The sequence below is a fragment of the Toxotes jaculatrix genome, chromosome 12, assembly GCF_017976425.1.
Source record: "Toxotes jaculatrix isolate fToxJac2 chromosome 12, fToxJac2.pri, whole genome shotgun sequence".
NCBI classification, from domain to species: domain Eukaryota; kingdom Metazoa; phylum Chordata; class Actinopteri; family Toxotidae; genus Toxotes; species Toxotes jaculatrix.
In genome coordinates, this window is record NC_054405.1 from 12,507,443 (window position 1) to 12,564,547 (window position 57,105).

The 57,105-nt window shown below is 41.8% G+C and overlaps 1 protein-coding gene across 1 annotated transcript; it reads right to left on the reverse strand.

Moving 5' to 3' along the window:
• Positions 1 to 13,527: 13,527 nt before the first annotated feature.
• Positions 13,528 to 47,631, reverse strand: LOC121190403 (ephrin type-B receptor 4a-like). The gene is made up of 17 exons (XM_041051105.1): positions 46,639 to 47,631; positions 29,667 to 29,737; positions 27,270 to 27,551; positions 25,904 to 26,294; positions 23,691 to 23,843; positions 21,606 to 21,941; positions 21,397 to 21,521; positions 20,754 to 20,919; positions 20,359 to 20,455; positions 18,481 to 18,545; positions 18,199 to 18,312; positions 17,559 to 17,806; positions 17,258 to 17,473; positions 16,735 to 16,884; positions 16,165 to 16,358; positions 15,557 to 15,715; positions 13,528 to 15,300 (listed from the first exon to the last, which is right to left on the reverse strand). The coding sequence occupies exons 1-17, from the start codon at positions 46,715 to 46,717 to the stop codon at positions 15,192 to 15,194; spliced, it is 2,955 nt and encodes a 984-aa protein (XP_040907039.1). The 5' UTR covers positions 46,718 to 47,631; the 3' UTR covers positions 13,528 to 15,191.
• Between the last annotated feature and the right edge of the window lie 9,474 nt (positions 47,632 to 57,105).

Sequence of the window (57,105 nt, forward strand, 5' to 3'; positions counted from 1 at the left end):
AGTTTCCAGCTGTATACGCAGAAAGAAAATCTGAGTGCCACCCACTGTGGCATTTGAAAAGGGAAGGTTTAATGATCTCCTGTCCTGTTAAAGTACAGCGAGTACCTACACAGACATTTGGATGTTACACCCACATCAGTTAATGTTCCAAAAATCACCTTATTCCAACGATCCAAACCTTTATACAATCAGTTTCACTAAATATTTATCTAGACGTAGGCTTAACCTTCACCTTCACTCCAAAAGATGTCCATCAGCACACTTTAAATAACGATGGCGCTGACTTAGTCTGCCCAACAGTTCATATTGCACTAAAACTGGTGGCTCAGGATATCACTAACGCTCGGGAGCGCCACTTCGCCCTCACAGAGCACCAGCTGCTCCATCTTCAAGTTCTGCATTGACATGCAACAGAACTGAGCATCTATTCACTTCTCTGTGAAGAAGACCGCATTAAATTTGAGATCTCAGGAAGTGTGGGGATAGATGACCTTCCTACTTTTGGAGGTGCTTTGTCCAACAGATTGTATAATGAGAATGTCCTTGAAAGGGTAGATGTTTTACACAAGTCTGCCATCAGACTCAGCACCAAAGCTCATTACAAAGCATGTCTCTCCTACCGGTGATCCTCTATAAACTGCAAAGTCTACAGCCTGGATCAAAATACTCAAGCTCATTTACATAATGCTGGCCTGATCCCATCTGCAGCTCGCGTGGCTACGTTTTCATTTAAAAACTCCAGTAACAAGTGGCTGAATTAACAGTGTGAATGTTGCTCAGTAGAAAATCTAGATGGAGTAAAGAAATACAGAGGCACATTGTCGTTTTTCTGGTGGCTGCTGAGATGCTAACAGCTGGTTTTGACTTGCTTGTACCAAAGCAGAAACAAAGAATACTGGGAATTGTTTGTGGTGTGCCTCTTCATGAAATGTGCATGCACTTTCAGAAAACTGAAGGCATTGATCCTCAGTCAAACTGTAACAGTGAAGTATTCCCTCAGACATCTTGTTTTTCTTATGGTTTTGGTTCATCTTGAAATGATTCAGCTTCACACTGAGTTCGCTGAAAAGAGGACAGTCAGAGGACGGCTATTAAATGCTTTTAGTAGAATTGCTTTCTCGTAGCTGCCTCTAAATTCAGACCCCCATCTGACAAACTGTAATATGTTTAAATATGTCTAACCTTCAAGCTTTATTTTATCAAAAGCCAAGATTATGCATTCAGCCCTCGTAATCTGTTTGCCAAAATTTAAGTATCTGTCTCACTTTTCTCAAATTTGCTCTGCACTCAGGAGATCAGCCGGCTGTGGAAAATTGTTGTTCCCAGCAAAATTAGAGAGAACGCTGAGGTAGAAGTTAGCTGTTGTGTTGATTACAAGTAATCAGTTTCGGTCCTGAGGAAGTTTAAAGCTGGTGCATCATTATACAAATTAACAACAGCTAACACATCACGCACAGAGGCTGTAGAGACGGCTGCTATTAAAGACATTAATTAAATGCAAGAAGAAATTCACAAGAGGAAGCAGTGCTGGTGGAATCAGCTGAATCATACTCTGGTTTGACATAAGCCTATTTCAGTTATCAAATGTGTGCTATTTATACATATACTATAATAAATTCTAGATTTGAGGGCAAATTAGACTTGGTTTTTATGAAATTTCAAGTGTCATTTGCTCGTTCAAATGATACCCTCTGAGCTGCAGATTTCGTTTCTTTTCTGGTTTTGAATCATTGTGCCACAGGGCCTTCTATCTTCACACCAAGGTGACGCTGCCACCTAGAGGCAACTTACAGGAGTCTTAGTGACCGCGTTAGTGTCTTTGGTACACAGTGTATCAGATTAAATGCCAGTCTGGGTCATGAAAACCCTCTTTCCTACAAATTGGGTTCATACACCTCCAACACCTATTTTCAGCAGCTGGTAAATAATGGGTGACACTCACAAACGAGTCACTGATATTGTTAAATGCACACAAAAATCTCAGTGATGAAATATGCATCAACATGCTGCACATCTTCTGCTGTTTTGTAATATACAGTGCATTCAGAAAGTGTTCAGGCCCCTTCACATGCTGTTATGTTGCAGCCTTATGCTAAAATCAAAATTTATATTAATTCAAATTCATCTACACACAATACCCCATGATGACAAAACAAAAGTACAAATTTAGATTTTTATTTTTTGCAAATTTATTAAAAGGAAAAACTGAAATATCACTTTAACGTGACTGTTCAGACCTTTACTCGGTACTTGGTTGAAGCACCTTTGGCAGCAATTACAGCCTCGAGCCTCGACCCCAATCAAACATTACTCTGGAGAGAGATGTTTGATTGGGGTCAAGTCAGGGCTCTGGCTCTGGGCCACACCAAGACTATCACAGAGTCGTCACTAAGCCACTCCTCTGTTGTCTTGGCAGTGTGCTTAGGGTCAGTGTCCTGTTGCAAAGTGAACATTTGGCCCAGTCTGAGGTCCTGAGCGCTCTGGACCGGGTTTTCTGAGTATATTTCTGTACTTTGCACCTTTCTCTCAATGTCCCTCAGTCCTGACCAGTCTTGCTGTCCCTGCAGCAGAAAAACACCCCCCGCAGCATGAAGCTGCCACCAACCACCATGCTTTGCCATTGGGATGATGTTGGTGCCTGGTTTCCTCCAGACATGACTTAGAATTGAGGCCAAGCAGTTCAATCATGGTTTAATCAGACCAGAGAATCTTTTTTCTCACAAGAGGATCCCTGGAGACCAGCCAGCATGACCAGTGGGTTCTCAGTAACTTCTCTCACTAAGGTCCTTTTCCCCCTATTACTTAGTTTGGCCAGGCAGCCAGCTCTACAAAGAGACCTGACTGTTCCAAGCCCCTCTTGTGTCAAACCTTGACACAAGCCTGTCTCTGAGATCTGCAAGTAGTTTCCTTCAACCTCATGCCTTGGTTTTTCCACTGATATGCATTGTCAACTTATATAGACAGGTGCGTGTCTTTCCAAATTGGGTCCAAACAACTGAATTTACCACAGGTGGACTCCAATCAAGGTCTAGAAACATCTCAAAGATGATCAAGAGAAGCAGGAGGCACAGCAGATAAATTTCAAATGGAATATCAAGGTGTCTGAACACTTGTCAATGTGATGTTTCAGTTTTTCCTTTTTAATAAATTTGCGAAACTTTCTCAAATTCTCTTTCGCTGTTATCATTATGGGGGATTGAGAGTAGACTGATGAGGGGAAAAATGAATTTAAACAAGTTTTGCACAAGGCTGCAAATTAAAATGTGAAAAAAGTCTGAATACTTTTCGAATGCACTGTATATTCTGTTTTTAGTTTCATACCAGTTTTTTTCCTGTGAAAATGGATTCGTGGCCACCTCTTCATCCCAAAATAGCTGAACCAGGCACTTTAAACTGAGAGATCCAAGCACTGTAACAACCAACTGCCTGTCCCCTGCTGTCAAATCATGCATCATTAACCTTTAACTTCTGCCCCACTGATGATAACCCCGTCAGGCTGCATTTTGGAGGCTGAAAACAGACAATGTTTGATGTGCAAGTCCCATTTAAGTCACTGTATCCTGCATTAACATTAGTGGTCCCGAACGACCAGATGTGTCTGCAGTCCAGCCACATTTATTCAGCGTTGCTGTGCTTTGAAATCTCATCAGACGCCCGATATTGCTTTCTAGGTCACTGGTGAAAAAAAAAAGAACTGCAAATATATTTCTTTTTTTACACCCATGAATGATGTTTCCACTCACTCCCTTCAATTGCAGACCTCTTCAAACACTCAACTACATTCATGCATTAGTAATATATTAGAAAAATATCAATCATGTTATTTAAATGGATCATCCACAGATGGCTGAGTGCTCAGGATGGTCTGACATTCTCTGACTCTCTGCAACTATTTAGTTTGTCTCCACCAGCAGCTGCCGATCGAACTGCCTATAAAATCTGCAGATTTCAGTATTAAGCTGTTTTCATTTGTCAAAAGCTGCCTTTTTAAAAATTTGATCTCTAATGTACAGTTTCAAGAGTAAGGTTTAATTTAAAGATGTTTTGCATTTCTTGCCATTTTCCAATCTAAACAAGCTTTTATCTTTAAAAAAAATCAAGTTACACAGTGATTTCACATCATAACTTTGCTGCTCCTTCTGTTCAAACATTAGAGACCTCTCACTCTCTTGTCTCCCACTTTCCGCCTCCTTTCCTCTCACCTGTACACCATCGCAGAGCGTTCAGCCTCGCACTCGGCCAAGGAAAGGCCACATTCTCTCAGGTAGAGCTCCAGTCGGCGTCGTTCCACCAGCCTGTGCGCCGCCTCCAGGATCTGTGAAGCCAGGGCCTCTGACTCAGTCCTCTGGTCTGAGGTCTTGCTGCTTCGGGCTCCAGATTTGGCCACAATGCTCCCTGAGGAGGACGATGCCTTGGGCTTCTTACTGATGCCATAGAGGTCTTCCACCGAGTATTTCCCTCCCTTTCCTCCTCCGCTACCACCACGGCTGGCGAACATTGTTGTCTGGAAATCAAGTGCTGTTCCTGATGAAAATCGTTCTTCTCTTTTGCTCAGTTTTTCACCTGCTACATCTGCTTTTAGGTAAAAGCAGCTTCTGAGTTAGAAACAAAACAACAAGGCAGTGCTATTTTGATAGAGATTCATGAAGATTTGAAACATCCGGCTCGAAGATGTCAGACATCAAACCGCTGGAAACAGGAACTTAAAGCACCTGTAAAATATCAAAAGGTCTTGATTGCTCCTTTGTGGAGTCTAAATCCAAAATAAAACAAAGCCAGTCCTAACATGTCAGCAGCAACACCCAGTCACAAACAATGACTCCTGCTGATGTGAGGTGCTTCTTTGAGTAAAAATGGATTGGAAAAGCAATCAGCATCTTTCTCTCTTTATCTCTCAAAGGAGGGGACAGTAAGGGATTTGTGTTGAAGCCCAACCAGCTTACATTTGTTCAGATTAAGAGAGCACCCGGATGAAGTATCTGTTCTTCTGTGGCTGCTGTAAAATCTGAATCAGTGCAGGTTGTGAGAGTTCAGGTCTCTGACCTTTTCTTCAGACACCCCGTAGTAATGTTTTTTTGTTTGTTTTTTCAACCTACATGGACAATAGTTGATCTGCAGGGACAGTGTCATCATAACCAACAATCCTGCTGCCTTCCAGCTCCCGTTGGCTCGAACAAAGAGAGAGTGGCATCCTCCCAAAGCCTGGCACCGGCTTCAGGCCAGTTCTGAGTGTTGTTGTCGTAGTCTGGGTTAATGTGCAAGCCAAACCTCCCGTGCCTTTTTTTTTTTTTTTTCACACAAAGCATGAAGAAGCACATAACGTGTGAACCTCTTTCCACTGGAGGGGTAACTGAAAGGACAGGACATCGTCTGAGTGTTAAAATAAAAAGAAACTGAAGAAACTGACATAAACGCAGACAGACAGAAATAATATGCAGGAGATTGCAGTTTAGAAAAATTATGATGCTGATTCAGAGGATTACTTATCTTCTCAACAGTATATGCAAAGAAATCCATCTTCTAATCTCCTACGTGCATAGCTGTTAGGTCCCAGATTAAAGACCAACACTGGAAACAAAAATGAATTTTTTATCTTACATAGAAATAATGAATTCACTGCCTCCACTGAAACTACTGCAGTGGATCGGTTTAACCCCCACCCCATATAGATATATTTTCCATTTCAAAAGAAAACAATCAGATAAATCATTATATTTTGAAGGTGTTGAAAACATTTGCTCACATACAATAGGTTAAAGGTCGGATAAACTGGATTAAAAACCTATCAGTGAATTAATGGATAAATGAGTGTACACAAAGGTCAAGCTCATTGACTGCCTGTGAATCCATTCATGCGTCTGTTTAGCTGTTTCTGTTCGTGCATCTTCCAGCTGCCATGGTGGTCAGGAACTGTTACTAAACTGCGGTTCTCTCCTCCCTTTGCTGCAGTGGCTTTCAGAAGCAGAGATCATCTGGGATTAAGCTGCTGCTATAATCGCTCTTTCGATTGGCCACAGCCACACGGGCAGCTGGTGGAGGTCAGTGCTGATCTTCAGTGTAAATTACAACATCAAGTGCTTCCAGGGCCGGAGAGGCAAACCGCCAGTTCTAAGTAGTGGGATTATTATGATATGTGATGAGGATGAAGTAGTGGATGGAAAATGTAATGTTTGCATTTCTGTGAGTGATCCTGGTCTCCACATTGCGTAACTGTCAGATATCTGGGTTAGAACAGTGGAGTTTGTTTTTAGCAATCTGTTGCATAACTGTGCAAAGATAGACTTAGTCAGTCTGACAATATAGTAAGGTATAGAAGGAATATATGTACAGCATAAAAACATAATGGAGTCAGAGATGAGAGGGTGGCAAGCTCATTTGCTAGTGACAGAAGTGGGTTTACTGCAGATGGAGGCCTTTTTCCTCAAGTGTGGCAGAGAAATCTAAAATTTTTAACCAGAAATCAGGCCACCGCTGTTCAGGATCCCTGCCAGGTTGAGTATTACTCACCCAAGAGCATCTTTATTCACTGTTGCACTGAAGGCTGTCAGATGTATCTTGATGTAACTATGGGAGTGGTGGAACAGGAACAGTCTGTAAAAGTCAAGTGGAAAATCACAAAACCACCTTAAGGGACTGTGTGAAAATTACTCAGCGAGTTCTCCCATTTAAAGGACAAAACACGTTGTTTGTCAGTGACCTCGGGATCCATACATAGAAGTTTTCTTTTATAAAGCCTCTGTTAGAAGGTTGACATCATTTGTCTGTGACTCCCAAAACTATAAATAAATCACTGTTCAAAAATAATGTGACAACGCATTAGTCAAAATTTGGTTAAGTTTAGGGAAACAAAACTATGTGATCATGTGTATAGAAAAATCACGGTTTGGGTTTAAATAAGTACTTTGCTAACATTTGTGGACATCTGTTGTCATGTTAATAATAATAACCATGTGGCTGAGGTTAGGGACAATCGTGGTTATGTTTGTTAATCAAACAGTAATTGTCACATAGTCAAAAAGTGGGCACATTTTACTTTGCTGTAGTTCTGTTTTCTCTCAAGGTGCAAAATAAAGTGAAGGTGGGAGCTGCTATAAGACTGTGGCAAATGACACACTGTGGAAAAAAACCCCAAAAACCTAAGCTCTCCCATCATGCTCAAGTGATTTTTGTACAGTCCCTAAAACCACAAGTTGTACCTTTATTTAATGTACCTCTGCCTTCCCTCTCACTGATTGAAGTATTATAACAAAATATTTAATTTCATAACCAACTTTCATCATAGTATAATAGTATAGTTCTCTTTTTTGTTTGTTTTGGTTTTATACTTCCCCAAAATATTTTCTTGTATTAACGTTTTTTTAAAAACATTTTTTCTTTACCACTTTTTACTTCATTTCAAAAGGCAAAGCGTCTTGAGAACAAAATGGCTCAACATGTTTTTAAAAAATGTTCACCATGTAAAAGAAAATATACTGCTGATAGTGTGTGTGTGTGTGTGTGTGTGTGTGTGTGTGTGTGTGTGTGTGTGTGTGTGTGTGTGTGTGTGTGAATTTTTGTGGTAGCTCTTAAAATACCTCCTCTCTTGACTCCTCTCAGACCTCCTTCTGTGGCCGGCCAAGCAAAACATGACTCTGCTTTTCTCTCAGGCTGCCACATCACCCCGTGACCTCTAGGGGGCGACAAAGCAGCGCAGATGAATCACACCGCCCCTCGCGTCTTATACTGAGATTCACCGTTATTGTATAAGAATCGTGAAAAGCTACGTTTTGAGACGGCTCCTCCCTGTGATGTGCCAAAGGAGACAGACACTGTCATCAATAGTTAAGATGCTGCTGAACGCTCCACCCTGAAAACTCAAGAATAAAACCTCCAGCTTTATTAATAGATTATGGATTGATCCTGTGTTTGACAGAACTTGTAAATACAACAGATGAGCTCTCCAGACCCCACATCTCAGGCGCTGATCATTTTCACACATGCTGCTCCCTCTGCTCGTTGCGTCTCTGCCCGATTCTGTCAATCCAGACATGTGGAGGCAATGGCGCAGGCTGCGCACCGTGTTGTAGTTTTTTTTTTTTTTTTTTAGGAGAGAACAGCCTGTGCACAGACGGACAAAAATTATATATATATATATATATATGGATTTGGGAAATAAAATTGCTGTAGTCAAGGCAGGTTTTCCCGAAAAGTGAAGTCGGATTGATGTGCCTGCTCAAAACAGGCTGAAAGCCTTGCATGCACTGCTCAACTCTTCTCCACACACCTATACGTCCAATAAGCTGAAGGGTCACATTTATGTCATTTTTCAACCTTCCACTAACTTTATTTTCTCCAAACACGGGGAGAGCTTGAAGAAGCTGTGAAAAACAAACCGAGAATAAGCAGAGACTGCGCTTTCTGCACACTAGAGGGAGCTCACAACTCAGTAAATCATGTCAATCCTTTTTTTTTTTTTTTTGAGGGGTACCGGGGTGGGGGAGTAAATTCTTCTATTCTGAGTATGTTGTGTATTTGGAGATGGGCGGTGGGCCTTGCTGTTGCACATGAGCTGCGTTGATTACAGTTACTTCATTTCTATACTCAGATTACATTCAATACTGCACAAACACACACATATAAACACACACTTTATACTTTGTAAACCTCCTTGTATTGCGTCCAGATGCTGTTAAAATCATAACCATATGCTGCTTCCTCAGATTTCTAAGTGGAGTCTTCTCACATGGTGAACAAAGGTGCAGGGACCTAGAAAAGAAACCCACAGACTGACACACACACACACACACACACAAATGGTCCTGGCCGCCCTGCAGATTGTCACAATGTGAGCCCAAAAAACACAGTTTGCTCATGGGGTCAGTGCGAAACGTGACTGGTCATGTTTTTACAGTATAATCAACAGTTCTGATGGACTGTCATTTATCCTAAGCAGCCTGAAAAGGTGGGTGTAGGTTTGGAGGGAGGGGCCACTGGGGAACACAGGGGTTGGGGGGGGGGGGGGGGGGGGGGGGGCGCGCTTTAATCTGAAGGCCTGCTGTGAGAGGAGCTGCATTCATTCAACCCAAAAAGTGACTGAGAAATTCTCAAACTGTACATTTCAGAGCAAAATCTGCTCACGGTGCAGTAACTCACATATTACATATGATTGTTTATTTGACTATTCAGTGCTTACTGCTCATTTGCTTGGTAAACATCTATGAAAATAGCTCGTTTATGCTATTGGCTGCCAAACTATAATTTAAATTCAGAAAAAGAACCGGCGACTTCCAGAAAATGTAAACATCCATGACCACAACACAAACATAAAGACCAAACTTCACTGTGATCATGAAAACAGAACAAACAGACAAAGCTGAGGGCTTTACTGCAGAACAGAAAACAACCCTTGGATGTTAAAAAAAAAAAAAAAGTTGTTTGGTAGTTTCTCCAAATCTCGAAAGTTCTACAAACTTCGTCTGATTGAACTGAACCTCATAATTGCCCGGTGGTCGGAATAAAAAGGCTCAGTTTCTCAAGTTTGTGAGGAGAGGACTTTTGGTAGATGCACATTTTCCAGCTGACGGTAAAGATTTATCCTTGTGGGGTTCAGGGGTGGCGAGGAGTTGGGTTGAGTTAGGACACGAAGGTGAGGCCTGTGCGAGCGGTTAAGCGCAGGACTGAGGAGTAAACACATCAATCTGAGTTCAATAGCCCGAGTCCTAAACGGCGATCAGTCACAATGATCAGAAACACCTTTAACAGGAGTTGATTTGTTTACCATTCCTCATCATGTTTTTTTTTTTTTAATCAGCGTTCCTCTACTTCAGACCCACACTCTCGCACACAATCCTTTTCGTAACACACACGCAGCCTTTCAACTTCTTCTTTAGAGTTTAAGAGCAATTTGATAGTTTTCTCCTAATTCTAACTCCACCCCACCACCCCCAAGCATCGCGGTCCTTGACGCATGTGGATTGAGTTTCAGAATATGATTCACATGGAGAGGATAAGAAGCGAGAAGGTCACACTCCTTTCATTTCCTTGCAGAAGGTGACGGGCATATCTTGGAGAAGTGGAAAACAAAAGGGTGCCACCGGGGAGACGGATGGCTGCTGTGTGCGAACTGAAAGCTGAGACGGAGCGGGAACCTGCAAAACACCTTTGGAGGGGCCAGGCACTCGTCCTGAAGGTACTAATGTTCGTATTCGCATTCTTCATCCCACTCACACCTTCACTGAAAATATGATATGTTCTTTGAAGTCCAGCTGTATATATGTGAGTTATGGCTGTTTTGGAGTCATAATGTGTATCAGTAAATTATTGGGCTTTATGAATAATCAATTTTTATGAGCAAACACAAGCTGAATATGGATCTATAACTGTAAATATATATTGTGATTCAGAAAGTTCAAATAAATTGAGATTGCACAAAAATAAATTGATTGCAAAGGTGACAGCCTGGAAGTAGATAATATCACAATATTTGAATAGGCTGCTACAATAAGTAATAACAATAATAACACTGAGGGAACAGCAGGGGCCTGTCGTCTAAAGGTTTACATTGATTAACTGGATTAGGTTCATGATGAGAAGTACCAGACTAATTCCACATCAAACTGTAGTGCAGCATGGGAGTATAATTACATTTTCACAACCTGTATTTGACCAGGTGGGTCAGCTAAGAACAAATTCTTATTTACACTGATGGCCGGGCACAAGCTCCAGCAAAGTCAACAGATATGCTGTAGAACAGCGGGTAGCAACAACTTTCCAGTGATCAGATTTAATACGAAACAGAGTGGAAACGCTCTGCCGAGCAATGTGCCTCCTATCTTTCACCACAATCACGCTGCGTACACAGGTGAAAAATAATCTTCGCAGGGCTGCTCGGTGGATTTGCTCAGAAATATTGGGCCATTTCGATCAAATTGTCTGCAAGTCATCTCAGGGAGGAAATCTGGCACCTGAAGCTGAGGGAGAGCTGCACAGGAATGACAATTTCAAATCTAACTTTCCATCTTCAAGCTACTGCTGCTGAGGAGAATCAAAGCAATTCTGCAGATTCGGAAAACGAGAATTAAATCAGTGGGCGGCTTTAGAAAAATGGTCTAATTTTACATGTTAAAGGGGTATCCAACTAATGTTAGACGTAAAGTTCAGTTGAATTGTGACAGGGAACACTATTAAATGTGGAGGTATGCTCAGAATGAACTAACGTGTCTGTCGTTGGACCACGTTTGACAGCAGTGGTGCTCCAAGCTGTTCTGAACGGTCACGCAGGGGCACAGTTACAGACAGTCTTCTCTGAAATTCACATTCATAGTGTTTCACATGGTTGTAAACATAAAAACAATTGTGTAAAGGATTAATAAGACGCAGCTGCCTCGAGTTTCGATAGAAACGTGTGAGGAGGAGGGTTCAGGTGCTGTTCAACCATCCATAGGGTGATCTCAATTTTGACTTGAGATTTAAAATTGCAAAATGGAGATGCAGACTTTAAAATGAAATGAAAGATGGCACTGGGTTGTATTATGGGAATTGTAGGATCCAGAATTTCTTGTCCTAGAGTTTGAGCCATTACCAGAAACTCAAATTCAGGACATGTTGGCCTCAGCTGTTTTGAATTTAAACTTCATGGAGCTGCAATACTATTGCTGGAAAACATTGTTAACAATACACATCTGACGCAGGACTACACTGTGACTTTCTGCTCTATTTACTGCTCCAGACAGGGTGAAACCATTTCAGACTGTGTCCCTCCCTGCCACCCCCACCCCCCTGCTTTCAAACACACATATACCTGTCCCACTGGTTAACCCCCATCCACCTCTACCATTCACCCATCCACACACACACACACACTCTCTCATGCTCTCCACACTTGAATGCACACAGGAATGCGAGGGGAATGACACAATCCACCAAATGCTAAAACCTGGCGGGCCTGGTCCGCTCTCTGCTCTACGCCAGCCCTAATGAATGGCCATTCAGATACACAGACAAAGCTGAGGCTAGATTTGTACTATACGGCGGGGTCAGAGGTCACACAAAGCAGAAACCAGAGATGAATGCCCGACTCTCTCTTTCAAACTCTGAACCTCCCTGACGCAGAGATTCACAGAAGCCAAAACACAGTGTGGGATTAAAGAAAAAAAAAAAACATGCTTACAAGGAAGCTCCACTTGCACAGGTCTGTACTTTGTGGGCCACCTGAGAGCAACAGAACAAGAGGAATGAGTCAGTAACACTGAGATAATCAAAGTACATTAATCAGTGAATCTAAACACTTCTTGAAGCCCTGGCAGCTTAGCCTGGTTATGGTAGCTTTGGAGATAGCAGGAGAGAGAAGTGTATATGTGTGTGTGTGTGTGTGTGAGAGAGAGAGAGAGTTTAAGCTTGTGCCGAGCTATAAGCTGCTCTCAGCCCGAGGCACAGGAGAAGAAAAGAACATCTCTTCATGATTAACAGGGCTGAGGACCAGGAAGGGAAACATAGGAGAGGACAAGCTTCGAGCCCTCGGGGGTAAAGGCTCTCTGGAGAAACAGACAGCAAGAGGAAAGGCTGCGAGATGGCAAAGCTGCGAAACGTAAGGGGGGAGTGAGACTCAATTCTCGCCCTCGCAGTCTCCTGTTTCTCTCTCATTATTAAAAATGAGGCGACGGGATAGATGAGAGGCATGTTTGCGACAAAAGCCACCAAGAAGAGAGAGGGGGGGAAAAAAACAACACCCCATCAGATGTATCACTTCCACATGTCTGTGATGATCTTAAGGCAGTTCAGGAAAGGGCTCATGTAACCACAGATAAAAACAAGATGACCAAGAACCATTTATTTTGTTTGAATCTGTGAGTGCTGGGAGAAAACTCAATTAGAGAAGAAAGTTTTGAGCAAATCCAGAAACATCAGTGCGACTCTGAAACGGTGGACGGAGCTGCTTCGTTGCTGAGCCTCCCTTTGCTTTGAATTCAGGACAGAAGTCACCAGGGGCAGGGACAGAACAGCCTCTTATCAGACCGGAGACAGGTGAATTGCATGGGTTGCACTTTCAGGTCAGACAGGGACTTCCTGTCACGTCTGTATGATGGCATCTGACATGACATAGCATGGCATATAATTGTGCAGATCTCTGTTTTTGGTCCACTTGAAGTAAGAATTGATTTGAGAAGACTGAATGTCTACAGAGGACATCTGACTTGTTAATAAGATGAAATATGAGCCCTTGATGGTAAACACTGCTGTGCATCTTTATTATGAATACTGAATACAGATTAGCCTACATACTTGTATCTATTCATTATTTCAAAGTTGATTTTAGTGAGATCTTCAATATGAAGACCACTTTTCCCATAATCCTTAAAGGAATCTCTCAGGCTCTTGGGTGACAATACCAGTGTTTTTGTCTAAGGCCTAAATTAAATTTATGTTAAAAAAAAAAAAGAAAATGGTTGATTTTGTTATCACAGACATTTTGTACTTATTCAAGCGGTGGAACAATTACTGGAAGTCAGTGTGCATGTGAACAGACTAGACACTATGACACAAAGAGGAAACTATTTAGAAAAAAGCATTTTATATCCAACATAGTTGTTTTAGTGGCTGTGAAAGCTCCATTTTCCTGATCCACTGCAGGTCTGTGAGCTACCTGCTGAAAATTATACATGACCCAAAATGTCAAAAAGGCTGGTATTATCCTTCAAGAGATGCAGAGTCTTTGAGAAATACTTTGACATTTTGAACTCCAGTCCATTATTCTTCTTCAACAAGCACATGTAATAATGTGAGGGGGTGGCCGCTCCGCTAATCAAACAGGAGCTCAACAATGTTGTTAGCATTCCACTTGGAAACCAATGGATACCGCCGGGGCCGCAAGCTAGCCCGTTGGCTGTGTGTTGTTTGCGATGCTAAATGTTAAGGAACCGTTTTTTTTTTTGTTTTTTTTTGTGCAGCTTGCTGGGCAAATGAACATTTTGCCGACTACACAACAAGCATCTGGTGAAGGAGAAAATACAGTGAAATTCCAAATGTCAAAGTAACCCTTTAAAGTAACATTTAAATGAGACAAAGTTGAATCACCCATGAGAGATTTCTGCTTTATAAAATTGGCATTTAAGTCCACAAAGATGAGTGATTGGCACTGGAAGATGGAGAAAAAAGAATTAAAAATTGTATCAGTTATATCGACAAAAACAGGTTTGAGGCCAGATTGCGTCCTTGGTAAATTTCTACAAAGAAAACCAATTCTACAGTGTTCTCTGGTCTCTGAGTCCACTTGGTCCTTGTTCAGTCTGACTATAATAAAACTGAGCTGCCGGCAGAAAACACGGGCAGTGGAAATAACTAACCACACTCCAAGAGAAACGCATTGGAGTTACTGAAGATTACAATTCACTCTGAAATGACAAAAGTGCTGATATGTCTCTGCGTCTCTCCTCTCCTCACACATTGCTGAGCTGGTGAGGGGAGAGCCAGACCGAGGAACATGAGAGAAGCATGATTAGGACGAGTACAGCACTCTCCAAAGTCTGCATTACACATCACACCTGAGTAAAGAGGAGGTAATGTTGAAATCAAATGGATAAAAAAAAAAAGAAGTAAAATCCAACAGTTAAAATGTTCAGTCTTAATGTGAAAGGTGCCTATTTAGTGATGTAATCCAGATGGATTTAATGCAAGACACCCAGAGTGAAAGGAGTTCTCATTCGTAATTATACAACAATATGAAAACTGATTCCTTGAACTGGCACCAGCATTTCTTTTAGTCTCCTTTGGTGAAGCGACATTTTATGGGGTCAGCAACCCGTCACATGCCAGTTTTCAAAATGACGTGATAATACAGGAACTTTGTAAACTCTGATCCGCCTCTCCTCTTGGTTTAGTACATTTATCGGGTCCTAACCCTAACCTGGTAGATATAAAAACACTGAGCACAACCTGTAAAAATGAGGCAGAGTGAGACAGTCTGCACACCCTCTGGTCACTGTGGGTGACAGGGACTCGCCAGTCTCCGGACGACTTTCTCATCCTCATGGGAAATTCATCTTAAGCCGCTGAATTTTTATGTTTTTTTTTTTTTTCCTGGGCATGAATAAATTCTGCCAGTCTCTCTTGGGAGTCCGTGTTCAAAGTGGGTCACAGGAGAGGATCCAGAGTGCTCTCAGTACATGGCTGCACCTGTGTGCTGGTGTTCACATCCAGGTTTGGAGACAGGTGAGCTAGAAGGTCACAGTTGCAGTGCTCTTGTTCCGAAAGGTCATCGTCTGGATGCTGGAAAGAATTTTCCTCTGGTGCCCGGCCAAAGTCACTCCCATGTGCAGAAGATCCCTGAACAAAGACAAAAAAAAAAATCACTAGTTAGACAAGAAGATCAGAAAAAAAACATGAAAGACATAACTTGACATAAAAGTATTATTTCAGTCATCAAATTTTTGCTCTCTGGGCTACCACAGTCGTTTTCAACTGTCACTACTAAAAGCCGAGGGTAGCTCTTTGACCTTGTGGCCGGGAGGTGTAAAAAGTGAAAATGTTCCACCAGAGATAAGTATCGGTTTAGACAGGAAAACTGGCGATAGGAACTGACTGTGTGGTGATCTGGGCCAGCTGGTCCACTGAGTTGAAGCCGGCCTGCAGGAAGCTGTCTTCGTAGCGCTCCATCTTGATGGCCCTCAGCCATTCCCCCACTGAAGCACACGACGAGAGGGACAAAGGTGCACGCTGGTCCAGCAGGGGGTAGGACGGCCTGGGGGAAAAAGTGGAGAAACAAAGGAAGGACTTACACACACTGTCACCAAAACAACAGCGAGGAGCTTATATATATCCTGCAGCAACATTCCAGCTGACACACAGAGGTATAATCTGACACTGAGTGACTGACAGGGACAAACAATGGAATTTGTCAGGGGTGGAGTGTCCTCTGCTGTATGCGACCAGCCGACAGTCAGAATGTGGAGGAAGGGAAATGGGCACAGCAAGTGGCTGACAGGTCACAGCAGGACATTAAGGTGGTACATAAGGCTGGGCAGTAGGAGGGTAATGTCTGTCCTGTGACTGTCAGAACTCTAAATGGACACCAGGAAAGAGACATTATGAAAGGACAGACCTGGTTCCTTTTTTCCTGCTCAATCCTAAGCTGTATATTTACTGTCACTGTGGGTTTGTTGCCTGTCCCAAACACATGTGCACACTCACCCTGCTCCTTCTTGTGCAACTATTTTCAGTGACGCAGGATTGCGGATCAGCTTGTCCAGGGCGCTGACCAGGTCCGTGAAGCGAGGGCGCGCCGAGCGGTCTTTCTGCCAGCAGTCCAGCATTAACTGGTGCAGGTGGGTGGGGCAGTCAGGGGGCGGGGGTAGCCGGTAGTCCTGCTCTATGGCATTGATTACCTGATGGGAGGAAAAAAGATCAAACCAATTCATTAACTGAATGGTATTTAAATCAATACTGAGCTGCTTAGAGGGCTAAAGGATTAGCAAAGGTACAAAAAGGAAGAAAAAATAAACAATACAGAAGAAGAAAAAAGCAGAAAATCCTACGATTGATTCGGCTACAATTCAAACACTAAGACTTAAAACACATTGATTATCTGAAAAGTTCAAACTTTTTTAAAAAATTTTTTAGTATGCAAATGTTTAAAATCTATTGCACAAACGTTTGATGCGGAATAGCTCAGCTTGTGGCTGAGCCTAAAAAATAAAAAACAAGGCACCTTAAAAATCACTGTCAATGAACTGGCCACCATGGCTTTTTGCTTATACTTACATCCTGGTTGCTCATGTCCCAGTACGGTCTCTCTCCAAAAGACATGACCTCCCACATAACAATGCCATAGCTCCACACATCCGAGGCCGAGGTAAACTTTCTGAAGGCTATCGCCTCCGGTGCTGTCCAGCGGATTGGGATCTTACCTCCCTGCACAGAAAAGATAACAGTCAGAGCTGCAAGACTTCACATAAACATGGTCACACAGGGCTATAGCCAGGAACATGAAGGGGGTCAAATAAGTTTATGCTGCAAAATGTGGAATCAAGATCCAATCTAATTGAAAAACAAAAAAATAAAAGCATGCCGCAACTGTACTGCAGAAATTACACCATGTCATAATCAATGGCATTTGGCAAATCAGTGTTCTGATCTCCCCTTCATGTGCCGTAGCCTTAAATTGAAAGAATTTGGATTTCACTCATATACATATTTATGAATGTCATCCTGTGGGGAGATGTACTGCAGATGAATTTAATGAAAGATTTTCTTAGGCAGTAACTGAACAGGATTGTCGTCTCACCAGAGAGCTGGTGTATGTCGGGTCAGAAGAGTTCTCTTGCAGGAAGCGTGACAAGCCGAAGTCGGACACCTTGCACACCAGGTTGCTGTTGATCAGAATGTTGCGGGCAGCCAGGTCTCGGTGGACGTAGCTCATCTCTGCCAGGTACTTCATGCCAGAGGCGATGCCGCGCAGCATACCCACCAGCTGGATGGGAGTGAACTGGCTGTCGTTCAGCTGCGGAGGAGAGAGACGGTTCAGTTAGAGAGCGAGTGAGGTGATGGCGCAGTGTTTTAGTGTGTGTTCTCTATCTCGCACTGACCCGCAGGAAAGAGTCCAGAGCTCCGTTCTCCATAAACTCTGTGAGGATCATGACCGGACAGCTGGCCGTGATGATCCCCTCCAGGTGGATGATGTTAGGGTGCTGGAATTGGCCCATGATGGAGGCCTCAGACAGGAAGTCTCGTCTTTGCTTGTCAGTGTAGCCTCCCTTTAGCGTCTTTATCGCCACGTAGTTTTCTTTTTTCCCTGGGACCCTCAGCCGCCCCCGACACACTTCCCCAAACTCTCCTGCCGCACGCAGACACATAAACACACATTAGAGCCGTTTTCTTTAGCAGGTGTTCACCACATTAGGAAGACAACTATTATCTTCAGCAAACCTAAAGCTTGCTTGCAGCTTGTGATGCCCTTTGGTTTGAATTCGGGCTACTAATAGTGCTAACATATTTATCAGTTAATTGCTTTATTTACACACCGGTACTGAATTTTGTCTGATAAAGAATACAATAGCTTTAAATGTCACAGAATCAATTTAACTTAGTAAATTAGATGTATTTTTTAATAATGTTATTTTGAAAGAAGACAAAGTACATTCAGTCTGTGAGTCCACAGAAAGAGCTGACCAGTATGAAGTTTACACATTTATGAATAATAGGAAAAGCGTATGGCTAGGGGCTTACCAGCACCGATAACCTCCTCAATCTTGACAAAGGAAACATCGATTTCCTTAGCAAACTCTCGCACCGCCTCATTAGGGTCCTCATAGGTGAAGGGGTCGATATAAACCTTGACCCCTGTGAGAGAAAGACAAACAGAGCCGTGGGAAAGGAAGGAGAAGAAGAAATGTTAGAGAACTATGAGCAGCAACAATCTCGCTCACATTAAATATGATTCTCGTGATGTGAATGAGTTGGAAATCACTGCTGAGACTTAGTGTGTATTTAGTGTCCTTGATCCGTTACCTTGGCCAACAAGGTACTGGCTGTTTTTGTCGCTCAATTCTGGATCCTTTATTCGGCTGTGCCTGCTGCAGGTAGAAAGACATCGGGGGTAAATGAAATTAGATGAGGATGGCAGTGCAGATGTGTGAAAAATGGATGTCTGACTTAATGTATTTTGGCAAGCATTCCTAATGCTTTTCCAATGTGAGGCAAATCAATGATGTGCAATGTAACTGTTTATATGCAAAACCAAGAAAAAAGAAGTCTTGCTGATTAAAATACAAAGTCCAATAAGAAAAGAAGAGCTAAAAAACATTCTGTGATTATTTTTATTTGATGTTAAAAGTCCAGACTGCAAGCAAGCATTGCAAAATATGATAATCTATTGATCCCCTGAGTACTCAGGGCCCCGCGCACAGAGAGGTCAGAGTTCAGTTCAGCTACAGACCAATACCCTCTAGTTGACACAGACCCTGTTCAGACCGGGCATTAACATGTGTCTCGGGTGATCCTATCACAAGTGGACAGCTCTAAGCATGTCAGTTTGCACCTGTCATTACAATGCGTCTCCGCATGTATCGGATCTGGCTTCCCTGCTTTATATGCCAGAAAAACATCAATTCTGTTTGTAAGGACCAAATGCGCTGTTGTTTCTGACTGTAGGCAGCGATGCACTTTCCATACCTAGTCCACTGGAAAGTAAAAGATGACGAAATCAAAACAACACATTCTGCGTCTATTCCTTGGCGTGTTCCAGGCTAGCCAAAGAAGTGGGCGGTCCTTCAGTGTGGCCCAGGACACATTTGTGTTCACACTCCTGAAAGAATGTGGCCATATATGGCCCAGACCACCTCCGAATGTGGTCTCAGTGATCTCAGTTGCTTGGGGAGTGAATGCGTCTTGACAGCATTCACTCCTGTCCCCTTGTGATGCATGTTAATGTCAGTTTTGCACGGGGCCAGAGATCCGGTGTTTTGAAAGACACACTGTTCCAAAAACAATACTAATTTTTTTTTGACAATAAAACTACGCCTTGTTGTGAAAAAGCTTCTGTTGGCCTTAAACAATCCTCAGCGATCTCAAAAGCACAATGCAGGATGGCTTGTGGTAATGATGAATATGTGAGCCAAACCCTATGGTTACGCTCTTTGACACGAGCGGCTCCATTATAATTCTGCTGGCAAAAACTCATCCCCTGCAAGACTGTAACAACCCTGTAGCTACTGGATCCCTGCCTTCCTCCATTTCTCTCCCTCTCCCACCTCATAAGCCTAAAATAGCAATAATGCACCACCCTCGGTTAGTGGCAGATCTGGGCCTCAGCCACTGGTTAGTGTGTGTGTGTAGCTATATGTGTGTGTGTAACATTATGAGTGTGTGTATGTGTGTGTGTCACAAGGTCACAGCTATTGTTCTCCTGTCCTGTGGAAACAGGGTTGGGACGCCTGCATCCTGTCTCTCCCTGCCCTCTACCTCTATCGTCATCTCTCTCAATCTCTCTCTCTCTCTTTCTCTCACACTCTCACACACACACACACACACACACACTCTCTCTCCCTCTGATGGCATCCAACACTATTTACTCAAACAATGAAGCCTAAGGAAAATGTTCTAATGAGCAGGATAACTTTTAGCTGTGCAAGCAAAAGACATCATGAGCACTGCTTTGTGTCTGAACTACCTCACAGAGGAAAAAAAAAAACAACGGTGTGGGTAACAGAGTGCAAATCCACCGTTGATGAGATATGATTTGTATAAACAAGAGAACAAAGTGGTGCAAAACTGTAAAATTGGGGTCAGGGTTGTTATTGGTTTTCGATTTCCCCATTTTGTTTTCCCATTTCCTGTTATTCTGTCAGCCTCTTTTTCTCAGCTTCTTTCCCCTTCACTTGTTCTCACCGTATGCAGTAAGCGGCCACAAAGATGAAAGTGACAAGCAGCAGCATCCCAACAGCGATAAGGATGCCAGGTACCAAGAACTGGGAGGAGTCGTGTCCTGAGACAAACAAAAGAGACAGGAAAAAAAAAAGAAAGGAAACAGACCAAAAGAAGTTAGGGTAATATAATGACAGAAAACATGAATCATTTACACTCACAGTAAAGAAAAGTATGAGTGGGAAAGAAAAAGTCTCAATACAAGGACACAGGCAATGAATTCATAACAAGAAACTGTGCAAGGTCTGACTGTGCAAAAAAGAATTTCAAAAGCAAAATGGAAAAAAAAACATGTAAAAGGAAAAAAGAGTAAAGCGTGTGAAAGTCCTTCTTCAAGAGTAAACAGAGCTTTTTCTTACCATCAGGCAGGGTGCGGAAGATGGCTGCAGGACTGAAGCTGCCATAACCAGCCGTGGTGCGCGCCCGAACCTGCACTTCATACTGAGTGGCCCTGCGGAGGTCTGTCAGCACAGCCTGGTTTCTGTTGCTCTCTGTGTAGTGGCACTGATCTTCACTACGTCGCTCCTAAATTAAAATGTGATTGTCAGAGATCACAGTCAAAAACATAATGTCAAAGTCAGAAACAAAAGGTTCTAAGAAGCCACTAAAGGGTTATCTGTAGGAATTCAAATATCTGAATCCTTAAAATATTGATTTAATTTACGTAAAAGCATCTCGTGTCTCAGCTGCAACATGTAGAAACAAAGTATTAGAAATTCAGAACTTAGATTACCATGTTTTCAGGTGATATACTGCAATATTTCATTTACACTGTCAAATGTCTGAAGCGTGTTTGTTTTACTAGCTGGTCTACATGTTACATTTTGGTTGCAGTTCACTGTGTGAGGAAATCCACATTAATTACTGCCACCCCCTGTTTACTACATCTGCATTGTGGCAGAGCATTTTTTTAATTCTGAGCCATAGTATGCGTGAAAGGAAAATAATGAAATCTGAATAGCAGCTGAACACAGTTGAGAGACGTTGTCAGGAAGCTCTCACCTTCTCACAGTAGCGTAGCTGATACTGCAGGATGGGGTAGTGCTGCTGAGCTGGGACTGACCAGTGCAGAGTCAGACTGCTCTCTGTGGAGTCACTCTTCTGAATCACAGACACCAGTGATGGCACTGAACAGATGGCAGAAGAGTTATAAATACCACATGAAATTCTGACTATTTATACCTTTCTACCTCTCCCTCTCCACTTCTTACCGTCATGGCTTGTGGTGATGTTGACACTTTCACTGGCAGGGTCCTTGCCGCTGAGCTGAGACACCCCATTGAGCGCCTGGATAGTAACGGTGTACATGGTGTGCGGCAGCAGTCCCCACACCTCCACCTTGCGACCCAGCAGGCCGAACTGCGCTGGCCGGTAGCTGACGCTGTCTCCGCAGGTGAGGCACGGTCCCTTGGGTGATCTGCACACAAAGCACCTGACAGCGTAGCTCAGGTCTGTTCTGCCACCGCTGTCCAGAGGCTCGTTCCACTCCAGGATGAGCGTGGTGCCATTTATATGGCTGCTGATGCTACGCGGGGCAGATGGAGGTTCTACAGTGACCAAAAAAAAAAAAAAAAGTTAATTTGCCATTCCCTGCGTTATAAATACTGGAAATGAACAGAATAATTGCCCTTCAAGCTCCTGTAATTGCTAAATCGTTCTGCTTAAATGGCCGCAGCTTCATATTTAACATACAGACATGAGATCGATTTTCTTATCCAATTCTCAAAGAACGCGAATAAGCATATTTCTCAAAATGTCAAACTACTCCTCCTAATGTTGTCTTTTCCCGGTCATAACAGCAGCATTAATGTCAGACCCAGGTGTTACAATTTCAGTTATTATAGCAACATTATGTATGATCATTTTTCAATTTTTCCTTGTGACTAAACGCCCCCAGAAAGCACCGGCAGTCTCCCCCCTAAAAACTGTTGCATTATTCGGTCAAAAATGTCATCATATTTAATTTTCCTGTTGTCGCCTGCCCCTGATGCAATCACAGTGTATAAGATTTCTCCATCAAATCAAATCATAATCTCCTCCGTGTCACTTCACTGCTGTTTTACCTTTCTGTGACCCACACAGACCATTTGTTCACGTTTTCCCATATACTCTGAAGACATTTTATTCAGTGCGCACATGCAGTCACGAAGCAGAACAGTGCTCCTGCAGTGGCTTTGCGTCACAACAGGAGCATATGTGTTGCAGGATTTCACTGCTGCAATTACGTTTGTCTGAAACTGGATGATAATGATCACTGTCTGAAAATTGTAAGAAGATAGCTATTGCCTCAAGCCAAGCATAACTTAACAGCAATACCACTCAGCCGCTGTGAATGAGTTTCTGTTCCTGCCAAGGAGACAGAGCTTTGTCAGTGAGCCTGCAGCTAACTTAAGTGCTAATAAGTGTTCTCATTGGAAACCCAAGTGGGGCAACATCACAGACAATCTGGGTGCATATGAATTCTGAATTCAACATTTGGGAATGAGGATTTTTCTTTTTTTTTTTTTTTTAGAGGTGATGCATTTTATGGCTTAACAATCAGAATCCACTTTCTTAAAATCACCGTGGCTGTCACAGCAATGTAAAACACTTCTTTTCAGGGGGAAAAGGGCTGCGTGATTTACAGACAGCACGGCTGGTTTGCAATTCTGCATACAAATTGAAAATGCAAGTGATGTGCAGAAGTGCGCAGGCAAACCAGTACAAAAACAGAATATATAATAGAAATGGCCTAATTAAGTGATTAATAATTAAGATAAAGCCTTTGTAATTAAAGTTATCAGGAATAATAAAATTGGTGGATGTAAATTCTAGTTGGCATTGATATCACACCTGCAGAGAACAGAAAATGTCAGCAGCCCGATGATGAGTTTCACATTGTTTTACTTCCTCTTTAGGGCCATTCCAGGAGAATGCATCTAATTAAAAAGTCCCTCCCGTTCACACGTCTAACATGCGGCTGAATTGAAATTCCTGAATCCGCATGGAGGTGACACTTCAGACCATCAATGCCTACTTCACTTTGGAGAGAAAGCCCTACCCCCAACAAACCTGTCACAAAGGACATGCATCTGAATGCCCACGACTGTGAGAAAGGACACAAAGCAGATTAGAGCAGCCTGGCTAAATGACACCAGAGGAAAAGAGAAACAGCAGCAGAGATTTTAAAAAACAAAGTGAAGAAGAAGAGCAAAGGGAGGTAAAGAGTGAGAACAAACAAGTGGATGCTTGTGTCGCTTAGCACTTCCATATTTGCATGTGGATTCGTGCCTAAGCACTGTTGCGTGCATACTTACTAGTGCACGGGGTGTCGGGATTGTCAGATTCTGCGCGTAGGTATCCAGAGCGACATGCACACACTGACGCCCCCCTGATGGTGGCGTGGCTGAATCCTGGACAGGCTGTGCACTGTCCGTCCTTGCCCGACTTGAACTGACCCACAGGACAGGCTAAGAGGGGAGAACAAATGAAGGCAAATTATCCAGAACACTGCACAAAAATCTTCACACCCGCTGTGTTCCAGACAGACCTGGGTCAAACTGAATTTGCTAAAACATTTTCTTTTTTATTCAGGGTACTTAGGTGCCAAATAGTTGCAGACAGACAAACAGAACCACAGGATGAGGGCTGAATCACAGTGACAAATAGTCTACTCAGTCAATAGACAGCATTGGCATGCTGCTTATCGGTAAATTCACCTGATCATATCTGAATAACAAGACTAAACACGTGGGAGAGTCTTTACAAAGAAGTGTCTTTGTCTATTGATCCAAATACTGTTCCAGGTCTCCTCACTAAATCCAAAAACAGTAAAACAGTGAACTGAGAGAACTAGTGTTGAAAGGCCCCGTTGATTCATCTATAAGTCCACTGACAGAAAATCACTGGACGTCAGTTTTGCCAATCCCTTAATGCAAAAATGCCATTCTCCGATTCCATGTGAGGATTTGCTGTTTTTCTCTTTGATAATAGTCACTAGTTGCCCTTGTCTGAACTCATTCAGGAACACGATACACGCCAGATTCAACAGCTTGACACATGTCCTACACAGGAATGTGTTATGAGCGGTCACCTTGTAACCCCACGTACATTCCCCCAGCACTTGTAGTGTTTACTATTCAGTGTATATGCTGATGTTAGTCAATATTTTGTTCTGTTATTCTGAGTTCTGGACTTTTTTTTTCTGACCAAAATCAATCACTCAGGGCTCTGGAATAAATAATAACATCAAAACACTTGTCACTTTGCCTTTGGCCCCTTGTTTTAAATACAAAGATTCATATTAATTATTTCCCTTCAAATCTGTTTAGGTTTCATCTTGTAATCTTCTGTGTGATATAACATTGGTAAAGCTATGGGGAAATAAGGACACATGTGGAAATATACCCCTCCCATGTTGCAGTATTTATAGCCTGCTAAGAACTTTACTTCAAAGATGTGGTTTCAATATACTAATCAAGCTCATCTAGAACACTAAATCAACTTGACAGCATTCATAAGTTTTACGTTAGAGGGTTGTGCTTGACCCAGAAAATATATGTATTGTCTACAAGAGATAATGGCATTGCAGCAAAATTAATTTAATTTTAAACCTAGATGTCGATTTCATTTTCTGAAATGACCGGTCTGTGAAGCAAATTAACTGTTCAATCTTGCTATAAAGGCAATTTCCCTTTATGGTCTGGTGAGTGTTTTTTTTTTTTTTTTCTCCTCACAACTCTGTTCAGTGACAGAATGCTGGAAATGCCAATCCCACTTCACCAGAAGCAAATGTCGGAAATTATTTTTTGTTAAGAAAAATCATTATACCTCCCACAGAGATCAAACTGAATCCTACCTTCAAACACAGACAGACACAACGGCATATTTTCTTGAGAAAACGTAGCATTTTTCTCTGCGTTTAGCGCACAATGTTTTTCCATGATGGTGGGATGTGGTGTGTGTATGTGTGTGCGTGTGCTTGTGTGTGTGTGAGAGAGAGAGAGAGAGAGAGAGAGTGCGCGTGGGGGGTGTTCATGCACGAGGCTCGTTAATTGGACTCATTAGACAGAGCCGCTGCACAGCTCCTGAGAGAATCATCCTGCCTCTTCCTTCTTTTTTTTTGTCTGCTTTGCTTTGATGTTCTCAAAGCGATATGATCTTTACCCCAAGCAAACCCCCCTCACCCCCCAGCCCCTCGCTACCTTCACCTCCCGTGCTCCTTCTATCTTGGCTGAACCATGAGTTGTCACAGCAGTAAGCCTCTGACCCTGCTCTTCCTTTCTGAGATAAGTGCTGCCCCACCTGACCTCTCTCTGTCCCCTCCGTGTCAAAGCCGTTCTCCTCCCTCATTAACTTCTTTGGTCTCTCATTTCCTCTCCAACGCTTCGACCCTCACTCAGTGAAACCCACCCTCATCTTACCATTGTTTTCTTGTTTAGTCTGCCTGCTGTGCTGCCTATGTGGGTGTAGTCTATATAAATGCATTCTTGTACTGTATATATGTGGCCTAACTTTATCTCCCTCTTACCTGTACATCGTGTGTGTCCCTCAGCGGGCTCAAATCCTGGTAGGCAGGCGCAGGAGGTTGTTGGCTGGCCCACCCACTGGCCATCTTCCCCGCAGAAGAGCTTAGGGGGCCGAGGTCGGGGCCCCTGCTGGGCAGCATGTTCCACACACATACCCTGTGCCTCTTGCACAAGAGTGCGGGGAACAGTCTCAGGGAAAGAGGAAAGAGCACTGACCAGAGGGGGACACTTTTTGAAGAATACCCTGACGGAAAGCAGGGCCATGCAGGCGCCCTGAGCCTGAAAAGCCAAATAGAAGCCTCTCTTAGAGAGAGGGCCGAGTCTTAAGGTTTTCACATTAAATTTCCGCTCCCCGTCCTTCCTCAATAGAAAGTCTGCAGCCACTGTGTCCACCTAGGACAGGAAGAAAAGACAAAAGACTTATGTAAAGGCCAGATTCCAGCACACAGGATTCAGTGTGTGTTTAAAAAGGACACGTCTGGTGGTTTTGCATGTTTTAGTCATTTTAGCCCATTAACTAAACATCACATATGCTTTACATTAGTGAACATTTTCCAGAGCATATCACAGTGATTCTAGATTGATTTACTACCTTCCTGGCATCCACTGTTTCCCATTTGTTACAGCAGGCTTTGAGCCTCAACTAGCAGGGACTTGAAACTTGCTCGAGAGGAAGGCAATTCATCACAGTGAACATTTCACCCCTTTTGTTTCTCTGTCAAAGTTACATTATTAAGTGGTAATGAAGTCGAGGAGCAAGGAGTATTTTGAAACCTCTCTTTGGGGGTGCGTTCAAGGATGCTCTGCCATCAGAGGTTTAACAAGGAGATCCATGAAAAGCTACACGACACAATGTTTGTGAGACAGACTGAATGCAACGTCGAAGAGAGTTTTTCCAAAACAGTGCTTGCTCCCATGAGACACTAACATTACCTGAATATAAAATAAAAGTGACAAAATGTTGACTGTAAAAAACTACATGCCTAAAACAACTTTTTTTTGTCTCATTCTGATACTGCAGTGAAATGGATGGAAGCCAGCTGCCTACTGGAAGGTACAAAGTCATCCTTGAATGGTAAGGTAAGCCAGACTTTCCGATTATTTTCTTCCCATCTTGTGGGGTGTTGAAGGGGTGTTCCTTCCATAAAGTTGAAGGACTCAGAAGAGATTAACAAACAAACTGATCTTCATATGTAAATTTGATGTACCTCTTTAATGCACACATTCATTGTGTTAAAAGTCAATTAAAATATTGTTTTAAAAATTCCTGAAAGAACAACAAAGACACAAAAGCCATTAAATAATAAGGGTATCCTATTCCAATGAGGCTGTGACTTATTTGTTTTGAACTTTAGAGTGTGGACGTACCTTGGTGTACGGGTTCTCCATCCAGGGTGGGTACGTGGCAGTGGCCTCGTTGGAGTCAGCCTGGTAGTAGTAGAGGTTAAAGGTCTCTTTACAGCTGCGGTGGTGGGTGCTCCTGGAAGAGCACTCCATCATGGTGAACCGCAGCTCCACGTAAACCTGAGATGCTCCTTGTCTCTGGATGAAGCCGCTGCGCAGCCAGTGGCTGGACGAGCTGTCAGTCTGACAGATCTGATAGATCCTCACGCTGTTGTTCTCCTCGTCTAAACCGCTCACCTCCTCCCACTGGGAGCAAAGAGGAGAATAAAAGTGTGGTCAGGTTGCACGTTAAAATGACATATGACCCCAAAATCTTGAAAACATTTTTGCAAGCCCAGAGTATATTTAATTGTCTTGTAAAGACTTTCACTGTAGTCTTCAAATTACTGGTCACATTAAAAGTCCTATTCATCATAATGACGTTGCAAGTCTTTGTTGGCCCTCTGCTGTAATGCACCTGTCAGGGGCCTGTGGGAAAGATCTGGGCTGGTGTGGATTTTGATTCAGCCCAAATTTGAATCTGGGTTGTTAAATCATTCCTCCCACTGAGCTGCAGCCCAGCCAGTGGGAATACAAGTCTCACTTGTCAAACAGAGCACACTACTGCACACAGCATCCAAGACAGACACAGCTTTCACCCCTCAAACACACTTTTCGAATAAAACGCAAGAATACAGAGGGGATAACACAAGTATATATGAACTGAAAACCCTCCACAGATATCTACATTTGCTGTGGAGCCAAATACAACTGAAAAACGCTTTCATGTTTGACTTCTGAGTCAACAGCAAACATGTTCACCACCACTATGTTCCCAAGAGCGGGAAACAAGCAAGAAATTAACATACTCAGGGCAGAATTTAGCAGATTTGCTGAACTTGAGGCTCAGAAATTCAGTTATGTAAATATGTAAATCTTTAAAAATCCATTTGCCGATGATGTGTTGAGTGAGGCAGCATACTGGTCTAAATGAATTTCAGGGCAGCAGAGCACTGAGAGCCAGGTTTGAATGACTTGAAGGTAGAATTTCCCTACTAATCCCAAAAAATATAAACTCATGGACTTTGGCAGCACATATTTCTGAGAGCAAAATGTTTTGTGTGATGAAGATGCACAAAAAAATCCCACAGGGCTCATCTGGCTTTGACAATAAACATTTAGATTAATTGTTAAAAATGTCTTTTGAAAGAAAGAAAATCTGAGAGGGAGTGTTAAATATAGAGATGTATGGCTTTACACCATACATACAGCTGTATGCAGAAGCTCAACCCTAGGTAAACTTGGCTGAAGTGAAAATATCTAAATAAAACATCTGCAGCAAACGTACGAAAGCCTTTGAATTACTTTTTATTTCATGAGTTTATAAAAAAATCAAATATTAAATATTTGATGTGTGTAAATACACACAGCAGGGTTAACCCTGTGTTATCACCATTAACTCAAGACTTCATTCTGCATATTCATGAATCATGATCATATTCATGATTTCATTAAAACAGACCCTGCAATAAAATGATTAAACTGGAATATTAGTTTTATTTGGTCTCCATACAGAAAGCGAATGCAACAGCGAACATTTAACACTGATGTTCAAGTATTTTTGAAATTGAGAAGCTGCAAATATCTACTATGAAGCTATCACAGTCCTTCAGTCCTAAAAATAAATAACCACATAAAACTGCTTTAATATCTGTAATTTCTGATGCAGACAGCTCATGACATCTGCCCACTGCCACCCATCATCACTGACTTCATCACGGTTTTATATTCTATTACAGTGTTAAGTTAGTGTTACAGAAATAAAACAATCCAGCCATATTTTTGACAATGAGAAGCCTTTGAAGAAAACTGCTTCACATGATAACGGCTGGTAAAGCCATTATGAGACTGTGTGTCTGCTTTTTGCTTTGAATCTTAATCAAAAGCACAGACACGTTTGCTGAGTATTTCTGTGCAGTTCCAGAAATCTCCCTGCCAGCATTACTGTAACCATTTTCCCTCCGAGACATCAGCAAGTCGAGCAGTTTTGGTCACTGACGCTACTGGCAAAAATATCCTAACAACCACTCCTCAGCTGATCAAATTACAAATATGTCTTTTTCTGGCTGCAGAATTCAAAAGTGTGGGCAGACAGTGACTCCAACTCCAAGGTTGATGCGATATATATCAAAGCATCTGCTTTCAATATACTTTGAATCCCACATTCACTCTGGCGTTTCCTTTATTCTGTCAGTTACCTGCCATATAAGGAACTCTTTTATAGCCAAAGTAACAAAGGAACAGCTGGAAGCCAAAAATCCCCAGTCACCACAAAGTCTGTGTTAGGAATAGAGATAACACAGTGAAGCTGGGGTTACATACCTCGGGTTTGGCATGCGAGAAGATGGTCCATTTGAGATCCGAAGTCTCTGTCTTAGTGTTCATCAGGACCTCTGCGAAAAAGATTAAAAAATATAACACCACTCATAGCAGGAAATGTAAAAATAACACTCATTTACATTCTGAGAAACATACAAATGAATTTAAAATCACTCTGAGTGGACATACTTCAAGTCTCAAGCTCTCGCTTATACTGGGATTAGGGTTAAAGACTGAGGGCTCTATTTTAACACTGAGTGCACGGCCTAAAGCACACGGAGCAAGTGCATTTGCAAATCCACATTTGCTAGTTTAACAGCGGAAAAAAAAGGCTGCAGCGCCAGGCGACCAGTTCCAATGGGTTGTACTTAGTCTCTTAATTAATCATGGGTGTGTTTTGGGCATAACATGGAATTAAGCAATGCACTTGCACCTTGGAAGATTGCTATTATAATAGTGGATTTGCCAGGTAGCATGAATCTTTTGCATGCTGTGTCCCCGTGTGTGTAACAAGCACAGTTTATGTGCTTTGTGCCCCCACCTATGTAGACGCATATTGACAATGCGCCCCTAAAATAATAATGAAATACAGCGCCTTTGACTTCAGATTCCAGTTTCAGGTTTTTGTTGGTCATTCACGCATACCTTTTTTCAAGACCAACATGACAATTGGCGTTCAGATGTCCACAAGTGCGTTTGCTATTTAAACCACGTGGGCGCTGGACAGGAAAATGACAGCTACATCCATGTAAAACCAGCAAAGACACTTGCACATGCACCCTGTGTAAGACCAGGGGGTTTCTTCAGTCAATTACAGCAATAGGAACATTCCCACTACACTAAAATTATCTTTCCCCTCATGTTTGTTTTTACCCCCCCAACCCCCACCCCATGTCCCCTCTGTTCCCAGAGACACACCATGCCTGTGGTCACACTGAACCTGGTGAATTGAGTCCAGGGAGAAGTGGAACAAGTAGTGGGAACAAGGGTATTGACCAGAATGGCACTGATACACACACACACACACACACACACACACACACACACACACACACACACACACACACACACAGACACACACAGACACACAAATGTATAAAGATTTAAGCCCTTCCAGTCAGGATCTGTGATTACAATAGAATTGATTTTTTGTAATCTTTTGAGGGGCAGGCTGCCAGCTCACAAACAATCTGAGCAGTTCTGCTATGATTCAGTATCCCAATAATACCCGGGACCTGAAATGCATGTAACTTGAAGCACAGTTAGGCCTGGGTGAAGGGACTTCTTTTCATGTGAGGGCATCATTTTTCCCCTCGAGCTGTCTTAGCAGATTGTCTCTGCTGAATTATGACTCATACTTATAGTGATGGGATGAGGTTTCTGTCACAGACCGGCTTTTAGAGGCCTACATGTTCCCCGCAGAAGCTCATCTCAAGGGTCAGGCAGTTTGGTTTCAACAATAAACAGGATTTAATGCGGCTCTCCCGTGTGCCATGATCAAGGAGAGCGCTTGCATGAAAATGGATGTTGGAGGAAATGGGGGTTTCAGTGAGAGTTTATCATTGGGGTTATTAAGATGTTTTGTTGAATTAGGCTCCCAATATAAAGTTTGACAGTAAAGTCAGCATACCGTAACCCCACTAATACACACTATACACACACATGTAGACAAACACAATATTACATCCACCCAAAAAGGGGGTTTCTTTTTCTGCTTTTGTTTGTCTCCAACTGGGGTTTCAACAAGTTTGTATTTTTTCCATCTCATATCACTGATTTTAGTGATAATGCTTCATATAAAGAATATTACAGGGGCTGAAACCCACTGAAATCTATACTATGAATTGGAAATAGGTATAAGATTCAGTTCCTTGCATTGTTGCCTGTAAATGGGAAATTCTGACTCATGCTTCCTACTGCGACAGACATCATTGTTCAAAACAGACGGTCGTTTAATTGCGGGTTAAAGATCAGATACTGCGGATAAGTGTGGTCTATTCAGGATGGACTACATGCGGCGATAAAACACAAGAATAGGTCAAAACCAAGCATGTGTGAAATTCAGGAGGTAGTTGAAACTTGTTGTGAAACTGCTGCATACGGCTACTTTGACTAGAAAGCAGCTAAAGCTCAACAAGGTGCTAAATGTCGCTGGATGACGTGATACACTAATTAGCATATTCATGACGACACTGTGTCGTATTTGCATTCTGGCTAGTATCAGCCGGTTTCAGCCCTTTATCTGTTTGCTTCTACTCTCTGTCCTCATATATTTAGTAATTTAACACAAGCAAATTCCCAGTAAAGCTGTTCTCATTTACATCATTTACGCAGCCCATTAAGATTACATGTCAACACACTTCCATGCCATTTCCAAGCCGCTGCTCTTGCACTGCTAAAATCCAGATTTTATAAGTGCAAAGTTGCCCAACAAAATCACTATGCACATACATTAAAGACACCGGCTGGGCAGTGATTTGCTGCTAAGTGCTTTAAAAAAAATCCCTAAAGAGGTTTGAAAAGTCAGTAAAGTTTCCACAATAGAAACTGTTCACGTCAGTTAATTTTGAAAGTCCGACAGCCAACGGTGTAACTTCATCACTCAGTCAGTCAGCGATTGACAGGCGAGTTTATAGTGCTTGCATGAGAGCATGTAATATATGCTAAATCTGTTTGTTGTTCCATTGTTCTTAATGTTCAACTTTTCATTTCCCTCACCGTTACAGTTATACCACAGAAGATCAGTTGCAATTTTTATATAAAAACATGAAAATACATGCTTTGATAACTGCATTACATAAATATACCCTCCTTTTAGTCAATGCTATTCCTCCTTCAGAATAAAACATGTTTAACTGCTACACATTAACATTTTAATTAAAAATAATTAACCATAAAAGAACAAGTATTTTAAGTGGACGACATCCAGTGTTGCCTATTAATATCCCAGTCTTTATATCCTCGTTTTTTCCATAATGATTTCAATGATCACTCAATCACGCCCACTGCTGCTCACTAATTTAATACATTTCCTCAGTGAACAACCCCCCCCCCCCCCCACACACACACACACACAAACACAGAATTCATCTAATTCTCCACCTCACTCTCTGTTGTATAGCTAAATTACTTAAATATGTCTTATTGCATTCCACCTCAGAGTGATTTCCTCGTTCCCATCGTCTGGGTGACCTGTCTCAGGCACAGCATATGAAAGCAATAACATGACATAGCTAATCATCAGTGCTGCATATGCAGCAGGTCTGACATTATACCACGCTGAGCAGTAAATGGTAAATGTAACTTTAATCAATGACTTCTCCCACTGTATTTTCCCTGTTTCTTCTTCACAATCTACTCATTTTGCTCTCTCTGTGCAAACTCCCTCTACAGAAACACAAACATGCTTTTCACCCTCTTCCACTTCAAAACAGTAGAAGCCCACCAGCTTTATAACAACAATCTGAGGCGGGCAATAAAGAAAGTCTTCAGAGAGCGGAGAAAAAGAGGAGAGAGGTGGATGAGGAGGATAATTGGGTGGCAAAATTCAGGCTGGTGCTTTCCCTGCATTTAGTTTGCCTCGAGTTCACTCCAGCATAATTTAAAACACCCTTATAATACTCAGGCTTCAGTGTGGAGGCTGCCTTGTCCCCACCTTTCATATGAACACCTGCCTGCTTTTTTATATGGTGATTTTTCTTTTTTTTTTTTTTTTTTGAAGGAGTGGAAAAGAAACACCACGCCCCAGGCTTGGTAATCTCTGTTTATCGCTGCTCTATCATTAAGGTTTATGAGACAGGATGCGTGAGCGTGAGTGTTTCTATTATGTGCATGCACGGCCTTGCCTTTCACTGAAGCAGATTCAGGCTTATGCCCTGTTAGAGGAAGCCAGCGTTTCCCCTGCATTCTTTCAGCTACGGTGGCCACCCACCGCCGGAAAATTGCCCCGAGTGCTAGAAAATTGTAGAAACAATGAAAAGTCGTCATCTGGCCATATTTAAAACCTTAAACAAACAATTGTACAGTAATTACAGTACAATTGTCCACATTAAGAGACACTAGAGGAGTCTAAACAGATACTGGCGCTGGCGAGAAGACTAGGACTGAGCCTTGGAATCACAATTACGTTTTCAAATATATTATAAACAGGCATTATCAGGCACAATTAGTTTTTAAGTAAAGACAGTGAGAGGTGAATCTGAAGTAGGTGGGTTGAGATATCAGTATTAACATGGCACGATTTTATTTTTATCATCACACCATGACGGGAAAAAAAACAGCAGAGGGAAAGGAATTAAGTTTTCTGTATGAAAAGCAGATAACAATGGAGGGTGTTGTGCACGGGTTTCTTTTGAAATGTAAAACCTGACTTAGTGTTTTTGACAAAAGGGGGCCTATACAGCAAATACTACACCTTCATTTTCTATACAGCTGTCTTCAGGCTTTAGACAAATGACCTCAAATTCTAGAGCAGGACCCATTTGATCTGAATCCCTTTTTCTTTTCTTTCCTTTTTCTCTTTTTAAATGTAACTTCACTTTTGTGTTAATTTCTATACTGCGTGCCATATCGCTCTTTTATTTTCCACTTTCTCTGGGGCTCTGGAGTTTGATAGGGAAATTATAGGCCTACGAACGTTTGCCCTGCTTCAGCTACAATTAGACCTCATTTTAATTAAAGAAACAGAGTGCCAATTACCCTCATACACCTAGAGAAATGGAGACAGAGGGGAAGAACAGGGATAATGAAAAGGGGAAATGCAAGAAGAGGAAGAGATGTTGGAAGGTTTGGGAGTTACAGATGACATATGCATAAAAAACTAGGCTGGCTTTTCAGGGTATTTGCCAACATCACAGCTACATTCATTAGGTCTATTTCCCTGTGCCTGTTTGGCTAACATGAAGCCTTGACAGGTTGATAACATCTTGGTGCCACTATGATGTATTTCTGTACGATCAATACTTTCTTTTGTCTTTCCAACCCACAATGATACCATTTACATGCAGTAAATGAGTAACTTATTTCACAACAAAGACAAAAGCATTTTTGAGTTGGTGAAATAAACAGTTTTTATCATAAAGTAATCAAATCAGTACCAGACATGTAATAATTCATAAATTGCTTACCAAAGGAGTCACATCTGCTTGCATGACATTTGTTTGGTGGTTTGGGACTTAAAACTTCTCTTTTGCAGTGCACAGTATGAAGGCTGGTCCTGTTTCTTGGAGCAGTGAAATAATTCCTTGATAGGAGAGTTAATGTCCTCCAGGTTTCACTCAGAGCCTCATGCGTTTGGGGGGATAAAGCCACCACATGTTTTAAATTTTGCAAAGCCAATACCCTGAAATCAGACATGCTTAGGGGATGTTCTGGTTCCTCAGGCAATTCGATACCTCCAAGTTTCACATTTGAACTTAAAGGAATACTTTTACACTTTCTTAAATAGGCTTATTTGGTTTCTGGCCAAGAATTCTTTGAGAATATCGATACCTCTACCGTGTATGGATGGTGACAAAGACTGGAAACAGACGGAAACAGCTAGCCTGAGTCTGTCAAAAGGTCAAAAAAAAAAAATTACCCACCAGCAGCTCTAAAGCTCACTAATTAACATGGTTTATGTTGTTGGTTAAATCCAAACATCCGTGCTGGTAGAAGAGTTTTGTTACCTTTGGACAGACCCGAGCTAGATGTTTCCCTCGTTTCCAGTCTTTGTGCAAAGCTGAGCTAAACATCTGCTGGCTGCAGCTTCATGTTTATAGAACAGACATGAGAGTGGGATTCTCTAACTTCTCCAACTCCCTGCAAAAAAAGTAAATATCCGTATTTCTCAAAACGTCAAACTACTCCATTAAAGTCATTAATTTTGGTGATTTTCTCCCCATATTAACAATTGCAAATGTTCCCAAGTGAGGCCAATATTCACACGTTGCTAGCTATAGGTGACATTATTGAGGTTGTCTGTATTAATATTAGTTTGATGGATTAACTGCTGTTAGAAAAGTCAATAAGGTTTGTTTTGTTTGTAGGAATACTCAGATTATTAATTAGACTGTAGGGGTGATTGTCCTCGAACTATTAGTGACCATATGTTACAAACAATATTATTGGTTAATCTTCTAAAAAAAAAAGTTTATTTTGTGTGTCCTTGGCACCATAGTGCACAGGAAGAATGCAAAAGAAAAAGAAAAAAACGATTTTCCTTCACATGTCAACTTTCCAGCCTTGTTTTTGTGAGCGTGGGTCAGTGTGTGTGAACATAAATGTTTAGAAAGACATGCACTGAATGAGTATGTGTGTGTGTGTGTGTGTGTCAGTGTGCACCATGTTCGTGTGTCTTTTGACAAGAGTTGTGTCTAGTGAGATTAGACCTCAGCTTCCTGAGGTTCCTGTCCCCTTCCCGTCTCCAGGTCTGGTGGGGGCCAGTTTAACCCCTCGACTACTGTATAACAAAAGCCTCAGCTACTTCCAGTATGTGCCATGGAGTAGTGAGATGAAAGGAAGAAAGGTGAGATGAAGAAAAGGTGTTCTCGTTTGACACTTTTTTTCCCTTTCTTTCATGTCTGTGGGGGATGCATATCAGTAAGTGTTGTGGTTGGTCTCTGTCCCAGGGCAGGATGTGGCCTAGTTAGGGAGGAAGCTTCACACTGGACAGAAACCAAAGATGCTACTGGAGAGGATCAACAATGCTGTGAATCAAACAAGCGCAGATGTACGATACCTGACCTCTGAATGTTTTGGACTGAGTTTTACGCAGCCAGCAGAGATTCACTAGGCATTAATCATTGCATTAATCATTTCCAGTTGAAGATGTGTTTTCTCAAAGTACATCAGTCTCAGAGTTCACACTGGAGAGCTGGTATGAGAGATCAGATGACTTCTCTTCCTTAGCTAATAATAAATTCAGGACAGCACTACAACTGATTCGATTTCTAGTTGTTGTTCAGCCGCACGTATGTTCTGATCTCCCGGCAAATCACCTTTTTAATCTTTTCTAATTCTTGCTCGGTGTTAAAGATACACCTGTGAATCATAGCAGCAGACAGGATTTAACAAAAGCTTCTCCCCGGTGCTGGAACACAAGACAAATGTAGATTAATACGGCTAGGTGAATCTATGATTCATTGCCTCTTAATTAATTGAGGAAAAGTAGAAGGAGAAAGTGCTGCATTATTCAAGTCACACAAGTTCAAAGAGAATATTTACTTTAATCACAGAGGCATAAAAAGTTTTGACCCTCATAAAACGAGAGGTTGAGGTTAAAAGGATATGGAACATCAGCTTGGTTCTGTGCCTTTTTATACTGCTGCCTACGAGTGATGAGTTTTGACCTGTGGTGTCAACTGCTGAACAGCACTTGTGCATCTTGGACTCAAACAGCCTTTTTTTCCCCTCAGACAAACAAAATTCACATAGCTGTGAGGCCAAGGATATTCCCAAAGAGACTACACTTGATGAATAATGAACATTGTGTATAGAAAGGTGACATGCAGAACCACTTCACAATAGATTACGGTGTTATTATAGGAAGCGATTGCTGTTGGACGTTTGTGAGTGAGAGGAACTGATATTGGCAAGGAGAAGTAAAAGAAATAGATTTTACCATTTTATTCCCAACAGGACACAAGGAAGGAAAAAAAAATACTTCTTTTCTCTGTTAAATTGTTAATCATTCAGAATTCAATTCTAAGTAGACACATTAAAGAACTTCAAGCTTTAAGCACATACTTTCTCGCACTATCTCTCAGACAGTATGATTGATTAAATTGCCTTGATTTACAGCATATTTCAGCTTCTTTGGAATATTGATCTGCCACAGAGTGAATTCACCTCCCGCTACTTCCAATTAGGGGCACCGCTTTCTCAAGCCCTCTTCAAAAATGACCCAACTGACTTGCTTCTTGAGAACATTGTTTCAGACTACAAAGGAAAACTTAAAACTACCTCTCAAAAAAAAAAAAAAAAAAAAAAAAAAAAAAAAAAAATATATATATATATATATATATATATATATATATATATATATATATATATATATATACTTTTCAAAACCTCTGCATTTCCACAGGCGATGCTGTGTTTAAATAAAGAACAATGTGAAGTAAAAAGAAGCAAGACTTGAGATGATGCCCAAATAGAAAGAAGACAAACCCGTGGTGTGTGATCTTTTGGTTTTTTTTCGAGGTAGAATATTGGATTTATGATTTCCCCTGTAATCTGGAGACAAATTTCATCACAAAAGTCCAAGACTAGGGCTGCAACTAGCAGTTATTTTCATCATCGATTAATTGTTTTGTTCAGAAAGTGTCAGAAAAAAATTGTGAAAATTGCTGCCTGTTCTTGCTAGTGTAGATGGGAGGAGGAAAGTTTCTCAAAATGTGGGTCACATGTATTGATCAGCGTAGCCTGAAACATTTTTATTTATCAATATGTACTCCGTCCTGCTGCCTGACTGAATTAGAGAAACCAGACTTTAATTCTGCAATATTATTTCATACAAACACGCCAACTTGGTGAGACAAGCAATGTCTTGTTTTTGTGAGCTTTACACGTCTTCTAATTGTTAAACTCTTTAATCTTGAAAAAGCCGTAGCCTCTTCTAAACTTACAAAATGTGCATCAATCCTTTTCCAGGACTTTGATGCTATGAATGCTTGAAAGTGCAAGAGCCTTGGTAAATAGATGTGTACTGCACAGCACATTTCAGCAATTTGGTGTTTTGAAAGACAATTTCTGTGATGATGTTCTTTACGGGCATGTTTCTGGTAAAAGGTTTTACTTTGTTGGATACTGTCAAAGGCTACAGTCTGTGCAACCGTAGAGGAGAAAAGAAAATGAGATAAAAACTCAAAGCTCATCTACTCAGAAAAGTTTTGTGTTTTTTTTTTTTTGTGAACATTGTGAACAGACACTCTGGTTCAATGATTTATCGTCTGGGTGATGTGCTAGTCAACATTAGAGAAAGCAGTCTAGATTTGTGATCAGAGTTGGCAGAACAAACATTTCCTTGTCTGACTGCAAACAGACAAATGTCACACATTTTGTTTGTTATCTAACAGAAAAATTAAAATATAATCTATCATCCTGCAAGGACTCCTCACATATAACTTATAGGCCATTCAGACTAACATGGTGGCATAGGTTAAAACAGCTCTGGGAGTCCTCCTGTCAACCAGGGTCAGACCAGGGGTCAGACGCTGTCCAGCTTTGGTGAACTAATGTTGCTACCAGGAACAGAAATTAATTAAATGATGCCGACGTTTAAATGTCATTTAATGGACCCGTAGGAAAAAAAAGAGAGAGAGAAGAGGGGAGAGAGAGGAAGAGAAGCGATGCATCAAATTCAGGTCTGACAACTTTATACAGACATTTCACTGCTCTATGCCCGGGGGCTATCACACATTATGACACTGTGGTCAAAACTGCTCTCTATAAACCAACTAGCCTAAAGTTAAGCTATCTCCTTTACAGAAGGCTCGAGGGCAGCTGATTGTCTGTGAAGCCAAAGAGCAAAACTTTCTTAATCCTCGAAGAGGGTATTTATCCTCCCGTCTTCTCCTGTCCACAGTGAGGACCGAGATCGGGGTCAGTCATAGACTTGCACCCCTGCAGGACGGACACTTTGAAGTCACACAGCGCTAAAATCTGGGATGATCCTCCTAACCAGCAGGAGAGACTGCCACCCCCGTGTTTGCTGTGTCTTTCAATAATTAGACCAGACAGTTAGATTAACTATAGATTAATTATTAGCGTGTTTTTCTCTTGTGTTATTTAATCATGAATACAAAACACTGGGACCCAGTCCACAATGCTGTAATGTTCATCTACAGGGCTGGGATGATGCACCGACGGGTGATCAGTTAAAGGAAAAACCAACATAAAGAGTCTTAATAAGATGATGGGCCACCACGTTCCGCCAGAACAGCCTCAATTCACCTTGGCACTGATTCTACTCTCTGAACTCTCCTGGAGGGATGGACACCATTCTTCAAAAACATATTCCCTCATTTAGTCTTTTGATGATGGCGGTGGAGAGCACTGTCTAACAAGTCGGCCCAAAATCTCCCATAGGTGTTACGCTGGGTTGAGATCTGATTTGACCCTTCCCTCTAAGTGGACAAGTGGACCCAAACCATGCCAGCAGAATGCACCCCCACAGAATAACAGAGCCACCGGATCCCCTCCCTGTAGCGGTCATGCATTCAGGCCTGTACCGTACGCCACACATGCACTCGCCCACATGTAGGGATGGGAATCGAGAACCAGTTCCAAATTGTTTTAAGCAGAAAAAGAATGAAAATGTGTCCTTTTCTAAAATAATATATAACAGGTGACCTATCTTATTATCTTATTTCAAATCTGGCTTGATGAAAAACCCACATAGCTCCACTTACCGCTGTGGTGCATCTAACGAATTCTCCATGAGCCCCCAAAATGTCTACTGCTGTACTTAAAACAGAGTTTTTATCAAAGCATTTACTAAAGCAGAGTCTACAATTCATTTTGGGAAAAAAAAAACAATCTTGCCAAAGAAAAACGCACACACACAGCTTTCAGTGACTAATCTGCTGTGGGAGGTGGACAGCATGAAGCTAACAGTGCAGACTCCAGCTAAATAAACCATCTAAGGATTGACACATCTGAGTAGAGATACAAGAGAACAGACATTCTGTGAGAAATTTCCCCTTTTATTCTGACACATCACACTTTTTCATATTCAACCGACAACACACACGCTGAGAGCTAATTCTCTTCATCAGTCTATGCACTGCTCCTACAAGTCTGGCGACTGGGTGTTTATGTATGTGTGTGTGTGTGTGTGTGTGTATGTATATATATTTTTCTTTAGATGTGAAGCCATTTGTCCAATCTCTGAAAAACAGTTTAATAAAACGGCTCTTCTTCACCGATTGGATAGGGTTGTGCAGCAGAGATAAATATCAGTTGCAACTGAGGCAATGGTGATATGGGGGAAAGCGAAAGAACATTTTGTGTGCAGCACTCCTTAGAAATAAGACACCAACCTGCCAAAAAAAAAAAGGGTGTTTAATGGTTCTTTAACCAAACTGACCTATTCCTTTTTGGAGCATGACTCCCTCCTAAAGCTCTTAGCTGTGTGCAAACTGTAGGAGGGCAGCTAGCGTGCAAGAATGTCTCTGTTATGCCGTATATAGCTGAGCCCACTTGATTCAGGGCGGTATATGAAAGCAGTACCTGGGAGACATACTGCAGCCGTGTGCATGCATGAAGGTGGAAGCGAATGTGCACGTGTTCTCTAGGTTGATGTCGAACCAAGTGAATTGCATTTTAACTTAAAAATCAAACACAAGATGTAGGTCAACCTATGACGCAGGGAGGAAAATATCCCAGACTCAAATGGAAACACGTCTACTGATGGCACATGCTTCCAGCAGAGAACATTTTACATATAGGTTGTTGTAGATTTTTTTTTTATCACTTCCTGCACATCCAGCCTCAGATGTCACACCAACCTCATGCTGCATTTTCCCCCCTTCAAGATTTCCTTCTATTTTTTTTTTCTATTTTTTGAACGTAACAACAAAAACATCACAAGGCATAAGACAACAATGGCACGTAGAAACGCTTCACAAAAGACTCAGTGTGCCTCAAATAACAGCTGTGATTAGTGTGCAAGATAAATGAGAAAGATGGACCTGAGATAAACACTTCCTTCTCTGTTGTTGTCTTCTAATTAAAGGCCTTTTTAATCCCTTTATTATAATCACATATTCACCCTATCACATGTATCTCACACATCTTGGCCCCAGGTGTGTATGATTACAGAATGCAAATAGGCAATACACATACTTTGCTCATTATGCAGTGTGCAGACAGGCACATACTTGCACCCTCCTTGCCCTCTCTCTCGCACTTGCTCTTTCTGTTTCGTTGGCTCATGCCGGTCTTCCCATCTCTCCTTGACTCACTTCAAAGAGAACCCCCATTCCTCTAAAAGTGCCATTCTCCTTGGTGCTTATGGCTGATAGGCTGTGGCCTCATTCCCTCTCCGCTGCAGCCTGTCCCCATTGTGCCCCACTCTCAGAGAGTAGCGTGTGGGTGGAGGACAGACTGGCTCTCCAAAGCGAATGCCTGACATGGATGTATGGGCTGGGGGTGTATCCTCTCACCGAGCTAAACTATCATCCACCTGCAATTCCCGGCTGCCATATGCATCCTTCTCTGAGAGAGGGAAAGGGAGAGAGAGCAAGGGAGACAGGAACTGAGAGTACTTGTGGCACTCGGATGCCTGTTTAACTCTTGAGGAAACTAATCATCGGATTGAGGTACTGAGGATGATGGGCTACAGGCTTTCAGAGAGGGGGGAGGTTGCTTTAAATGCAAATCCCCTTCTTATAAAAATCGGTTCCGTTTAAAAGGATTTCTGGGAAACGATCCACATTTCCACGGCAGGGGAGACAGTCAGCAAGAGAAAACAGCATAGCACCAGTCAAACATCAAGGAGACAGAGGACGTGGAAAGAGTAGCAAAAGAAAAGGCTACATGTCTGTGAAAGAAGGGATTGAGGCTGAAGTGAGGCCTCTCAGATAAAAACGTCCTTTCTGCATTTGAAACACTTAGTGAGTTTTAGGTTAGATTGTGGAGAATTATGCTATTCATCATGCTAGTTATGCCATGGAGGAGTCAGGAGGTGAAAGAATAAACAGCAGGCTGTGCACAAAATGTGAGAACATCCCCCTTTTTTGAGAGTTTAAGAGGGCTGATCTCAAGCTTTGCCTCCAGCGAAAAGCAGTCTACTATCAGCTGATGATATACATTTGAGCCCTGAATTTTTAATTCCATATTACATGGAAGCCTGTTACATTTTGTTTTGCAGGTTGGATATGAGCAACTGGTGAGTGCTGCAGTGTTGCTTCATTCAAACCACTACCACTGAACACCAAAAAAAAGATCACTGCTTGTGGGAAAATTTGGGCACATTTGTTAACAATATATCAGCTTTTATGATGGCAATTGTGGACTATGGATTTTTTTTTATTTTTACAATATGTTTTAAATCATGTGACTCTAATGGAAATGTGAGTTTATTACTCTGTTATCTCATTACTCCCACTTTGCCCCTGGTCCATCTACTTTTGAGTGAGAGCTCATTGTTCAGAACAGAGGCTGCACATGGATCTTGCCAAGTGCCGAATAAAAGATATTAATGTCACCTCTTTTGTGTAGGTTTGCTTTGATTTGATATGGAACAAACCACCGCTGTGCGTAAAGTGTGCAAGAGACGGGATGACACTTCACCTCCCTCTCCGTCAACACCAGCTAAAAAGTGCTGTCAGTGTTTTTCAATCCAACAGCAAGACAGGCCCGTGCTAAACAATTACACTGGCAGCTGCACTCTCTTGTTGCATACTATGTGAAAAGATGACTTGTGATAAGGAGGCAACAGCTGCAGTGGCATACCATATCGGAGAATAGACACTCCCCCATTGCAAGTGCCAAAGAAAGATGGATTTACAGAGCTGCTCTAAACTATATGCTCTTAGTGCTAAAGTCCCAGGCGAACATAAACAATTTTGCTGAAGTGACACTGCCTTAACTCGACAGCACGACTCAGCAATCACACATCAGCTATTCCCCCACCACTACTGATCTACAGCTAAGTTGCATAAACACCTGTAACCATGGTGCATTTCATGGGAAGTATGTTCCCATCCACCTGTTTTTTTAATGCACATTTTCAATTTGCACACAAAAAAAAATCAGTGTAATTCAAAATAAGGTTGTAATATAACAAAAACATTTTTACACTCGGCTAAAGAAAAAAAAACTGGTGTATTGATGAGAGCAAAATGCAACAAGGGTTAAAAAAATGATTTACTTATTATTACTTTACAAAGTCGTTACACAGGTTACTGAGTACCTCAGCATCGCTTCTGACAGTGGTGTTGATATCACTGAAGCTGTGGACCTGAACAGGTGGAGGAGACTGCAGTGCTTTGTCACTGGCTACATCCTGCCATTGGTAAGAGACAGAAACTGTATGTGCAAGGAATAAATAAGGGCAGGGAGAAAATGGGTATTTTATAGTTTGAGCCTGTGAGTGGGAGGATAGGGAACCTTCATAGCTTACATTTATAAATTCAAATATGTTTTAAAACTGCATTAGTGGGACTTATTAATACTGGATAAAACAATGCCTTTTCAGTTTAAGGCTTTGGTTATACTTTTCTCTACATGATACATTTTTTATAAGCAAGGCAAAGCAGAGGAAGAGTGTTTGTTTTTTTTTTCTGTGCGGGTGAGTGTGTGTGTGTGTGTGACAATGTGTTTGCATGCTCGCTACTAATTTCCACCCAAAGGTTGTTATTAATTTCCAGCCAAAGTAATTATCTGATCAAGAGGTTTGTGTTTTAATCTTCATGGAGACAGAAGGAAGAGTGATCCATGCGCTGAACGAGCAAGTGGTGTGTGTAAGTGAGTCATTTATCCTTTAGTTGGAAAAGGAGGAGAGATTTGGCAGCTGTGAGCTTCATCTGCCCTCCCATCAGTTCATTACAGAATTCCCTACTAGGTGGAGAACAAGGGGGAGGATGATCCAGAATGTGCTGGCAGAAGAGCGGGCCATTACCCAAGACACAGAAACCAGACATCTTGTTCACACTTGGAAAGACACAGATGTTCTGGAGTCGGTCGACAAAGGCGCCACGACCCCCTCAGCCCCCGTCTACGTCCCTGATCTCCGCATCGTGCCAATGCTGCACCTGTCTGGAACCTGCATCTTGTAAACATCAGCGAGGGGGAGACTGCGACTATTATAAGGGATTTTCTCTGGGATATGTTTGATCATTCTGCCAGCATAAACGTGAAGGACATCACATCCCACACACAGATCTGAAGTTAAGTATCTCCCATGTCCCAGAGAAAAAGACTGAAGAACTAAAACTCTAAGTTGAGTCAGATGTCAGGTGCCGTGCTGTGAAACCTGCAGCGTCAGCTGGAGAAGGAGCTACAGCTCCACTAATGGCCTGATCCCTGGCTCCCAGAAAACTCTGGCCAAATTTAAGTGTCTGGGAAAATCCCAGACTTCTCTCTTGAAATATAAAGTCAACAATGTTTTTCCCGCAAGAATTCAGACTCTCAGTAGCTGCGGTGGTTTAAAATCTTCTTTTGATGGGTGTGTATGTACAAGCGGCAAATCCAAGGTTGAAAACACCCTTAAGAAATCCGTGGGTGACGTCACATACGCTACATCCATATGTTTGTACAGTCTATAGTAGAAGCCACACCGAAAGTCCCCTCCTGAGAGAAGAAAGTGAAGCGGATACATGGCGTCCAGCCTCAAACCAGAGGAAGCTGAGACCAGATTTGTGTTCCTGCCACATAGGTAATGCATGTTCATGTTCCTGTTTACAACAACTATTGACTGGAATGAGCAAATTTGTGCAAAAGGTTCACTGTTACACCGCTCAATTGTTTTGAGGGCAAATCTGTTCATTTTTAGGTTACAAAACCCCTACCTCACACAACTGTACATACTGGAAATCAGCCAGAGAAATTGTTGTTGTTTTTGTTTTATGTCAGTGTACTGTATAGAGAGTATGTCAATTCTTCTTAATTCAGTGAAGCTAGTTAGGGAAAGTGACATCCAGAAAACGTGCTGATTGTGCCACAATGATGCAACATCGCCTTAAGCAGCTGTGTGTGAGCCCAGAAAGAATACCGACCAGAAAAAGCATGGTGGAGAATAAAGGGTAGCCTTCACAGGAACAAAACAGCATGCAGCCTACACAGCGGTAAGGTACTTTTAAAAACCCTGCGGTTCAACAGCTCTTAAAGAAACCCAGTTGTGATCCTTTGATCCTCAGTAAACACAGGCCTATTATTTCCAAAGACCATTTTCTATCAAAGGTTTTACAGAAACACTCTTAACAAACTTAAATCAGTTCTCCATTCACTCTGTAGAACTGAAACTTCCTTATTAATGTCACAAAAAGACAAGAGACTTGGCAGGAGATTAAAAATAAATAGACACCTAGTCTCCTGATTTGTCAGTGTGGCTCCCTGAAACTCAGCCCTCCACCCCTGCATTAGGCAAATTATCCAGACACTGGCCCTGTTGTTACGCTGATGATGCCGAACTATACACGCCTGTAAAAGCAGACAATTTGAAACCATCATTTTCTTTTAACATGACAGATAATTTCAGTCTTTCGCTCTTATTTATGCCTTCAGGGTTCACAAAGCTGATACGGGCAAATTTGCCCATTGATGTCAAATCTGCTGCCAGAAACGAACAGAAATTATGATCCAGATCACACATTTGATACAAAGCGCTAGTCTTTTTCTTTCACAAGTTAAATGTAAAAGCAAAATTGCCTCCTGTAGAGCTCTACATCACCCCACAGAAATCACTACAGCCTTGTATTAGCCTCCATGCACTGAATGTTTTAGTATTGATTTTAAGGTAAGCTGGTTAAGGGCCCACCAGGAAGCAGCCAAGGAACCTTTTGATGACTTGAAAGTGAAAACTAATAGTGACAGGGTCATAGAAATTGCCTTTGGGAGGCTAAAACCAATGGTTTTATTGTTTCTAATTTCTTCTTCTTATTTCTTTGAAAAATAAAACTAAGTATCCCACTGTCTGAAGAGGAAAGTGGAAAAAAAACATATTTTCTGAAAATTTCCACATTGACATTCATACTGGGATTAGTGCTATGCCTGTAACATTCAGTGCTTGTTATCAGTGAGGCTGCAGTCATATCTCTGCAATGATATTTCTGTGATTATTCCCCAGAGATCTAAGTTCTTGTCTCATGTTTGCATAGCATGCTTTTAAAAGGAACTGTGGTTTTACTGCACTCAGCTCTTGGTGATGGGATGGTTAAAGGATGTAACACTAATTGGACATCTCACTCAGCCATGTAACCACAGAAAACAAGTCTAGGCAGCGTTTCAATAAAGCAAACAAACAAATAAATAAATAAAAATCCAGACTCACCTTCCTCCGCAGAAGCCAGATAAACCCAGTTTAGGAAGATGCATCCCAGCAGGACGACGCTCCTGTATGTCAGCTGCATAGTGGTGTCGCTAAATGATAAAAAACGGACCGACTGCTTGGGTTTTGCCTTGAATTAAAAAGCAAGTGGCACCGGCGGCTCGGCTGTGCACTCACTGACCGCAGACCAGTCCGCATTTAAAGTGGACTTCGGTTCAGAGAGCCTCACACTGTGGTCAACACGCTGCGGTAGGAAAACACACTGAAGAGCTAAGTGCAGTGATCAGATGGCTGTGAACGCAAAAGCCCCAGTCTGATACGGCTCCTTTTACGCAGCGGGTTTTTTGTTACTGACAAGACTGGAAACTTCTCCGTATTGTCCAACTTTGTGTTGTGCTGAAAGTCTAGGCAGGGAAAAAAAATAATAATAATAAAATAGAAACAAGTCAGAAACAAAGCTCAGTGTCGCAGCTCCTCTCCCACCTCAGTCCTCTGTCAGAACAAGGGGTGCATGGCTGAAACTTGTTGTGTCCTCGGCTTTAATCAGCTCTTTGTGCTCCACACGACTTCTCCAAAATAACCACCCCCCCCTACTACAGATCGACGACCGAGCAGGTTGAATCCGCAGCCAGGGCACCTCACTGCACATCTGTTAGAGGCAGAGGTGATCCACATTATCAGTCGGTTCATACCTTCCTCCACATCTTCTCGTCATGTTCGGCAAACAATCCGCCAAAGTGCGTCTATGTGTTTTTTTCCCCAGATTTTCTTTTCTTTCTCCCCTTAAAGCCACCAGACTATTTTGGCTGGAAAAAAAAAATCCACGAAAGGTGGTTGGGATATTGCGCGACAGGTCTAGCCTGGCCTGGTTTTACGGGGAAAAATCAGACTGAAACTGGAGGAAAATGTCTCGGTCTCTGGATTCGGTGGACAGGCTGGACGCACAGCAGCTATTAAAAGTTGTGTTGTAAAGTGGCTCGTACAGATGTGTACTGCGAGCTGGTCACCGCAGATTTCACCACCGCATCAAACCGAGAGTCGAAAGGCACCGGCAAGCTCCGCCCACCTCCCCGTTTCCATAACAGCAGAGTCCACAGCACGCGATAAAACATAGGGTTTCCGGATAGTGCTTTCAAAATAATTCCTACATTGCCACATGTTTGGAAAGTAGTCAGCGCCCTAATTTACACCAGATGCCTTTAATTTGGTTTTATTTGTTTGGGTTTTTTTTTTCAGAGTGACCTTTTTAATTTTTCATTTAAGGTCCTGGTCTTTTAGGTGTACTCATATGTTGGCTACTGAACTGGTCTACCAAGCAGCACAGGCCCAAAGGGGACCAGAGGCCCCCAAGGGGTTAAGGGCCTCTGGTCTTCAGTCAACAAATATCCCAGAAAAAGTCATAAAATGAGGTACAAAACAACCTCAAAAAGATGCAAAACAGCCACAAAGAGACATAAAATGACTACAAAGAGACATAATACTAAAAGAAACACAAAACAGCCACAAAGAAAAAAAAAATAGTCACAATGAGATGAGAAATCACCAAAGAGACATGGGACATCCAAAGATGTGTAAAATGTCTGCAAAGAGGCACAAAATGACCACAAATATGGAACTCAGCTACTGTTTGGAATAATTCCCATCAACTTGAGAGTATCATTTTCAGCCCATGTGCTTGTTCATGAAGATTAGAGGACTTGAGTGAGCAGTATTCAGTAGGGCTTTCCACACAAGCTCTAAAAGGACAAATCTGCGCTCCTGAAAGTTTTCAAGCATGCTCTTATTCATAAACCTGGAGGAAAGGTTACTTGTAGCAAGGCTTCGTTGTTCTTCTCTCTGTTTCAAATGCACAGACTGTTTCACATGAAGCACTCTACGGGTGAAAGCACAATGAGCAAACAAGGTGCTTTTATTTTGACAGGAAACTCGCACAACGTCCGGTGATGGCTACACTTTTTCTGACTGTCTTGACCCCCAAATAACAAGCCAGTCCTATCTACAAGTGCTGGCATGCTGCTCCAGTAAACTGCCCTGAAGATGCATCCTGCAGGCCCAGTTCAGTGTGCCAGTCTTGGTCCAGTGGGAAAGCAGAATCTGTATCCATTCCTTATGCTGACCAAACACACAGGCACACTTTTTTTTTTTTTTTTTTTTGCTAAGATATGTCTGACATACTCAGGGCCACAGAGCAGCACAACTGAGGAATAAAGGCCTTTGACAACAGATCTGAAAACTTCTGACACAAAAACAGTGTGTGGTCTCCATTTGGGGAAGCTGGAATCTGCAGTGATGCAACCCTGCTGCTATATTGCCTATGGCAGAAATCTGTTTTTCTGGCTGTATGCTGAAAAAAACAGAGATTTTGCATCATTAGCATTTCTAGAGTTTCAGAAGGCATTAGCTATCATGCAATTGTGTCACCTCACTGGCCATTTTGAAACTTGTACCTTTCAAGGGGTCTCTCTCTGAAATGTGCATATTTTTCTACAACTAGCCATTCTACATGCAGCATAATTTAATGAGAGCCATAACATTACCAATTCATTACATCAGTATTGCAGCACAGCCTATTTTTGTATTTAATTAATGGGTGTTTTCCTCAGGGGGAACTGAATGGAATCACTTTTTGAAGATCTGGGAAAGACAGCAGCATAAATAAGAGAAAATGCAAATTTTAAGTCTAAATGACAAAATGTAAATAAGAGATTAGCAATTCAAGCTCACTAACAAGGCCAGACCAATGTTTAATTTTGGCGAGACGAGACCGCTGTTTCTTGTACTTTGAGTGCAACTTCTGTTGTTATGCTTTTCCCCCCCTAATGTCTAGTGTCAGAATAATTGGGTGAAACTCTGAGTTACATTCAATTTATCCATCCTATTGATATCATCACAGGCCAACGCATGCACATGGTGCTGTGCTGTATCTTCCAGAATTTGACACAGCCCAGTAATAAACAAATCCCAGAATAAGGAATGTGGATATGTACTAGACTATGGTGTGAGCTGTATGGCACAAGAAAAGAGTTTCGTTCAGCACTGACACTTGCTTGTCTTAGTATTTACTGTGGAAAAATGTCTTGAGACTTAGACAAGTAATATCAAACCATAGAAACTGCACAGTTAGGATTTGTCCTTGATCTTTTCTTCTTTTTTAGAAAAAATCTACACGTCTTTGTTTTTTTCCTGCTGCACTTTTGAGCTTAATTGCACTGAAAATGTTGGATGGACACTAATTTTAATAACTAAAGTCAATGAGAAAGAAAAAAAAGCTCATCCCGACAATGCCTGTTGCACTCTTCTGTAACAACTGTCTTTTTTTCCAGTCTGTTCTTTTGTTCATATGTTAGTGTGTCAGATATGTGGATAGAAACTCGAAACGGCATGCATAAGGACGATGTTCAGGGGTTTTCAACTCACCAGAGCTGTCACATTTGCTGTATGCAGTGCACGAATTTCTTCTTCATAAGCTTTAATCAGGCTCTCACTTCCAGCACTGGCAAGCTGCAGTGGGAGCTTCAACAGGAAATAATTGTGAAACAAACGAGACTGAGAAATGGCCTTGGGAGGTTCCATTTTTCTTCGTCCGAGTCTATAATTTGTTGAACCTCTTGAGTGTAAGACAGAAGAGCTTTGGGATCAGAGTGACCTACCAACAGGAGAAAACAAGGCCATTTGTCAGTTGTTTGTTCACACAATGCTTATTTTTGCAAAGGCTGTCTTAGCAGACAACTGAAAGTCATCCCAGTTTTACTAATCATAGCAAACTGTTTGCACTAAGGTACAACTTTGAAGATTTCTTTAGCTGGTTTGGACGGGCCTTTCCAGCTAGAGGAAGAAGACGCAGAAGGAGGACGAGGTGCAGAGAGATTTGCTTTAGAGCAAACACTTGGACAAACTTCCTGGAACCAAGTGATTGTAACCGTATTACACCATATTAGTATGATGACATTAGCTTTTAGCTCAAAGTACTACTGTATGTAAGCACAGCCTCAGCGAGCATGACTGTAGTCTTGTTTCCCCACACACACACATTTCGTAAGCAGTGTGGCGTTGAGTCTTTTGCTGAAGGGAATGATGAGCTGGAGAGTGAACCACCAATTCCCCTGCAATCAATGGCCCTACTCCCCTCCACCTGATCATTAGCCATCCCATTAGAGTTTGCCCATCTATTCTTTACACATTGCATTAAAATGTGGCTCTTTAAATGTAGTGACACAATGGGAAGTTAACTGAATTTTTTTACCTTAATATGAGGTATCGACCCACAACAGCACCAAGAAACCATAATGGCATAAAGTATGCAATGGGCTAAACAGCTAAAAAGATGACTCATAGAATCACCAGATAGGCATTTTCATTTCTGCTTCTGCTCTGTCACTTTTACACAGAGACAGAACAGAAGCACTGCCTCCAATGTCCTCCAAAGTCTGAATGTTGGCGTTATCTCTTATTTTTCAGCAGCATCCATCTGGTTAGTGCAGTTTACTCTTCCTTAAAAGTGTGTACTTTGTGTTATTTTGTGTATCGGCTAATTCCCGTCGGCACATGGGTGTATTAACCAAAGCGTTTAAACACTGGCATATTCCTGCACGTAGTCACCCTAATTTTGGGATCATATGTTTTCACTGCTGCTGCAAAATGAAAGTGTGCATCTGGCCTAGGTGACATTATAAGCCTTCATGGGTTAAGCTCTACCCTCGCAGCTTATAAAATGACACCAGAAGGCTGAATTTTTAAATCACTGTCATGCTCTTGGTTGGTGAAACAGTGCAAAACCAAAATCTTTGTCATTTCCAATTAATTTCAAGGTTGTTAAATATTACCCGCTGAAGGTAACATTCCTTTGAAGCCAGCATGCCATGTTTTAATAAGTGGAATGGGCATAGAGTTGACATTTTTCCACCAAAGTAAATGTGTTAAAACACTTCTCACAGTCCATTTCATTTCACTCTCACATTATTTTAGTATACAGATATCTTCTGTGGTAAGGTTGGCTGCAGTGTGGGTTTTTCTTTTAAATAATTTCAAATGAGAGTCAGAAAAAGGCAGAAAAACCCATTAATTTAATTTAGTCCAACATCGGTCCGAGAGCTATGGTACAAAACTACAAGAGTCTGCGCTATCTTGACCTATAAACTTAAAGAAGTCAGCCCTTTTCAAACCAGCAGAAAGCAGTTTCTTAATGGCAAAACCCTGCACCACACCCTGCTGTGCACCAATCTGAAGATGAATCATCTAATCGTCATGCAGTCAGTGTGATATGTGGATGAAAAAGAGCTGTGAAGTGGCCAAAGGGACATCATCTGGATTTACTAACAAAGCACAAGATATAAACAAAAGAGTTCAGCCCAAGTTGTCCTACACAAACAGTTTGATGGGTGCCAGCTGAGACCTCATGGGGGAAGGAATGAAAGCAGGGGACGAAGAATCAGCAAGTAGAAGACGCAGCAGGCTGAAATGAATAATAAAATATGAACACGGAAAGGATCTGTGTTTGATCCTCCGCTCCAGGCTGTAGCTGTCATGTTGTAATAAAGGTAACAAATGATGCTGACGACCTCCTGTGTGGAGCAAGTGTTTGGTAGACTGAGTGAAACGTCTTGTTAAAGTCTATGGCCGACAGTATCTGTTGCTGTTTTTGAAACACCCAGATAGAAACACTCCTGCTGTGTAATCATCCTGGATCCGTAGGATTACCCTAACCAAAGAAATAAATCTGTGGAGGAGAAAACAGGCACACCCTTCTGATAGCTCATACAAAAGAAAGGCATAGAGAAAATTTGGTAAATGCAGTGAATTAAAATTTACTTGCAACTATTATCTGAAAAAGCTCCCTGTGTACCACCACTCATATGTACATATTTTCACAAGGCCTTAGCACTTCATGTGATAATCTTGAAGTCTGGGGCGTGCACCTCAAGTCGGAACTAAGAGTAAACGTTCAGCGATGACTGATGCTTGAAACACCTCAGCTGGTGTGCCTTCAGGTCCGCTGATAATATTGGCTTTGAGCTGTGTGATAGGTTGTGTTGTAGTAAAATGCTCCACTGGTTTCCCATGCGGAAGTATATGAGCAATTCTGAGGTTTCTTTGAATGCTTTGAGATAATAATAAAGTCTTCTCTCCAACACTTACACGACACACACATCAGCTGTCCTTTCATCCAAATCCCACCCTGTCACTGCAGCTCTGGACCCCAGCAGCAGCAGCAGCTACACACAAAGAGGCATTGCTCCATTACCCAGCCTATTGTGAAACAAGCTGCGAACAATTGCTGGAGATACAGCACTAGGTCCAACTCATAACGAGTAATGACTATCATCTTGATCCCTCCTTGAGTTGTGAGATTGAACTGTTTGACAATTATCCTGCTAATTTCACTCTGCTAGCTTCCTCGTTTCCCTGTGTTTGGAGAGAAATTTGGTTGTAATCAGTGGCTTGATTTAATTATTCCATTTGGAAGCTTTCATTTCTTGTTCCTCCTTAGTTTAAAATGACTGGCGGTGAAACAGGATGCTTGCAATAGATTGCGTGTACATCTGCGATATACAGGGTTTCAAGATTTTCAGCACACAAATCACTTTAATGATTAAAGAGAGAGTTTATTCAGTGAGACGGTTACTTAATCAGGAGGGAATTTCAAGTCCTAATTTCGAAGAAACCACATTTATTTGGCAAATTTTTCAATAATCCATCTGTCAGGCGTCTGTCTTGCTCTAGGATCCAACTGTGCGTTCTTCCACCAGCTTGTGGGCAGAGGCATTACGTGCCCCTGTGTATGGTACAGACCCTTGTTAATGGCTGACAGGAGAATAACAGAAACATGTGGATGGGAGTAACCTGCTGGCTGCGAGGCCTTACTAGTTTAAATCCTGTTTATGACCTTTGATGGATGTTCTCCCTTCTCTCCGTCTGATCCTTTATATCACTTTCAGCCAGCATAATACAGCTGAGACCAGGCTGTGGTCACCCAGGTGATTGATTTTAGGAGTGAAATACCTCCAGCCTCAACACGACCCTGAACAAGATAATCGGTTAAGAATGAGTAGATTAATATTTTACCAGTCATTTAAAAAAAACAAAAAAACAAACACAACCTTAAAATACATGTTTCCTATTTTTCCCCTAAAGTAGGTTTAAAGTGGGAAAATAATCTCATTCCACACTGTCTGAGCCTGTTCACGCTCTCCTTGTTGAAGCTATGTGATGTGTACAAAACCCCAAGACTCCATGTTTTTTTAATGTCTGCACCATTCAAACAGATAGAAATGTTGTAGATGTTTTGCGCCTCATTTTAAACACACAATCGGCTAAAATTCAGTTTTGACATATTTGGTATTTTCTGGGCTTTACATTAGAATTGAGAATAAAGTTCTGTAGGTTTGAACAAAGTTTGGCTGCAAAGCATGAGGTTGTTTGATGAGTGGCCCATCTGAGGGTCATGTATAATTCTATAACTGCATAAAATGGAAGTAAATTAAGGAAAAGAAAGACTTTGTGTGCATTTCTGTGTTCCTTAATCAGTCAGACATCACAATACTGTTTGCTCATGCACAATAATGATATGAGAAAACCATAACTAAACAGCACTGGAGAATATGACAAGATTAGATGTGGGTGTCTGGGCATTAAAAGACAAGTTAGATCTTATGTTTCTCATAGTTGAGTTAACCTTCTGTTTACGTAAAAATGACAGACTGTGCCTTTACAAACTGTACAGAGGATAAAAATATGCTAGAAGTCGGAGGCAAGCGCAGGGATATGAGATCATGTCAGCCATGCATACACTCCCAATGTCCTCATGTTCATACACATACACACACACACACACATACACTATAACATAACATAACATAACATAACATGAAATCAAATGAAAGGGTCCTCGTTGTGTGATTTTCCAAAGAGAAAATGGTTTCCCTGATGAGAGGAGGGGGAGAGATGGGGGAGTGGACCAGCAACTAAAAGCCAGAGCAAGTATGTGCAAATGCAGCTGAGAAGAGCTTGTGTAAGCAGCTCAGGACTGAAGAGAATGAGTGCCCTCCTCTGGTCGCACTGCTCCCTTGCAGTTTGTCACCTGTGGAACTGTGAGACATGAAATCATCAACACAGACCAAACAACAAAAAAAAGGCTCTCCAGTCCATTTTCAGAAAGCATTTTTAAATTAATTTTATTATTTTATAGCTAATTTACAACAAGCGCTTCACTGAACTGGAACATTTTATTTTGCTTGATATTGTCATTGTTAAATATATTTTTCTGCATCAGTTGACTTTGTTGTAAGTTTGTAATCAGTCTTTTCTGTAAAAATTCATATATTTTATAAGGAATATCACACTATGATACGGATGGCTGAGAGAGATATTAAGAAATACATTGAACCCTCAAATAAAGAAATTGAAAACATATTATTCCATTCATGGATGTGTTGTCATGTGTGGTTGTTTCTGTGATTCTCTCAATGTGTAAATGTGTGTGTGTGTGTGTGTGTGTGTGTGTGTGTGTGTGTGTGTGTGTGTGTGTGTGTGTGTGTGTGTGTGTGTGTGTGTGTGTGTTGCCCACCCGGAGTGTGCAGATGTTGTGTCTGTATTTGAGCAGTTAAACTGGGTTGTGGCTCTGATGGATTCTGTACTTGCATCGATTCAGCAGTGTGCACGGCTAAATCTAAAGCCACACGGCACTCCAACATCTCTATTATATTTACAGCATTTCTGGCCAAGACCCAAAAGCTCTCTCAGTGTGGACAAAAAAAAAAATATACAAAAATATACAGACTTGAGATGGAACCAGTGACAGTCCTAAATAAATAATAAATCATAAACAAAAACAGAAATTGATACTTGTCATTCACAGGCTTCAGCTGTTCCACCATGAGCTGAGAGAAGCAAGTGAGCAAAAATAAAACAAACAATAAATATGAATGGTTACTTCCATCAACACTTCCACCTTCACTCTTATAATTCAGGACAAATTATAAGTAAATACAAACACATGCTCATAAAACCTTGGAGTCCTTTTGTTTTCGCTCACCATCTTTTTTTCCTGCTGATACCTGTAGCATATAATGCCGTCAGTGCAAACTTTATAAATACTCTTTTTTCTTCTTAAATCTTAGACACATGTAAAACCATCTTCATTGCATAACATCATAGCAGTATTGCACTACATCTTCATGTGCGTGTCTCACTCTCTCGCTCTGGCGCACACACATACGCACACCACCCATTTATGTATTATACATTATAACCACCAGTGGATGGATGTTATAAAGGATAGATATTCTCATATGGTATCATTTATATATTGTATACATAACACACATACGCTTTCTTGTCACCCGCACACACAAGCGGCAAACACACAAATGAGCACGCACACAGTCACACATACACACACAGCTGCATTGTACATGTGTCTCAATTCGTTCCCAACGTGTACAAGAACATGTCACATACGTCAGTTCAAAGCTCTAGTGTGAGGTCTGCTTTACATCGACTTGAACGGTTCAGTTATTTCTTTTTGCTGCGTTTCACAACAATAAAATGGGAACGTGAGTAAATTCAACAACCAAACAGCAATATTACCCAAAGAAATCAATGGAATATTGTTTGTAGATGTTGATTTTTACAGACTTAGTCCCGTTAGAAATTGTCATAAAAAAGATATATATATATATTTATATTTATATTTATATATATAGGCCATTTATTTGTTAAACATGACTTAGCTTTAATTTGTGTGGACACAAGAGGGAGAAAGAAGCAGAGAAAAAGTGGAAGAGAGGGAATAATAGAAGACCTATTCCTCCCACACAGAGGAGTTTCCACACACGAATGTGCACAAATGCGCACACACAGAGACGCACGCGCACATACACACACGCGCGCACACACACAAGCTCACACAGACACACACACACGCCATGGCTTTTACTGCGGCCACTGGAAACAGTGTGTACGTCTGCAGGCTGAGGGATTCTTTTGGAAGAGTGATCGGTGAGTTGGCTGTGGTGCGATGAAGCTAACAGCTCTGCTGTTTGTGCCTAGAGAGATAACATTCATCCTGGATTCTGACTAGCAGGTCAGAACAGCCAGTCCCCCTGTAGAGGAGTGTGCTAGGTTACAGCTGAGGTTACAACTCTACGTGTGTGTGAGTGTGTGTGTGTGTGTGTGTACATTGGTGGATATGTGAGGGTGTTTGTGTTGGTGCGTGAGTGTGTGTGCATAAGAGAGCAGAGGCTAAACTGGATTTCAGGACTGGCCTCCCATGACCATGTCTCATGACCTTGACTCTCTTCTCTTCTTCCCTCATGAGACATGCTAAAAAAAACTCCTCCACAATAAGGAGGTGGTGAAGGAGAACACACCCTACTCGCTTGCCTTTCTTTTTATTATATATATTTTCTCTTTTTTTTTTAAGTCAGATTTTTCCATTGTTTTTGTCCCGTCTCCATTGTCTTTGAGGATGCA

Excerpts from the sequence above, each read along its gene's own strand:
- LOC121190403 (XM_041051105.1), bottom strand. The coding sequence starts at position 46,717 with ATGCAGCTGACATACAGGAGCGTCGTCCTGCTGGGATGCATCTTCCTA. Across the intron at positions 27,552-29,666 it reads TCTCGCATGCCAAACCCGAG|TGGGAGGAGGTGAGCGGTTT; the intron begins GTATGTAACCCC and ends CTTTGCTCCCAG. Across the intron at positions 15,716-16,164 it reads GTTGCACAAGAAGGAGCAGG|GCCGTCCTACCCCCTGCTGG; the intron begins GTGAGTGTGCAC and ends TTTTTCCCCCAG.